Source organism: Crocuta crocuta, unplaced genomic scaffold (assembly GCF_008692635.1).
Source record: "Crocuta crocuta isolate KB4526 unplaced genomic scaffold, BGI_CrCroc_1.0 scaffold110, whole genome shotgun sequence".
Lineage (NCBI taxonomy): Eukaryota > Metazoa > Chordata > Mammalia > Carnivora > Hyaenidae > Crocuta > Crocuta crocuta.
Window position 1 is genome coordinate 1 of NW_027527386.1, and position 54,936 is coordinate 54,936.

Below are 54,936 nucleotides of genomic sequence, written 5' to 3' on the forward strand. Positions count from 1 at the left end.
TGAAAGTCGGACGCTTAACCGACTAAGCCCCCCAGGCGCCCCATAGCCAACTAATCTTTGAAAAAGCAGGAAAGAGTATCCGATGGAAAAAAACCAGCGTCTTTAACAGATGGTGTTGGGAGAACTGGACAGCAACATGCAGAAGAATGAAACTAGATCAATTTCTCACACCATACACAAAAATAAACTCAAAATGGATAAAGAACCTGAAGGTGAGACAGGAAACCATCAAAACCCTAGAGGAGAAAGCAGGAAACAACCTCCTTGACCCCCACCGCAGCGATTTCTTACTTGACACATCCCCAAAAGCAAAAGAATCAAGAGCAAAAGTGAACTCTTGGGACCTCATCAAGATTAAAACCTTCTGCACGGCAAAGGAAACAATCCACAAAACTAATAGGCAACTGATGGAATGGGAAAAGATTGTTGCAAATGACATATTAGATAAAGGGTTAATATCCAAAATCTATAAGGAATCACCAAACTCCACACCCAAAAAACAAACAACCCAGTGAAGAAATGGGCAGAAGATATGAACAGACACTTCTCCAAAGACATCCAGATGGCCAACAGACACATGAAACGATGCTCAGCATCCTTCCTCATCAGAGAAATACAAATCAAAACCACACTGAGATACCACCTCATGCCAGTCAAAGTGGCTAAAATGAGCAAATCAGAAGACTCTAGATGCTGGCGAGGATGTGGAGAAACAGGCACCCTACTACACTGTTGGTGGGAATGTAAACAGATGTAACTGCTTTGGAAAACAATGTGGAGGTTCCTCAAAATGTTAACAATAGAACTCCCCTATGACCGAGCAATAGCACTGCTAGGAATTTAACCAACGGATACAGGAGTGCTGATGCATAGGAGCACAGGTACCCCAATGTTCACAGCAGCACTCTCGACAATAGCAAAAACATTGAAAGAGCCTAAGTGTCCATCAACCGATGAATGGATCAAGATGATGTGCTTTATCTATAAGATGGAATACTACATGGCAATGAGAAAGAATGAAATCTGTCCACGTGTAGTAACACGGATAGACCTTGAGGGTGTTATGCTGAGTGAAATACGTCAGGCAGAGAAGGACAGATACCATATGTTTGCACGTATAGGAGGATTAGGAGGAACTTAACGGACCAAGGGGGAGAATAAGGGGGGAAATAGTGGTGGAGGGGAAGAGAGGCAAACCATGAAAGGCTCTTGAATACTGAGAACAAACTGAGGTCTGATGGATGTGGGGGGGGAGGGGGGAGATGGGCATGGAGGAGGGCACTTGTGGGATTGAGCACTGGGTGTTATATGGAAACCAACTTGACAATAAACTATTTGTAAAAATAAAATAAAATAAAATAAAAATAAAAAGCAAAAGAGCAGAAACGCAAAGAAGTAACCAGAAAGTTTCCTCACGTTGAATTCCCTGGAAATATTCTGAGAATAAAAACAAAAGCTGGACACAAGCATATAGGAAGTAGAAAGCATATATACGCCTGCAGAAGAATCAATAAACTGTCCATATTGGTTCAAAAATAAATAAATAAAATAAATTGAAAAAGAAATTAACAACCCAGGAAACAATAGACATTGGCAAGGATGCCAAAGGTATACTTTAGCACCGTTACTGGAAATGCAAAGTAGCACGGACACTCTCGAAATACTATGCAACTGCCTCAAAGATTTAAAATTTGATTTACCCTAGGACCCAACAATTGCACTACTAGGTATTATCCAAAGAATACTGGAGCGCCTGGGTGGATCGGTCGGTTAAGTGTCCGACTTCTGATCAGGTCATGATCTCATGGTTCGTGGGTTCGAGCCCTGCGTCGGGCTTGTGCTGACAGCCAGCTCATAGCCTGGAGCCTATTTCGAATTCTGTGTCTCCCACTCTCGCTGACCCTCCCCTGCTCACACTGTCTCTCTCTCTCTCTCTCTCAGAAATAAATAAAACATTAAAAATTTTTAAGAAAACAAAGAATACAAAAATGCTGATTCGGGATGAGCACTGAGTTTTATGTGGAAACTAATTTGACAATAAACTATTTAAAAAAATGCTGATTCAAACAGGCACATGCACCCCAATGTTTATAGCAGTGCTATAGCCAAATTATGGAAAGAGCCCAACTGTTCATCAACTGATAAATGGATAAAGAAGATGTGGTATAGGGGCGCCTGGGTGGCTTAGTCGGTTAGGCATCCGACTTTCGCTTAGGGCATGATCTCGCGGTTCGTGGGTTCGAGCCCCGCGTCGGGCTCTGTGCTGACTGCCAGCTCAGAGCCTGGAGCCTGTTTCGGTCTGTGACTCCCTCTCTCTCTGACCCTCCCCTGCTCACGCTGTCTCTCTCCCTCTCTCTGCTAGAAATAAATAAAAATATATAAAAAAAAAAGAAGATGTGGTATATATTTACACAACAGAATACTACTCGGTGATCAAAAAGAATGTCTTGCCATTGGCAACAATGTGAATGGAACTGGAGGGTATTATGCTAAGTGAAATCAGTCAGTCAGAGGAAGACAAATGATTTCACTCATGTGGAATTTAAGAAAACAGATGATCATAGGGAAGGGAAGGGGAAAAAAGATAAAACAGAGAGGGATGCAAACCATAAGAGACTTTTCTACAGCAAACAAAGTGAGGGCTGCTGGAGGGGAGGTGGGTGGGAGATGGGCTATATGGGTGATGGGCATTAAGGAGGGCACTTGTGATGAGTACTAGGTGTTGTATGTAAGCAACAAATCACCAAATTCTACTCCTGAAGCCAAGCCTACATTGTATGTTAACCAACTTAAATTTTAATAAATTTTAAGAATAAAAAAATATTCTTTCTCTTTCCTTGTCCCTTCTCTGCTCATGTGGAAAGAAAGAAAGAAAGAAAGAAAGAAAGAAAGAAAGAAAGAAAGAAAGAAAGAAAAGAAAGTAAAGGGAAGGAAAGGAAAGAGGGTAGGGAGAAAAGAAGAGAAGGGGGGAGGCAGAGAGGAAGGAAGGAAGGAGGGAAGAAGGAAGGAAGGAAGGAGGAAAGGAAGAAGGAAGGAAGGAAGGAAGGAAGGAGGGAAGGAAGGAAGGAAGGAAGGAAGGAAGGAAGGAAGAGGATTCTTTCCCCCACCTAAGCCAGCTCAGCTGAAACTACATGGAACAAAGACAAACTATACTCACCAAACTCAAACAAATGGCAGATACATTCATGAAAAAAATAAAGGATTGCCAGTGTTATGGTGTACTAGGTATGCAGGTNCCTTGCAATCCATATAGAGCAATTTATTCATTGAGCAATTTATTCTTGAGGGCTTCCTGGATATTACAACAATAGAAATGAATAATCTTATTCAGAGCCCAGCAAACTACAGCTCATGGGTCAAATCCAGTCCACCACTTGTTCGTATAAATAAAGTTTTATTGCAACAAACCCACATCCATCCATTTGGGTATCCTCTATGGCTGCTTTTGCACTACGACTGGAGTATTAAGTAGTCATGGCAGAGATCACACAACTTGCAACCTGCAAAATGTTTACTATTTGGCCTTTTGCATAAAAAAGTTCAACGATCCCTGGTCTTATGTAGATCTTGACTGTGATGGAGAGATTTGGGATATAAATATAAGAAATATAGACAAAGAGCATCACTCAATCAGGGGATTGTGTCAGTTTATATAACTTGTGTGAATAGCAGCTCTGGAAGCATACAGGTGCCTAGCACACTACGTGCTTTATTGTACATAATATTCACAACTATCATTTGAAGTAGGAACTCTTATACAGTCATTCTGCAGATGGAAACATTGAGGCTTAGAGAGGGAGAAAATAATGTTTGGAAAAAAGAATAAATACCTATATCCACTACACAGCCAGATCGTACCTAATTATCCTGCAAAATGCTAGAGGGGCTTGAGGGAGTGTGGACTCAACTTTGCATATCTCTCCTGGGTTCCTGAACTGGGTCAGTCCATTGTCTGAACAGAAAACCTCGTTCGCAAGTGCAGTAGTAACTATCCAAAATTTTGGTATGTACAGGCCCATGAGGAAAACTGAAGGGCCCAGCTGAGCTCCCACCCAGAGACCAGCACCAACTACCAGCCATATAAGCGAGGCCATTTTGGAACTCCCACACATCCCATTGCTCCCCAATGAACCCATGCAGTCATCCACAGAATCATGAGCAAGCAGAAAGAGATCTTTGTAAGCCACTCTGTTCAGGGTATGTTGACTTCCATTAAAAGCCCTCAGCATGGCTGGGAGCGTTACCTGTACACCTGAAATCCTCTGGTTTGTCAGGGGTCCAGACAACAGGTGAAAAGAACCCAGGCAGGCAGGAGCAACGGTATCCTCCCAGGGTGTTGGTACAGATGGAGTTGAGGCCACAAAGAGTGGAGTTCCTGGCACATTCGTCCACATCTAAGCAGAAAACGAGGCTAAGTCAACAGGATGAAGGACACTGAGGCCGTGGTGGTGCACAGCCCCATCCTGACCGAAGCCAGCGGTTTCCCGGCTCTGCTCCCACCCCTTAAACACCGCTGATGGGAAGTGCAAAGAGCCATGACTGTGACCCACACAAATCTTGTGATGAGGCTCTCCACACCTCGGGATAAAATCCAAACTCCCCACTAGAACACAGGAGACTCAGTTTGTACCCACCTGAGCTCACCTAGGTAATCCTTCCTTCCTTCCTTCCTCCCTCCCTTCCTTCCTTCCTTCCTTCCTTCCTTCCTTCCTTCCTTCCTTCCTTCCTTGTATTTTCAAATTTTTAATGTTTTATTTATTTCTGAGAGAGAGACAGACAGTGTGAGCAGGGGAGAGTCAGAGAGAGAGGGAGACACAGAATCTGAAACAGTCTCCAGACTCTTAGCTGGCTGTCAGAACAGAGCCCAATGCAGGGCTCTAAGCCATTAACCATGAGACCATGACCTGATCCGGGTTGGATGCTCAACCGACTGAGCCACCCAGGCGCCTCTCATCTTTTCTTTCGAATCCCTTAGTACTTCCAGTAATCCAGATTCACTGATTGCCTGTAGGTCCATGAAGGCTCATTCTCTGCTCCCTCAGCCTTGAACTCACTTGCCCTCTCATTCCTTGATAAATCTCAAGGCCTCCCCCTAGGAAATGTGATGTTATCAATAATAATAACCGAGAGGCATCCAAGTGGAGGGGTGGAGAGCATGGACATCCTGGGCTCAAAGCTTGGCTCTGTCTTTACTGGCTGTGTGTCACTGGGTGCTGTGGGCTGAATTATGTCCTCCTAGATTCATACATTAAAGCCCTAACACTCAATGAGATGGTATCTGGACAAAGGGCATTTTCAAGATGATTAGGTTGATAAGGTTTTAAGATGAGATTAGTGCCCGGGGGCACCTGGGTAGCTCAGACAGTTGAGCTTCCGACTCTTGGTTTAAGCTCAGGTCATGATCTCACAGCTGGTGTGTTCAAGCCCTGCACTGGGCTCCGCACAGACCGTGTGGAGCCCGCTTGGGATTCTCTCTCCCCTTCTCTCTTCTTCTCTCAGTCGCTGTCTCTCTATTCCTTCTGCATGCTGGCTCTCTCTCTCTCTCTCTCTCTCTTTCTCTTTCTCTCCCTCACTCTCAAAAATAAATAAATAAACATTAATAAATAGGAAAGGTACCCTTAAAAGCAGGGGAAGAGACACCAGAGCTCACTGTCCATGAGGACCCAGAATGAAGGCAGTCATGTGGAAGCCAGAAGGACAGCCCTCTCCAGAACCCGGCTGTGCTCTCAGAGTCCAGCCTCCACAAGGAGAGAAAATAGATCTCAATGTAGAAACCACTCTGCCTGCAGTGTTTTGTTCTGGTGGCCCTGAACTGACAATGCACTGGGCAAGATAGGTCACCTCTGTGTGTCTCAGTGCACCCTCGTGTGTCAGATAGGATAATAATCGTACTCGCTCCATAGGGTTGTTTGGGGGCATTAAATAAGGTGTCATCTGTGAATCACTCAGAAAAGAGCCTGGAGAAAAACAATGATGAGGTAAGTATTTATTAATTAAAACAGAATTAACGGCTAACATGCTTTTTTACGTGACAGGCACTGAGGAGGTCCCTCAGGAATGCACACGGCAGCCCTGTGAGGTGCACACTAACATTCCTTCATTTTTCATTTAGGAAATAGGCTTCACAATTGTGCAGTCACACAGCCCGTGAAAAGCACATCAGGATTTAGGCTCCGTCTGGTTCTGGACAATTTGGAAAACAGCTTCCTAGGCTGTTTTGAGTCAGAGTCTCGGAATCTGGGCTTAGTCAATGTCAGCCCTATGCAAGCCCCCACCGTGGGTTGCCAGATGTATCAGCCTCATTTGGAGGCAGGATGGCAAGATGGTTGAAGCACTGGATGTGAAGTCACACCTTGGCACAGTTTGGATCCTGACTCCCCTACTCTGTACCTATTTGACCTTGGAAAGGTTTTTCTACCTCAATGGAGGCCCAGGATCCTCATCTGTAAAATGGGCACAAAATGCCACTAATACCATCAGGTTTTAGGGAAGACACTGAGACATGTAGGGAAGAGCTTAGCACCTTGGTTGGGATCCTGCCTCTTACCCTTTGTATCTGATGTTCCTCCTGGAACACCTTTCCCCCAGATACCCAATATCTCACTCTGTCATGTTCTTCGCCTCTTTTCTCAAATGTCAACATCTCTGTGTAGCCTTTGCTTACCACTGACTCTATTAAAAGTTGACCCCCACTCCTAGTACTGCCTATCGACCTTTCCTGCTTTATTTAACATGATCTCTTTCAACTATTCCTGGCACACAGACGTTCATGGATTTATTTTGCTATCTATCCACCCCCCCACACACACACACACTACATGAGGATGTCCAGGAGAACAAATAGCTTTGTCTGTGTTATTTACTGCTTTATCCACCATCCCTAGAATAGTGCCAGGCGAATAGTTGGTGTTCAGGAAGTATTTGTTGAATGAGTGCATGAATGAATGGATGAGCAGTTATTGGCATCAGCTCAGCAGGAGACGGCTTTGAGCTCAACCGAGATTCAATCTGACCCCTTGCCCACTACTGATGTCCTCCCATGCAGACTTGGACCTGGCTCCCCAGCAGACCCTTCCCTCCTACCTTCACATGTCTCTCCTGAGCCCTGGAAGCTTGTGTTTCCACTACTGGATGCAAATCCTTGGTTGCAGACACAAGAGTAGCTTCCAGGATGGTTGTTGCAAGTCGCATGCTCCGGGCAAATTCTGATATCAGCACATTCATCCACATCTGGCCAGTGGAGATAAAAACCCAAGACAAAGCAGATGAGGAAATGAGAAAAGGAGATTCTAATGCAAACAGAGAGTCACTGTGCATGTCCTCCCCTTACTCCTCATCTCCCTTGCACTTACACTTGACCACAAATATAAATTATGACCCAATGTATATAGTTGGAGGGTGGTAAATGGCTCCCAAACAGATGAACATAGAATGGCTGTGCTCCTTTACTCCTCCCTGCACCCACACCATGGGATGCAGATGGTGCAGTGCAAAGAGACTTTGCCACTCTTCCTTTGTAACGGGAGCTTGTTTCCTCACACCTTGAATCTAGCTTCAATCTAGTTAGCCTATAACTGTCACTGGCCAATAGAACACAGCAGAAATAATGTCGTGCCAGTTCCAAAATGAGACGTCTAGAGATTTGTTTGGTTCTGCTCATTCTTTAAGCTCCTTGTTTCTGCCATATGAACAAGTCCTAGACTACCATAATGGAGAATGAGAGACAAGGTGGAATAGAGATGGACCATCCCAGGGAAGCCCCCGAAATGTGAGGCAGCCCACGCATGATGAGCAAAGCTGACACAGCTGACCACAGACACAGGAACAAGCCCAGTACAGACCCAAGCAGTGGCCAGTGGAGACAACCTAAATTTCCAATGCACAGAATACAAACCAACTGTACAGTGCTTGTTTCTAGCCACTGGCACTCAGGGTGGTCTGTTTTTCAGTAATAGCTAACTGCCACAAATGTATCAGAAAAACCAGACAGGACTTCAAACATTTTTTACTCCAAGCCAAGAGGATGTGATAAGGGCTTGATCACTCCATCCCTTGCTTGATGGAGTCACCTTCCCTACAAATGAGCATGGAGAACAATAGTTCTGAACCAGACCCAGGAAGACAGAGCCCTTGCATCTTGTGAGAAAATTCTGGCTGCAGATTGGAAGGATGGATTCAATGGGACAAGTCTGTAGGAAGGACAAGCCCAGGTGGCTGCTGAAATAATGATGAAGCCTGAACCAAGGATGAGGGAAAATGGAGAGATTCAAGACATACTTAGCCAGTAAATTCCCCAAACTATAATGACTGATTTACTACAAACGGTGTGGAGTGTGGGGGTGGAGAGTAAACCTGAGGTCTTTAATCAAATCCCTTTTAGGAAAAAGTTCTGAAGTTTGAGTCTGAGCTCACCCTAGGACAGAGTTTTTTACCTCAGAACTAATGACATCTGGGACCAGATTTGTTTTGGTTGTAGGGAGGTTCTTCTGGGCATTGCAAGGTTTTTAGCAGATTTGTGGCCTCTCCTTACTAGAGAACAGTAGCAGCCACAACCTCCCTTCACCACCACGAGTTGAACAAATTGCTCTAGGGACAGAGCCCACCATTACCCTCAGGTACTGTCTGACCCACTGCTGGACTCAGCGCAGACCCTCAGCTGGAATTCCCATCCTGACTCTTCCTCTAAACAGCTGAGTATCCTTGGGAAAGTTACCTCAATGGTCTGAGCCTTAATTTCCTCATCCCAAAATGAAGAATGTAACATCTACCTAACAGGACCATCAAGTGAGGTGGTTGTTAATTAATTGAGTAGGTATAGGAAGAAAAGCAGGTCCTCTGTAACTTCACAGATCAAGTTGTGAGAGATGAATCCAGCCTGGCAGCTACAATTGTGGCTTCCCTAGGAAGTGGTACACTCAGCATGCTCTGGGCGACCCCACTGGACAGGCATTCATTGATATCTGAGGAGCAGTGGAGGAGAGTGAACCGACCAAAGTTGTGTGTCAAAGGTGAGAAACACATGTACCACCCAGTGGTCTCTGTCAACCAAAGACCCATGCCTGAGAGAGTTACCTTTACATGAAAAACGGCCCAGCTTTACCGAAGTCCAGTCATTTCCAGTGGGAGAAGAGAAACCAGGCAAACAGCTACACTTGTACCTCCCTGGCAGGTTACTGCAGATTGAGTTGGGACCACATGCTTGGGGGTTTTGAGAACATTCATCTATATCTGGACACAGAAAGAGTTGGAGTTACAGATTTGCTTCATCTTGTGTAGCAGACTGTATTTTCAAAGATGGCGGGAATAGTGTCTTCCAGGCCGTACACCCTGCCTTTATTCTATGAATTCGTACTCCTTCCAGCAGGCAATGGGGTCTATGTTCCTTGCTCTTGAATCTGAGCATGCCGGGGCTCTGAGCTGGTGGCAGTAGGTAATAAAGATGAGGCACCTCCTCCTTAATCTCTTGAGATGCTCCTTCTTGGAACTTAGGTATCGTATGTGAGGAATCCCAACCCGCCATGAAAAAGCAGCTCCCATGGAGAAGAACCATGTGCCCGGCCCACAGCCCTGGTGGAGCAGCCAGCCCAAGGCAGCAGCAGCTTGCCAGCCTTGTGGGTGTGCTCTCTGGGTAACAGATTCTCTACCCCAACATGAGCCAACTCATCTGACACTGCGTGGAACAGAGAACAGCCATAGTCACCGAACTCAACTCAGGTGACAGATATGTTTATGAACAAGATAAATGATTGTCATTCTTTTGATGTATTCAGTTTTGATGTACTCAGTTTGATGTATTACGTATCTACCCAGGAGTAGATAATAAAGAATTACTTGCAAAGCATTGAGAGACCCTTAAAATTGAGCATTCACGGTGCCATGGGGAGGCCCAGCTCGAGTCTCCTTCAGATCTGGTTGGCCACATCACCTAAACACTCGCTGTGTAATTGTCACGCAAATATAACCTCAAGGGAAGTCTCTTAGAGCTCCTCCCAGAAAATTATGCGTCTAGACAGAAATCTAGAGCTGCTCTAGGACGTCAAGATCAGATCACAGGAAAGTTCATCCCACCTTAGTTTGAAGTAGTAAAACATGAGAGACAACTGTTAATGAGAGATTAAATCTGGTGTTGACATAATAAGGTAATGTACTCCTTTATTCAATACATATCTATTGAATACTCGCAATGTATTAGGCACCAAACTGGGATCAAAGGCATAAAGGGGATGAAATCCTTGCTGTAGTATCCATTATTTTCTAGATGGAGATTATTGATTTCAAGCCAAATTGAAAAACCAGGGTCTATCAGGACTATGTAGCTTACCAAATGACCCACGGACTGTAACTCAAAGATAACGAAGGAGTTGAGGCCTCCCTGGGTATTACAACAATAGAAATGAATAATCTTATTCAGAGCCCGGTGAACTATAGCTCGTGGGTCAAATCCAGTCTATCACTTGTTTGTATAAATAAAGTTTTATTAGAACAAACCCACATCCATCCATTTGGGTATCGTCTATGGCTGCTTTTGCACCATGACTGGAGTATTAAGCAGTCATGACAGAAATGACACAGATTGCAACTACCAAAATGTTTACTATTTGGCCCTTTGCATTAAAAAGTTCAATGATCCTTGGTCTTAGGCAGAGACACAATCAGATCTCGACTGGGAAGAAGATAATTGGGACATAAATGTATGAAATAGAGACAAAGAGTGTCACTCATTCAGGGGATTGTGTCTGTGTATGTTACTTGTGTGAACAGCAGCTCTTGGTAGAATACATGTGCCTAGCACACTATGTACTTTATTGCCCTTAATTTTTCCAAGTATCCTTTGAGGTAGGTACTCTTATTTTTATTTTTTTTAATTTTTAAATGTTTTATTCATTTCTGAGAGAGACAGTGTGAGCAGGGGAGGGTCAGAGAGGGAAGGAGATACAGAATCTGAAGCAGGCTCCAGGCTCTGTGCTAGCTGTCAGCACAGAGCCCGACGTGGGGCTCGAACCCATGAACCGTGAGATCATGACCTGAGCTGAAGTCGGACACTCAACCGACTGAGCCACCCAGGCACCCCTGAGGTAGGTACTCTTATACACTCATTCTGCAGATGGAAACATTGAGGCTAGGAGAGGATAAATATATTTCCCACCTCCTCACAAATGGAGTGTGGCAAATAGGTAACATGATTCAGAAACTGCCTTGAGAGTTGTAAAGACCTGGGTTTGGAGTCCAGTTCAACCATACGACTGTGACTAGGTCATTCCAGCACTCCAAGCCTCAGTTTCCCCATCTGCACAGTGGAGATCATCATGATGCCTACACTCAGTTTCATGAAAAATGCACATAAATCCCTTCACTGGGGGCCTGGTATTCAGTGAATTTTAGAAATTCTTGTTTTCTTCATGGAAAGACAACAAAAATGAATCAGTAGTATTTCTGGATATTGACAAATGGCATGATTTTTACTTTTATTTTCATCCTAATGCTAGTTCCAAATAGTTGGAATTCTTTTTTTTTTTTAATAGTTTATTGTCAAATTAGTTTCCACATAACACTCAGTGCTCATCCCCACAAGTGTCCTCCTCCATGCCCATCCCCCCCTCCCCCCACATCCATCAGTCCTCAGTTTTTGTCAGCATTCAAGAGTCAAGAAGATGTGGTTTATCTATACCATGGAATACTACATGGCAATGAGAAACAATGAAATCTGGCCATGTGTAGCAACATGGATGGACCTTGAGGGTGTTATGCTGAGCGAAATAAGTCAGGCAGAGAAGGACAAATATCATATGTTTGCACGTATAGGAGGATTTTAGGAGGAACTTGACGGAGGAACAAGGGGGAGAAGAAGGGCAGAAATAGTGGGGGAAAGGGAGAGAAGCAAACCAATAGTTGGAATTCTTAGTGCACAAGGATCACTGTCATTATAAAAAGAAAGATGAAAAGGGGCAGGGCAGGAGAGAGGGAGAAAATAGTGTTTGGGACAAAGAAAAAGTACCTACATCCACCGCCCAGCTAGCTTCCACCTGATCATCCTACAAAATGGCAGAGGGTTTGAGGGTTTGACTCACCTTCGCAGGTCACTCCCGGGCCCCTGAACTGAGTTAGTCCATTGCTGGGCAGAAAGCCTTGTTTGCAAGTACAGTAGTAACTATGCATGGTGTTGGTGCAGATCGCAAAAGACGGGCATATGGTGGTGTCCTCACACTCATTCACATCTGGGCAGGACAGAAGGAAGAGCTTGTGTGAGGGTTCCAGGGTGGGCATCAAGGGGAAGCAGCATGAGAGGGTGAAGGGGACTGTTGGGGGCTGAAATATACCCTCCCTCTCCCACCAAATAAGCTGAAGCCCAAAGTCCTGGTCCCTGAGATGTGACCTTATTTGGAACAGGGTCTCAGAAGATGTAATTAAGACCCAAGCTAGGGTGAGATCCTACCTGAGTTGGGTGGTCCCTTAATCTGATATGATTGGCGTATCTATAGGAAGAGGAGGAGAGATACAGGCCCAGGGAGAACACCACGTGATCACAGAGGCAGAGGCTGGAGTGATCCACCTTCAAACCAAGCAACACCAAGGAACACCAGCCACCCCAGCTGGGTGACAGGCACAGAACAAATTCTCCCTTAGAGCCTTCAGAGAAAGCTTGGCCCCGTGCACACCTTAATTCAGACTTCTGGCCCCCAGAACGGCGAGAGAATAGAGTTCTGTTGTTTTAAACACCCTGGTTTGTGGTAACAGCGGTCCTGAGAAACCGCTCAGTGCTGACAAGGACCTTGGACACCCTAGAATTCTCCTGTTCTAAATGCAGTTCATGGCCAGGAGCATCAACACTGCCTGGGAGGTTGATGGAAATGCAACATCTCGGGACCCTGTCCCAGAACTGATGAATGAGAACCCGCATTTTAGCAAGACCCCAGGGTGATCTGTGTGCACATGAGAGTGTGAGAAGCACTGATGTTGGCATTGCTACTCTGGGTGTGGTCCTCGGACCAACAGCATCTGCCTCACCTGCGTCCCGGATCTGGAAAAAGAAGATGCTGATTCTGCAGGTCTGGGAAAGGGCCTGAGATTCTGCATTTGTCACAAGCCCCTGAATGACGCTGATGCTGCTGGTCCATGGACCACAGCACGAGCATCAGAGCTCTAGACTTAAGAGTTTAGTCAAAATTTCAGCGTTTGGAACACGTAAGACCTTCTCTAAAGCTCCAGAAGTAAACCTCCAAAGAGAGAATTGCAGCTGTCCTCACAGACCTATCTCCTCCTCTTCCTTTTAGTAACAGGACCATCCTGTTAAAGACTGCATCCCCAGGGTCTCCTGCAGCTCATGTGAGTACGTTCTGGCCAATGGGCATGCGTGGAAGTGACATGTGCACCATTTAGCCATGGTCTTGAAAAGAATAAACATGTTGGGGCATCTGGGTGGCTCAGTGGGTTAAGCGTCTGACTTCGGCTCAGGTCATGATCTCACAGTGAGTGAGTTTGAGCCCTGTGTCCACCTCTGTCAGCTCAGAGCCTGGAACCTGTTTCCGATTCTGTGTCTCCCTCTCTTTTCCCCTCCCCTGCTTGCACTCTGTCTCTGTCTCTCTCAAAAATAAATAAACATTTAAAAATTTTAAAGAAAGAATAGACATGCTTTCCACTTCATTCTTCCCCTTCCCCCTGGGCGGGAGCATGGAGAGAGTGGGCTGGTCTACCCTTAACCCTGCGGAGGATGGCTTGGGAAACCACCATGCTGAGGGATGGAGAGGCAGCAAGGTGGAATGATCCCATGGACTGGCCAGCCTGGTCACTCTGTTCCACCTGTAAGTTAGAGATTTATAAGAATGAACTTCTAAGAAATAAATGCCTAAGTTGTTTGGTTACTATAGAAACAGTCAAAACTACATCCTAGCCAGTCCAGCTCTGGGAGACAAGTGATTTCACCTCTCTGTACCTCAGTTTATCTGTTTAGCCCTCACCCTCACATCCAGTGGGACCCCAAGCCCTGTTGTTCTCTACCCAAATAGTATTGGACACCTACACACTTTTCTCCATCACCACAGCTATGCTCGTGGTGGGTTCTACATCCCTGTGTCTTCCGATGTACCCTGCAATCTCTCTTCCACATAGTAGTCAGCTCTGAATGCACATCTGATTATCTACCCCCACCTCTGCTCTCAGTGCTCCCTGTTGCACTCAGAATTAAAGTCCAAATCACTTAAACAGGACCCACAAGCCCCAGTGACCCGAACAAACCACATCTTTAAGCCACATTTCATGTAAGTCTCCATTTCTAGACTTCCTGCTACAGAACCTTTGCACATTCTATATCCTTTGCTTCTACCTTGCCTGCGCAGCTCCTACTCATTCTTCATGTCTTTCTTAAGTGTCATTTCCCCTAAAAGCTTCCCCTGTGTTCTCCATCATAGCCTCCTGTGCTCCTTCTTTATGACACTTATCATAATTATAGTTGCTTGAATATTTGTATGGTCAGCTTTCTAGTAATCATATCCCCCACCAACTGTGAGCTCCAAAACAAAGCCAGAGTTGGAGGCAGGTTTCTTGGTGACTGGGAAGAAACTTATTTGATACTATTATTCCTGTGGTCAACAGAATTATGGCCCCTCCTTAGATGAGCATATCCCCTTTCCCTTTTTTGTCATTTTTAAAATGTACATCCAAGGTAGTTAGCATATAGTGCAACAGTGATTTCAGGAGTAGATTCCTTGATGCCCCTTACCCATTTAGCCCCTCCCCCCAACAACAACCCCATCCAGTAACCCTCTGTTTGTTCTCTGTATTTAAGAGTCTCTTATGTTTTGTCCCCCTCTGTTTTATATTATTTTTGCTTCCCTTCCCTTATGTTCATCTGTTTTGTGTCTTAAAGTCCTCATATGACTGAAGTCATATGATATTTGTCTCTCTCTGACTAATTTAACTTAGTATAATACCCACCTGTTCCATACATGTAGTTGTAAATGGCAAGATTTCATTCTTTTTGATTGCTGAGTAATATTCCATTGTATATATACACCACCTCTTCTTTATCAATTCATCCATCAATGGACATTTGGGCTCTTTCCATACTTTGGCTGTTGGTGATGGTGCTGCTATAAACATCAGGGTGCATGTGCCCTGATCACATCCTTTATGTAAATGTTTATTTACTATTTTTTAGACAGAGAAAGAAAGAGAGAGAGAGCAGAGGAAGGGTATAGAGAGAGGGAGACAGAGGATCTGAAGTGGGCTCAACGCTAGCAGCAGAGAGCCTGATGTGGGGCTCGAACTAATGAACCATGAGATTGTGACCTAAGCTGAAGTCGGATGTCCAGCTTCACACAGTTGGTCACATAGGCGCCCTCAGAGATGACCGCATCCTAATCCCCGGAACCTGTGCTGTGTGGCAAGAAAGAACTATGGATTTCGATGGAATTTGCTGATCCTGACATGAAGGGGTCATTCTGGATTACCCAGATGGGGTCAGGGTAATCACAAAGGTCTTTAAAACGGAAAGATGAAGCCAAGAGAGGAAGTGACGCAATGTGAGAAAGACTTGGCCAGTCACTGCCAGCTTTGAAGATGGAGGAAGAGGGACATAAGCCAAGGAATCCAGGTAACCTCTAGGAGATGGAAAAGGCAAAAAGACACATTATCTTCTTGAATCTCCAGAATGGAACTCATCCCTGTTCACACCTTGATCTTAGCCAACCAGGACCCACTTTGGACTTCTGACCTCCAGATCTGTAAGGTAAGCTTTGTGGTGATTTGTTATAGCCACCGTAGGAAACTCATACAATTCCCAATATACAGATGTGGACGACTGAGTCTCAGTGAGGTAAGTAACTTCTCCAAGGACTGTCAGCTGGGGACTGGCAGCCCCAGGCCTGTCCAAACCTGGGGTGCGTGATTTTCACTACTGGTACCCAGGGAGAGGCAGATCTGGCTGGAAATGGAATCAATTTTCAGGCAATTTCTAAGACCATTGTTTGTAAAACACTTTTGTAATTGGTTGTTTTTTTAAATGTTTTAAATGTTCTATTTATTTCTGTGTGTGTGTGAGAGAGAGACAGCGTGAGCAGGGGAGGGTCAGAGAGAGAGGGAGACACAGAATCTGAAACAGGTTCCAGCCTTTGAGCTGGCTGTCATGACGCGCAGAGCTCGACACGGGGCTCGAACCCTCGAACCTTGAGATCATGACCTGAGCTGAAGTCGGATGCTTAACCGACTGAGCCCCCCAAGTGCCCCTGTAATCGATTGTTTTAAATCTGTTTCCCTGATGGGATTTGAGCTCCGGAAGGCAGGGATTTATGCCTGTCTCATTCATGCTGTGTGCTGAGTGCTTAGAACAGTGCCCGGTACACAGCTGCTGCTCAATAATGAAGACCTCACTGAGAAAGTAGCACTGGAACAAAGACCAGAGGGAGGTGAGTGAGCTACGAAGGTACTTAGGACAGAGGAAACAGCAAATGCATGAAGGACCCAGGGGCTGGACCACATCTGGTGGTTTTGTGGAATTACGAGGCGGCCGGTGTGTTTGGAGCAGAGTGCACAAGGGTAAAGGGGAGGTGGGGATGCGGCTCAATGGTGTAGGACTGGCTAGACTACTGTCACACCTCAGCTTTCTCTCAGAGAGTGACGGGAACCGTGGGGGAGGCTCAGCACAGGTGGCACACAGCAGACTGAGGTTTAACAGGATCCTCTGGTCGGAAGATGAACGGTCTCAGAGGGACAGAGGCAGGATGACCAGGAAGGGGGCACTGCACCTGTCCAGGTGAGCAAGGATGGCAGGTGCAGCCCGGCTGAGAGCAGCAGAAGGCACAAGAGTCGATCGGGGTTCGTTCTGAAGGTGACGCCAGCAGGATTTGCCAGTGGGTTGGAGCAGGATGTGAAAGAAAGAGAGGGTTGGTCAACTATCTTTATCCATTCCGTCAGTCGTCTATTAGTTTTATGGATTGTTTCCTTTGTCGTGCAGAAGCCTTTTATCTTGATGAGGTCCTAACAGTTCATTTTTGCTCTTGATTCCCTTGCCTTTGGGGATGTGTCAAGTAAGAAATTGCTGCGGTTGAGGTCAAGGAGGTTGTTTCCTGCTTTCTCCTCTAGGGTTTTGATGGTTCCTGTCTCACATTCAGGTCCTTTTTCCATTTTGAGTTTATTTTGGTGTATGGTGTGAGAAAATGATCTAGTTTCATTCTTCTGCATGTTGCTGTCCAGTTCTCTCAGCACCATCTGTTGAAGAGGCTGTCTTTTTTCCATTGGATGGTCTACCCCGCTTTGTCAAAGATTAGTTGGCTGAACATTTTTGGGTCCAGTTCTGAGTTCTCTATTCTTTTCCATTGGTCTATGTGTCTGTTTTTGTGCCAATACCATACTGTCTTGATGACAGCTTTGTAGTAGAGGTTAAAGTTTGGGATGGTGATGCTTCCCATTTTGATTTTCTTCTTCAATATTACTTTGGCTATTTAGGGTCTTTTGTAGTTCCATACAAATTTTAGGATAGTTTGTTCCAGTTTTGAGAAGAATGCTGGTGCAATTTTGATTGGGATTGCATTGAATGTGTAGATCTATATTTATTCTTCCAATCCATTAGCATGGAATGTTTTTCCATTTTTTTGTGTCTTCTTCAATTTCCTTCATAAGTTTTTTATAGATTTCATCATACAAATCTCTTATATCTTTGGTTAAGTTTATTCCTAGGCTATATGAGCAAATCAGAGGACTCTAGATCCTGGCGAGGATGTGGAGAAATGGGCACTCTCCTACACTGTTGGTGGGAATGTAAACTGGTGCAGCTCCTCTGGAAAACAGGGTGGAACTAAAAAAATTAACAATAGAATTCCTCTATGACCCAGTAATAGCACTAGTAGGAATTGACACAAGGGATCCATGAGTGCTGATACACAGGGGCACATGGACCCCAATGTTCATAGCAGTACTCTCAACAATAGCCAAAACATGGAGATACCTTACGTGTCCATCATCTGATGAATGGATCAAGAAGATGTGGTTTATCTATACAATGGAATACTGCATGGTAATGAGAAAGAATGAAATCTGGCCATGTGTAGCAACATGGATGGACCTTGAGGGTGTTATGCTGAGCGAAATAAGTCAGGAAGAGAAGGACAGATACCTTATGTTTGTACTTATAGGAGGATTAGGAGGAACTTAACAGAGGACCATGGCTGAGAAGAAGGGGAAAAATAGTGGAAGAGAGGGAGGGAGACAAACCATGAGAGACTCTTGAATGCCAAGAACAAACTGTGGGCAGATAGAGTGGGGGAGAGGGGAAGGAGAGTGATGGGCATGGAGGAGGGCACTTGTGGGGATGAGCACTGGGTGTTATATGGAAACCACTTGACAATAAACTATTACAAAAAAAAAGAAGATGTAATTTATCTATACAATGAAATACTACATGGCAATGAGAAACAATGAAATCTGGCCATGTGTAGCAACATGGATGGAACTTGAGAGTGTTAGGCTGAGTGAAATAAGTCAGGCAGAGAAGGACAGATATCATATGTTTGCACGTATAGGAGGATTAGGAGGAACTTAATGGAGGACCATGGAGGAGAAGAAGGGGAAAATTGGTTAGGAAGAAGGAGGGAGTCAAACCATGAGAGACTCTTGAATGCTGACAACAAACTGAAGGCTGATAGGAGTGGGGGATAAGGAAAGAGGGTGATGGGCATGGAGGAGGTCCTTTGTGGGGATGAGCACTAGGTGTTATACGTAAACCAACTTGACAATAAATTATTTAAAAAAGAAAAAGAAAGAGAGGGTTGGAAGGTAATGCCAATGTCGATCGGTAGGGTGGGGAAGCACTTTATAAATAATCCAACTCCAAGAGATGCATTATTCTCAAAGCCTTGAGAGTCAGGCTCTGCACTTCCTACCACATGCCTTGTTTATTTCCCTTGTCTCAAGTGTATCTCCTTTCTTATGAACAGCTTCTTCTTTCATCTGCAGGGGCTGCCTAATGCTTTGCAGACTTCCGGCACATTATCACTTGTGGCATCTCATCTGAGCTTTCCATTACCCTCTTCCTCTGTGGCTCAATTGCTCACAACTCAAACCTGCCCCAAACCGGAACCACAACCCAAGTGACTGGGCACCTGGCAACCTCTCCATCTCCTCTTCCTGCCTCCTCCCATCAGCCATGCTCACCTTTGCTCAGTTTCCCAAATGCTTTCCGGTCTCAGGACTTGTGCGTGCACCGACTTGCTAGCCCTCCCTAATCACACAAACGATTCTTTATAATAAATCTTTACCTGTATGTATCCATCCTATTGGCTCTGGTTCTCTGGATAACTCTTGACAAATACAAACTGCCTGCTGTGTGTTGGGCACTATTCTGGGCACTGTGGATTCAGCAGTGGAACAAGACACACAAAATTCCCCAACTTCAACAGAGTGGATAATCTGGAGAGGTGAGGGCAAGGGATACAATGTCAAACTACGGCAGTCACGGAGAAGATGACACATGAGCTGAAAATAAAGAAGGTGGGGGAGGGAACCATGTGTATATATATAGGGCAAGAGCATCCTAAACAGGGGGCACAGCTCATGCAAAGGTCCTGCCTGGGGCATGAATGGGCCTGGGGTATTGGAGAAACAGCGAGGAGGTGTGTAGGACTGGAGCAGAGCGAGCGAGGGGGAGTGAGGATGACGGCAGGGCAGGGTGGGAACGAGGCAGGTCCTCTAGGGCCTTGGGGGCCCCAGGGAGGACTTCGGTTTTACCCCAGGGAGGTCGGAGCCCTGAGGGGCTGTGGGCAGAGGAGGGCAGGACCTGACTCGGGTCGTCTGGTGGCCTCTGCAAAGTCAAGAAGCCAGGAGACCAGAGAAGAGACCCCTTTAAAAATCCACCTGAGACAGACACATGATCCTCAGTCATGAACGAAACAACTTAATGGGCGATCACTTAACTGACCCAAGCATGGAAGGAAAACTCCAAGTGCCAAAAAGACTTTTAAAAATATAAGTAGAGCTTCCGTTTCATTGGTGCCTCCAGAGCACCAGTCCCCTTCTGTACATTTTCTGCAGGCCCCACAATAATGCTTCCAGGTGGGTTGACCTATCGACCCGGGATTCCCCAGGGGTTTCCTGATGTTAGCAAAGTCCAGAGTACTGGGAACCCCCTTCCTGGTTGGAGGCAGGCCAGGACAGTGGTCACATCTTCTTCAAGGCAAACAGTAGGCTTCCATTTTACAGATGTGCAATCTGATGCCCAGGTGACCTTGTGGAGCCTCTCCCGGGTCACACAATGGATCAGAATGCAAAACAAGAGTAAGTAGAACGAGTAGAAAGAGTGAAGGTTGGCAGTGCGTCCAGGGACCCTGGTCACAGGCTTTGCCCCCCAACCCCCAGAAAGAACCGGGTAATTTACATTTCTCTGAGAAGCAGGAGGGTCAACATCATTGAGCACCAGTGATGTTCCAGGTGCCAGTTAATGCTCATCGAAACCCAGCCTTATTAACCCCTCTTACCCCCGTTTTCATGGAAGCTGAAATCTTGGAGGATCTACTGCAATACCTGAGTGCTGGAATCAAGACCTGAGCCCAGGAAATGTGACTCCAGAGCCCAGCTCTTGACAATGCACATGCAATGGAATCCTCACAACTATCCCATTACATTGGGGGAGGGTTGTCGCTGTACCCATTAATCAGATGACAAAACTGAGAGACGGAGCTGCTTGCCCAAGGGCTAAGTGCCTTCCGTCTGGGGGAGTCTCTTTATCAACATGCGTGCCCTGCCACCCAGGTTGCAGGCAGAGGAATGAGAAGCCATCGGCTCCCCTTGAAAGTGGCTGGGAGCCAGCCAGCCTCTGTATTTCTCTGAATGAGGGTGATTCAGCAGAGAGAGATACAAAAGCAGCAACAGGTACCGTCTCTTCCTGGGCCTTCACCTACATCAGCTCATGAGCTCTTCCCATCTTGCCAGGTCAGGAGAGGGTAGATTGTGGTCACTCTTGGCACCTGCCATCTGCGTTACCGGCTTGGTATACCTATCCCCGAGCTGTTTCACTGGCTTGGAGGCAATGACTGGCAGACAGATGCTGGAACGTCACAGCAAGCCTCCCCCTTGATCTGAGCAGGTGAGCCCCTGGGGTGCACTTCACGCCCCAGGGCTGCCTGTGAGACCAGGCTGTGGCCGAGGCTCTCCCCAAACACCTTCCATGTGGTTCTGTCTGTCCCTGCTCTGTCCTGCTTCCCTCGCTCCCCTGCGAGTGCCTCCTGACAGCCCTCCCTCAGTAAATTACTCACACAAGAATCCTCTCATCAGGCTCTGCTTCTGCAGACACTGACCAAAAGCGGATGGTAACCCGTATTTTGGTACCTTTTTGTTTTGTTTGCATCTTTTTCTAAGAAGGTAATGAGTGCTTGCAAAAGAAGACCTCAGGAGCGTCTGGATGGCTCAGTTGGTTAAGCGACCATGGCTTGGCTCAGCTCATGATGTCATGGTTCGTGGGTTTGAGCCCCGCATCAGGCTCTGTGATGACAGCTCAGAGCCTGGATCCTGCTTCGGATTCTGTGTCTCCCTCTCTCTCTGCCTCATCCCCCACTCATGTTCTGTCTCTGTCTCTCAAAAATAATAAAAAAATGTTAAAAAGCTGTAAAGACAAGAAAACCTCAAGCAGTACAGAAGTATTTAAAGTAAAAGTGAAGATCTCAGTCCCCCATCCTTATACACAGAGGTAACCACTGTCAACAGCTTAGAGTGAATCCCCTCAAAGACAGATCCTATTCAAAGCCTCAGTCATGCAAATGTATTATTAAATACAGATACATTTATAAATTCACACAATTTTATGGACACAGATGGGATCGTGGAATATAGAATCTACTGTGCTTCTCCACAACAGTAGCTACTAATCATAGATGGCTGCGTTTAAATCTGAAAAAATATTTTTAATGGAAACATTCCATTCTTCAGTCCTATTATCCCTATTTCAGTTGTTCACTAGCGACTTTTGACTAGGGGTCACCATACATCCAGAATATGTCCGTCATCACAGAAAGTTCTGTTGGACGATACGGTTGTATTATTACTGTTTTTGCACTAGGGTAGGTCTTGCAAACCAAGAGAAGCAACATTAGTCAAATACAGAAGCTGGGTGATGGGTACATAGGAGTTTGTTACACTATTTCCCCTACCGTTGAAGGTTTAAATAATAAAAGGTTTCTATAATAAAAATTAAGAGAAGAATATGTTTGGGGCACCTTTCCATGTCGGTCCCTACAGACTTAACTCATGCTTTCGAACATCTGTGTACCTTCCATTGTGTCCATGGGACGTGATTGTGACAGAGATGGCTTGTAGCCAAAAATCAAGCAGTTACTCCACACTCCCTGTCCATACTACGAAGCTGTCACTGGCAAGCAGCTGTCCAACCTCAACTACATTTCCAGCTCACCTTGTGTCCAGGTATGGCCATATGACCTTGAACAAATTCAGCGTGCATCACTGCCAGCATGAGGTTTTAATAAAGTGGGTGTGCGTTCTCCACTGTTCCTTTTTCCTTCTTCTAAGGTCTGCAGAAGACTCTAAGACCCTAGCACGGCTGAGCCACAAGACAGAAGGAGTCCGGGTCTCTGAATTACGGCTTGGGGAAAGCCACCCACTGACCAGAAATATCTGGATTAGATTCTTAAACAAAAATTAAATTTCTTTTTATTAAGCCACGGACAGTTTGGGTTTGTTACAGTAGCTAGGGTTATTCTATGAAACACAACATTTTATTCAACCAGTCCCCTCATGTAGACATTGTTTATTCCAAGTTGTTACCAAAGTAGTATAAGTACACTTTCTCGTGTCTATGGTGATGTTTCTCTGTGGATTATATGAATATCTTTTTGTAATAAATTTCTGGATTAGGAATTGTTGTGTCGATGTGTATATACATTTAAAATTTTTTTTTTGTTTTTTGTTTTTTTTTCTTTTTTCTTTTTTTTTTAATAGTTTATTGTCAAATTTGTTTCCACATAACACTCAGTGCTCATCCCCACAAGTGTCCTCCTCCATGCCCATCCCCCCCTCCCCCCACATCCATCAGTCCTCAGTTTTTGTCAGCGTTCAAGAGTCTCTCATGGTTTGCTTCTCTCCCTTTCCCCCACCATTTCCGCCCTTCTTCTCCCCCTTGTTCCTCCGTCAAGTTCCTCCTAATCCTCCTATACGTGCAAACATATGATATTTGTCCTTCTCTGCCTGACTTATTTCGCTCAGCATAACACCCTCAAGGTCCATCCATGTTGCTACACATGGCCAGATTTCATTGTTTCTCATTGCCATGGAGTATTCCATGGTATAGATAAACCACATCTTCTTGATCCATTCATCTGTGGATGGACACTTAGGCTCTTTCCATGTTTTAGCTATTGTGGAGAGTGCTGCTATGAACATTGGGGTACATGTGCTCCTATGCATCAGCATTTCTGTATCCCTTGGGTAAATTCCTAGCAGTGCTATTGCTGGGTCATAGGGGAGTTCTATTGTTAGTTTCCTGAGGAACCTCCACACTGTTTTCCAGAGGGGCTGTACCAGTTTACATTCCCACCAACAGTGTAGGAGGGTGCCCGTTTCTCCACATCCTCGCCAGCATCTAGAGTTCTCTGATTTGCTCATTTTAGCCACTCTGACTGGCGTGAGGTGGTATCTCAGTGTGGTTTTGATTTGTATTTCCCTGATGAGGAGGGATGCTGAACATCGTTTCATGTGTCTGTTGGCCATCTGGATGTCCTCTTTGGAGAAGTGTCTGTTCATATCTTCTGCCCATTTCTTCACTGGGTTGTTTGTGTTTCGGGCGTGTAGTTTGATGAGTTCCTTATATATTCTGGATATTAACCCTTTATCTGATATGTCATTTGCAACTATCTTTTCCCATTCCGTTGGTTGCCTATTAATTTTCTGGGTTGTTTCCTTGGCTGTGCAGAAGCTTTAAAAAAATTTTTTTAATGTTTATTTATTTTTGAGAGTGAGAGATAGTGTGAGCATGGGAGGGGCAGAGAGAGAAGGAGACCTGGAATCTAAAGCAGGTTCCTGGCTTAGAGCTGTCGGCACATAGCCCAACGAGGGGCTCGAACTCTGGAATTGCAAGATCATGACCTGAGTTGATGTGGGACGCTTTACCAACTGAACCCAGGAGCCCCAAAATGTATATGCATTTTTATAATATATTATTAAGTACAGTAGAGACAGAAAAGCACAAATATCTTAACTGGGCACTCTGATGAACTATCGCAAAGGTAACATCCCATTTTTTTCTTAAATAGTTTATTCTCAAGTTGGTTTGCATATAACACCCAGTGCTCATTCCAACAAGTGCCCGTATGAAAAATGTTTATGCATTTTTAATGCCAATTGTGCCCAGTTTTCTCAAATGTTAAACCTTTTGAAGTCTTACTTACAAATTCTTTGTACATGCCTCAACTATAACATCTCTCACACTCTCGACATGGGGCACACATTCTTTCTTTTATTTTCTTCCCACCTTGCCCATGCTGTATCTGACCTAGGCTAGGTCCCAGAGTGCTGGAGATTAATATAATTACTTCCTTACCAGCCAAAGGCTTTTTGGAATCAATGATAATGATCATTTTTAAAAATTAAGGTGACCCTTATATGATTTGAAAATATATAATTTTCTCTTTTCCACTTATATGGATGTGAGCCCACTCCCCCAACACACTCTGCCAAAGAATTTCATCTTCTTCAGGAAAAAGTAAGATGTCTTAGCAGTAGACACATGATGAAAGTAAATTAGCAACGTTCAGGTTTTAAATACCAAACTAGATGTTTGGGTTTCCAGCAAGATAAGAGTCTTGAAAGAAAGCCTTATAAGAGGAATGAGTCTGGGGGATCTAGTATATAGCATGGTGACGCTAGTTAACAATACTGTCCTACAGGGGCACCTGGGTGACAAAATTGGTTAAGCATCCAACCGTGGGTCAGATCTCAGTTCGTGGGTATGAGTTTGAGCCCTAGATCAGTCTCTCTGCTGACAGCCCAGGGCCCACCTCAGATCCTCTCTCCTTCTCTCCCTTGCTCACGAGCGCGTGCACACACACGCTCTCTCTCTCTCTCTCTCAAAAAAAAAATAAACATTTAAAAACAACAATAGTGTAGTATATGCTTGGTAGTTGCTATGAGTAGATCTTAAATAGCTTCAAAAGCAAAAGAAAGGTGATGAAGATGTTAGTGGACACTGTGCTGGTAATCATTTCTCAACATATGTGTGTATCAAGTCAACAAGTATACACCTTAAACTAACACAGATTGTTATATGTCAGACATAACTCAATCAAAACAATTTTCAGGAATCAGGTTCGGAGGACTAGAAGGTAGAGTTTTCATTAAGCTGTGGCGTAATGCAAATACCTATCACAAGGGCTAAGAAAAAACAACTATGGGAAGCTAATAGAGAGAGGAGGTGAGAAGGACCTACCAGAAGACCTGTTCCCCTGCCACCTCACCTCAGAAAATCCCACACCGAATGGGTGAATTTAGTGTATCAAGGGTAGGGGCTGACTTCTGCCAACAGAAAGCATGTAGGGTTTCCTAGTTAGAAGAGAAGCTTGCTTTCTGCGGCTATCACATCCAACAAGGTGTGAGAGCCAACAATTAGAACCCGCAGAGGGAAGTAGCTAGTAGGTAGTTCTAAGAAAGCTCTTTTTATTTCCTACAGCGTGAACAAAGAAAGCAGAAGCTCTTGCATGGACCCCTGGGGTGGGGGGGAAGCTGCTGAGAGGAGAATGACACAAGCAAGGTGGGGCCATGCTCTACATGTAGACAAAACACCCCAGACAAAACACCCCAACCAGAGTCTACCTTCCACAGCCACAAGATCCTAGAAGTTGCCCCTATACCAATATCCAGCTGCCATCTTGGGAGGGTAGGAAATTGGAAAGATTAACTGTTTGTACAACATAGACTGAGTTTCCCAGAGAAGGCTGAGCCAGGAAACTGAGACATTGAGAACACTAAGAACTGGCAATATTGCAATATTTTCCCTCTCCATCCAGCAGGAGCTTAGATGGAAGAAGGAAGCAATACATTTTAAAAATGTATTCCCACCACACTACCATTTATGAAGCTCTTATCACATGTGCCAGGTGGTTAACCAAGTTACCTCTTTTGATTTAAGCTTCCAACATCCCCGTAGATGGGAACCTTTGGTATCTGTATTTCACAGCTGAGGAAAGTGACAATCAGAGTGGTTTTGTGTGTATTATCTGAGGTCACACAGCGAATGCAAGACCACATAGGTAAGAGCCTAGAGAAGAAACTAGGAGACCCAGATATTATTTATCCCTTTCCCTGGCACTAAGTAGCTCCCAGCAAGTGTTTAGCTGCAGCTCAGTCTCCTGGGACATAAGGATCTCCTCCCCAGAAAACACCCTCCCGCACATTGAGCATATGGATTCTCTTTGACCAACTTACCAGTTGTCGTTGATTCTGTTGAGAAAAAATGCGAGCTGCATAAACCACAACACCCTATAAACAAAGAAAAGAAAAATACCATGAACCATCAAGAAGCAATGTGGGATAAATCTGACAAAGTATTCCAAAGTATTCCATTCTGATTAGTCCAAATGAGAGATCCAACTGAGTGACACACAATATTTCACATAATGTTCACAGAAGCCATTCTTGCTTTTTTGCACTTTATGGTTTTCACTTTGTTTGTATCATCTTAATTTTCAATGACAGAACAAAAACGTACCAGCTGATTTTCAAGAACATACACTAAGACATGTACTCTCAAAAAAAAAAAAAAAAAAAAAAAAAANAAAAAAAAAAAAGACATCTCCCCCAACTGGACAAAACATGGCTCTTGGGGAGAGATGGAAAAAAACCTTACTTTTTTTAAAGAAGACATATGGAAATGTTACATATAATACATAAATAGATGTACAGTATATCTGTCCCATTAAAATGGCATTAGAGGTCAGGTGGTTAGACTTTTAAATTTTCCTAGGAGCTCCTAGGTGGCTCAGTCAGTTGAAGGTCTGACTCTTGATTTCAGCTGAGTTCATGATCTCAAGGTTTGTGAGTTTGAGCCCTGCTTGGGATTCTCTCTATCCCTCTCTCTCTGCCCCTCCCCCATGCTCTCTCTCTCGCAAATATGAATAAATTTTTTAAAAATTGGCTAAAAGGCAGTGCAGCCCCCAGCACCAAGCTCGTTTCCAACATTACAACCTCCACTTCCACAACCCCCACGACATTCACCCACTGAACCCACCACCTCTACCCGCAGCACCATGACGTCGTCACCACCTTTTGCTGATTAACTTCAGGACAGAATAAGAGGCACTAGAGCTAATACCAGGGCAGACAGGCCAAAGCAACAACTTGGCATTCCTGCATGTGGAGTCCACGAGTTACCTGCTCCTTCTAATGAAGCCTCCCAGTCAGCAGGTCCCACAGCCCCAAAATCCCAACATTCCCGTTCATTATCACCAGCTGAAATTCTCTTGCTTGTTAATTATTTTAGAGGCAACAGAACATCATTTTTCAGCATGCCAACTCTGGAGTCAAAATGCTTGAGCTTAAAAATCTGGCTTCATGAATTACTGACTGCATGGCCTTAGGAAAGTTACTCACTCTCTTTGGGCTTAAGTTTTCTCTTCCACAAATAGACGGACTGGACCCCAGGTGGGGAAGCCTGCACCTGTTGCTCGAAACACTGTCCTGCATTCATAGATTTGAACAAGTGACCAACTCTTGAAAGACAGGAAGAAAACCAGAACAGAGACAATAAACAAGACCAATACAAACTGAAGCCTGAAGAAAGGAAAATAAGAGACAGGAAGGTTCCATCTCATGGCTCCGGCTCAGCACACATATCACCCCAGCCCCCGAGAGGCCTTCTTTGACTTCCCCCTTCAACATAACCCCCAGACACTGTCTACTTTCACAGCACTATGGCTGCCTGAAATGCTTTTGTGTAGTTATTATTTGGGACAGGATAGCATAGTGATAAAGTGTAGTACTTCTTAGCTTAGTAGTCTTTGGAAAATTATTTCATCTCTTTTACCTCAGTTTACCTCAGTTTCCTCCTTGGTAAAATGAGACTATTAGGGATCCAATATTAGAGGAGGTTGGTGAAGACATTTGAGGAACTTACAATGGTGCAAATGGGTGTTTGTTATTCTTGTAAGTGGCTTCTCTTCTGCCTGACCTTCCTACTATGAAATCAGACTCATGGCTGCAAGAAATACGTGTCAAACAGATGACTACAAAGAAAGTCTAGCATGACAGATGGAATTCCCTATGCAGAGTGATTTTTCTCAAAGGTCCTATAAAGAAGGTGTTCGTAGTGTCCAGCCTAGGATTGGGATCCCTGGCTGGATGCCCCATGTCCTTCCCTTTTCCCTGGATTCTATTTCCAGTTCAGGCTTCCCCCAACCCTCCCACAACCATTCAGCGCACACTCACCCCATAAGAGGAGCAAGCTGAGGTTCCTCATGGTCCCGTGTGTCTGTCATTCAAAGAAGGGAACCTCTTCTTCGTTCTCTGGGTTTTCAATAGCAGAGGATATGGGGAGAGGGTAGGGGTGGAGCCAGAATTGCTCAACGCCACCAGGGCAAGACAGCCCTTCTTGCTGAAGTTTTCTAGATGAGGACATTGTGGCAAACCCCTAATTTTATTTTTCTGCCACCGTGAAGAGAAGTTGATCCAGCTGCTGTGTTGCTGTGTTCAGGCTCTCCAGCCTCTCTCCTTCCCCCAACTCTTGCATCTTTTCTTTCCCCACCAGCACTGACTCTCAGCCTTCTTTCCCTGCACCTCCAAGTAACCTACCGCCATCTGTCCCCAGCAAAGTGAAGACCGGACTCAAAGGACTCTTCCCAGCCCACCCTAAGAGACAGCCATCTCAGCCTTCACGGACCAGGTGCCATTCTAGACACATGGCCAACGAAATTCAATTTCAGCATCACATCCACATCATCGAGTAGAGATTCTGACCCCTAGACATCTTACAACAACAACAACAAACATTAAAATTAATAAAGAAAGCTAGCCATGGAGAGAGGGGGTGTGACTTGTCCAAGGTCACTTGGAGTCGAGATTTGAATCCATATCCTCTGGCTCCAAGGCCTTGCCCTTGAACCATTCCATCTACCTCCAGCTCTCCTACTTGTGACCCCAGCACAGCAGCACCTCCAACCCTGCGTGTACGATCTCACACACACAGAGGTCTGGCAATGCCTAGCCAGGGTCCCCAGAAGCTGATGCTGAGACTGGGATTCTAGTGAAAGTTGTTTATCGGGGAGGTGACCCCAGAAAACCCCAGCTGGGGAGGGGAGCAGGGAAATGGGGGGGGGAAAGGGTCCCCAGTGGCTACGTCTTCCAGCAAGTTGCATAGTGAGAAACTGGAACTTGATGTCACCAGGACCTCGAAAGGCAGCCCAGAACATTCTCAGTTACCCCAACTGAGAAGCAAGGGAGCTGGGGTATGTATCCACTGGGTACTGCCAGTCACGGATTGAGGATTGCATCAACCCACAACCCCTTGGGCCTGGCCACCAAACAGACAGAATGGGGTAACCTGAGTGTAAGCCTGTCAAATGACAAATGTCAATTAGGGTGCCATGAGGGGTTCAGGGTCTTGGGTGTGGGTAGGCACCAAAACATCTATACAGGCTAAAATGAGGCACAAAAGCCAACCCCACGTTCTTGAGAAGAACAGCCCCACGTGTTTCTGCATTCTCCCATTTGCTCCATGCAAAGCAAAGTACCCCCCTTGGAGGTATGATCACTGAGAAGACTCATCAATGGCCCCCTGTGTGTGCATCAAGGGACCCTGCCCAGTGAGGCTGCAGTTGAGAGCAGCACAGAAACACAGCAATTTCCAAGTAAGAGGATAAACAAGAGGTGTGTTGTGTTACGGAGAAACCCTGGGGGATAAACAGACTCTAGAGCCAAATCACCAGGAGTTCAAATCCCATCTCNAGAGATGGTCTGGTCTAGGGCAGGGGCTGTGGGACCGAAAGGAAGTTATAAAGCCAGAACAGCAGAACTGGGAAACACCTGGGCGGGGGGAGGAAGAGTCTGAAACAAAAGTAGTTGACATTCAGAATGGAGATGAGCAGGGGACAGGATGCAAACCCCTCCCCCAGGTGTGATATTGTGTGAGATTCCTAGGGAACTCCAGGGGTCCAAGAAGAAAGGGAAGGGGGAAAACAAAGGGTTAACTGATAGAGGTCATGGTCCTGCAGGAGCTAAGTCTCCATCACCTTCCATCCTGATGTGGGGAACAAAGGCAGAAGGAAATGGTAGATAGAACTAAATTTTCTTATAACCTGCAGCCCATTGACAACTACTTGAGGCAGGCAGAGTAAAATATTGCTCCAGGAATTCCTTACTGTCTTAATGTCACTGCTTTGCTACAGGGAAACACAACCTTAGCCTGACACTAGCTAGGCTTCCAGTATCCTGTGAGTCTTCTTTGGCATATGAAAACCTCACTGGAAACTTCCCCTGGACTTTACCTTCCTGAACTCCATAGTATATAACCGGTGTCTCCTCATGGTCCAGGGCAGCTCTTCCAGCCCACAGGTCCTGTCCCCGTGCTTCAATAAATCATCTTTTTGCACCAAAGACGTCTTCAAGAATTCTTTCTTGGTCGTCAGCTCCATACCCCACGAACCCCACTATCACCCCAAAGCCTCAACAACCTCCCAGATAAATGACTTGCTCTCAGCTCCTTTTCTCAGGGTCTGCTTCTGGAGGGACGCAACCCAGGACGCGGCATAACAACACAAGTGTCTCCTGCCCTCGTTGGACACAGGCTCTGAGAAAGAAAGGGCAGAGTTCACCATCCACCAGCTGTGTGGCCTTGATCCTGCTACTTCTCCAGAGGGCCCTTGGGGTCAAGTGAGGACAGTGTCAGCACCTCCTCTGCCGGAAGGTCAGGACTGAATGGGATGCGTGTGCAATTTGCTCACCATGGAACCTGGTGCAGTGATGATGCAAAGGGGGAAATGGTGCTTGGGAGCTGCTAGCAATAGGCAGAAGGCGGCAGGAGTTATGTCGTCTCCCCTGAAAAGGGCTCCATCCCTCTCCGTGAGGCAGGTTGCAGACCCCAATTTCCTTCCCCTGGAATTGGGCAATGACTAAGCTCACCTCCAGAATTCCTGACATGTGATCCTGACAGAGTCAGCAGGACAGTGAGGCCTGGAACAGAGACAGGGGGACAGTTCAGTCTGACTGAAGCCCGGGGGGAATAGAAGCTTCGTCTCCCACCGCCCAGGGAATACCTGTGCTAACTTCACCACAGTCTTCCAGGTAGATTACAAAGGCGAGGGTCAGGGAGGGCATCATATATTAATGAAGCGGGCACGGGGCCATCTGGTTGCAGCTGTAAGAAGGTCTACACCCAGTTTCAATGTGGGAAGTTTTGTGTGGCGGGCGGGGGTGGGTGGGAGTTCCCACACCTACAGTCAGTGCTCTGACACCAACTAGGTGTCCTACAATTCAGCTCAACTTCCACACCATCTTCCCAGAGACAGCAGCAGACACCATAGGTTAAAGGCTTGCTCCCACAAGCCCCCCCACTTTCAGAACCCTTAGAAAGCCTAGGTTGTTATCTGCTCCTCGAGTTGCATTAATGTGCTACAGCAGCTCACAGAACCATTTCAGTTACTAGATTGCTGACCTGTTAGGAAGAGGTATCACTCAGGAACACGGGAGGGAGAGGACGTATGGGGCAAAGTACAGGGGAAGGGCGCAGAGCCTCCTTGCCCTCTCTGGGCCGCCACTTGCCCCAGACCTGCTTCACCAGCCCCAGCAGCCTCTAGGGTCTTCAGGAGGCTTCCTCACACTGGCCCAGTGGGTTAGATCCTTGGCCCTTGGCTGCTCTTCACCATCCAGCTCCTTGCCCTGCCTGAAAATCAGGGGGTGGGGCTGAAATGGCTAGCCTTCTATTTCAACGTGATTGGCTCCCCTGTACCAGTCCCGTACCCAGAGGCAACCCGCCCCCTTCCATCAACCCTCAGTTTGTTCCCTATTGCTAAGAGCCTCTTGTGGTTTGTTTCCCTCTCTCCTCTTCCCCCCCTCCCCATATGTTCATCTGTTTTGTTTCTTAAATTCCACATATAACTGAAATCCCATGGTACTTGGCTTTCTCTCGTTGACATTTCATTCAGGGTAATTCATTCTAGCTCCATCTGTGTCTTTGCAAATGGCAAGATTTCATTCTTTTTGATGGCTGAGTAATATTCCATATCTCTCTCTCTCTCTCTCTCACACACACACACACACACACGCACACACACTATATTTTCTTTATCCCTTCCTCAGTCGATGGACATTTGGGCTCTTTCCATAATCCATGAACTGTGAGACCTTGACCTGAGCCGAAGTCACATGCTCAACCAACTGAGCAACATACACACCACCTTAATGTACTTTTAATAGCTAATTTTTCCCCTAGAACTTGAATTTGAAAATATTGAGTTTACTTCCCTTAAAACTGAAAGTAAAATTTTATAAATTCCAGTTTGCACAAAATTAAAATATTTAAACTGTTTTCAGTTCTAATATCCTTAACTTTTCAGTTTTTCAATCTTTTTTCAACTACTTTGATGTTCTGGGGGAGAGCACATGGTCGATGGTCAACAAATATTTTGAACGATTGAGATTTTATATTTATGGGATTTGAGAACCATATTTTTTTGTTTTGGGTCCCTTTTCTCCCTCTGGTGGAGACACGAAGGTGAGAGGGGAAAGGACTACCAAATATAGCTTCACGCTTATGGTAAGAAAATTCTTCCAGTGAGAGCTGTAGCTTTTACTTACTTTAGAAATATAAGGTTCCTGAAGATGGAGGGGGCAAGATGGCAGAGAAGTAGGGAGCTCCATACATTGCACTCGCCCCCATATCTCACACGGAAAAGATCTGAAGCCATGGAAAACCTTACAGAACCCAAGAGACTGGGAGAAAAAGGATGCAGAATCAACTGAGAACGCCTTCTAAAGGGAGTGCGACCTGGGGAAAATAAAATTGGGCCGGGATCGGCGACTCCAGGGACGGGGGCGATCCCCCTCTGCGGGGAGTGAGAGGGGAAAAAGAGAGAGTCTGAAACCGCTCAAGACACGGTCCCTGTCGCTGGGAAACAGAAAAACCTCTGCTCGGGGCACAGAAGGACCTTGCGCGCCAAATCCCTGCACACCAGGTCCCCAGGCGCCAACTCTTCCTGGAGGGGCTGCGCGTGCGGGCACCGCTCCTTTGTACTCCTGGCTCAGCTGGATCCCTGGGGGAGCCGCGCGTGTACCTCCGCGCTCCTGGCTGGCTGGAACTCTAGAGGGAAGGCAAAGGGCTTAAAACAGGGAGATTTGCCTGCGAGTTCATGTTTCAGGTGATGAGACACAGAGGGACCTGGTTTCTCTCCCTCCAGCGGGCCAGCGGGCCCCGCAGGCAAACCCCCACCCATGCTCACCAACCTGACCCTGAGGAGAAGGTAGCAGCGATTCTGGCTCCACTCCCAGGGCTAGGCAAGAACCTTGGAATTGCCCTGAGGGGATCGCTTGCAAGGTTCTGTCTATAGCAATTTCAGTGGGGCGCGCGAACTGGGATTTGGAAACTAGGCCTGGCCTGGGTTAAAGAGCGCAACCCACTTTGACTGTGCACCCAGTCTGGGGAGTTTACGCACCCAAAAAAAGCGAGGTGCAGTGCTTGGTTCAAGAAGGAACTGGAGCGCAGCCACTCTTCTCCCCACAACCACCAAGGCAGAACTCCCTCCTGACTCATTGGATCACACCACGCCCATCCCTGCTTGAGAGCTGCCCTCCTCCTCCCCCCCCCGCCCCCGAACACTGACCTGATTAACTCTGGTCACCGGCTTGTTTAAACAGTCACATTTAGTCCATTCTGTAGATGTAAATTCTACACCTACCGACCTTGTCATCTCTGTCTCTAAGGAGTAATTAGACTATATAGTTTCTCTGGATAAGAGCAGCATCCTTCTCTCACCTATCCAACCATTTTCCACCCTATAGCTCATTGAAAAAACCTGCTTATCCCTTCTGCCTGTTCGTTCTATTTCCAATTTTGCCTCATCCCCGCCCTGTCTTCTCTCTCTTTATCTATGCTCTTCAACCAGCACTGCATACACCTGGCTATTTAATTGTAGCTGGGAAATCTGGTTATATGCTTTAAACCATTTTTTGTCCATTGGTTTTCTTCTTTTTTCCTTTTCTTTCTTCTTTTTGACCTTTTAATGTATTTTTTTATTTTCTATTATTCGCCTTCCCTCCTCCATGTTTTCTCTTAACTTTTGCGTTTTCCCTCTTGGTTTGCAGGTTAGTTGGGTTTGTCTGTGCGTTTGTGTGCCTCTGCTCCCTGTGTGTTTGTCTGTCTGTTTTCTTCTCCAGGGCTACCTCAAGAAACAAGTCAGAGTACACATGGTGGAGAGGCCCAAATATCACTACGAGTAGGAAAATAAAATAACCAAGGTCTAATTAAGAGAGACCAAGAGATACCATTAAACAAACAAACAAACAAACAAACACTCCCTGAAATATAGGCCCTGGAGAGTCAAAGAGCCTTCTTGGATACAGCAGCGCTCACAGGTGCAGAGAGCATAACAAGTCATTAAAACTGAAAAAAACCAGAAAGCTAATTAAAATGATGAAACGAAAGATCTCTCCTCCAAAGAAATTCCAAGAAGAACTGACAACTAACGAACTGCTCAAAACAGATATAAGCAGCATAACTGAACAAGATTTTAGAATAATAATCATAAAATTAANTGGAGGGGGAGGGGGGAGATAGGCATGGAGGGGGGCACTTGTGGGGATGAGCACTGGATGTTATATGGAAACCAACTTGACAATAAACTATTTGAAAAAAAAAAGTAAGTTCTAAACTATGAAAGAAAAAAGAAACAAAAAAGAAAGAAAAAGAAATATAGGGTTTCTTAAGGTGGCTGTAATTTAGACCAACATGTAACCCTGTCGGTAAAGAAAGTGCTTGGGGCACCTGGGTGGCTCAGTCGGTTGAGCATCCAAATTTGGCTCAGGTGATGATCTCACCGTTCGTGTGTTCACGCCCTGCGATGGGCTCTGTGCTGACAGCTCAGAGCCTGGAGCCTGTTTCGGATTCTGTGTCTTCCTCTCTCTCTGTCCCTCCCCCGCTCACACTCTGTCATACTCTGTTCCTCAAAAATAAATAAATGTAAAAATAGTAAAAAAAAAAAAAAAAGACAATGCTTGTGCACATCTTCTATCAGAAAGTACCTTAAGAGGCAGCTGGGTAGCTCAGTCGGAAAACTGTCCCACTTCGGCGGAGTTCATGATCTCATGTCAGGCTCAGTGCTGACAGCTGGAGACTGGAGCCTGCTTCGGATTATGTGTCTCCCTCTCTCTGCCCCTCCCCTTCTCACAGTCTATTGTTCAAAAGTGAATAAACATTAAAAACATTTTTTTAATGTTTTATTTATTTCTAGGAGAGAGAGAGAGACAGCGTGAGCAGGGGAGGGTCAGAGAGAGAGGGAGTCACAGACTGAAACAGGATCCAGGCTCCGAGCTGGCAGTCAGCACAGAGCCTGACGCGGGGCCCGAACCCATGAACCGCGAGATCATGACCTAAGCGAAAGTCGGATGCTTAACCGACTAAGCCACCCAGGCGCCCCATTAAAAACATTTTTATAAAAAGAACTTTAAGCATTACAAATTTATAGATCCTGATAGCTAGGAGGAAATGAAGTCCCAAATCCTTCTTTTTGTATATTCCAAATTGTTGCAATTAAATGCAAAATGTTGATAATCCATTGGTTACTGTATCCATTAGTAATTACTGCAAATAACACTTGATAGCAAACCACTCATGAAACTCAATGCCTTGAAACAATGATATTCGCTTGCTTCTCCTGAGTGTATGGGTTGACTGAGCAGCTCTGTCGATCTTAGCTGGGCTCACTCACGTGACTACAAGTTGGCCAGGTGGCTGACTGAGGACGACGACGTAACTCTCCTCCATGTCTCTCACCCCTCCAGCAGGTTAGCTGGGTATGTTCTCAGGGCAGAGACAGGGATGCAAGAACACAACTCATTGTGTCAAGAGCAAGAAGGAATGCACACCCAATTTTGAAATCCTCTGCCTTCGAGTTATTCTCTTGACCAAAGCCAGTGTCAAGGCCAAGGCAGGATGAGAGCAGAAAGAGGTTACAAAGTTACAGGGAAGGGGTGTGGAGAGACAGAGGCCACCTCTTGAGGCCATGGATGCAATGAACCTATCACAAGGGGTGAGGTGATGGGTAGGAGTCTTGCCGTCTCCTACTTCACTACCTCCTAGAACTGTCGCCTCTGTATTGAACACTCTGGACAATATCAACTAACCAATGGATCGAGGAGATGTGATTTGTACATACAATGGAATACTACTTGGCAACAGGAAAGAAGGAAATCAAGCCATTTGCAGCAACATGGATGGAACTGGAAAGTATTAGGCTGATTGAAATAAGTCAGTCAGAGAAAGATACCATATGTCTAAACTCATATGTGGATCTTGAGAAGCTTAACAGAAAACCAGGGGGGAATGTTAGGGGAAAAATAGTTACAGAGAGGGAGGGAGGCAAACCATAAGAGACTTGAATAAACTGAGGGTGGATGCAGGTATGGGTGAGAGGGGGAAATGGGTGACGGGCACTGAGGAGGGCACTTGTTGGGATGAACACTGGGTGTTGTATGTAAGTGATGAACCACAGGAATCTACCCCAAGAACCAAGAGCACACTTTATACACCATAGGTTAGCCAATTTGGCAATAAATTATATTTAAAAACAAACCAAAACAAAAGAACACTCTGGACAAGCCAAGCCCTGAAGACCAACCTACCATAGATGAACTCATGCATCAGCTTCTTTCTCAAACTGTGACTGCCACAAATAAGAAAGAGTGAGCCTCTGGGCACATAGGTGGCTCAGTCTGTTGAACATCTGACTTCGCTTTAGGTCACGAGTTCACAGTTCGTGAGTTTGAGCCCCACATTGGGCTTGCTGCTGTCAGCACTGAGCCCTCTTCAGATCCTCTGTCCCTTTCTCCTCCTCCCCCCAAAATAAACAAACATTAAAAGAAACTGATCCTCCATTAACCAAGTTTAATGTTATCAAATTGTCCAACACATGATCATTACTAAGTTACCTGAATCTTAGGTGGTAACTTGACTCAACGTAAATATTTGGTCTTTCCTCTGTAGCCTCAAACTAAGAATTCCTGGGGTCAAAGGAAGAGAAGGAGAAGGACAAGGGATCTGGAAGGAGCTCTGTGGTCAGGATCTCACAGCACAGCTCAGCCACCTACAGCTGTGTGATGTTGAGGAAGTTATTTGGCCTCTCTGAGCCTCAGTTTCCTTACCCTCAAAATGGAGAGTAATCATTCATCTTACTCATTCATTCAACATACTTATGGAGAATCTACTAGATAGAATTCCCTGTAATTATAGAGCTCACTTCAAGCTGGAGCTGCCTAAAAGACAGCAAAATTATAATACAGGGCTAGAAAGCATGAAGCCCTAGGGACACTCAGAGGTATATCCAATCCTACTTCAGAAGATTCATGGAATTATCCGTGGTGGGAGTGATGACAGAGACTCAAGAAAAGGTAGAAATTAGCCGGGTTTTGAGGAAAGGTGTCCTAGGAAGAGAGAATGGCAGATGCAAAGTCCAAAAGTCAAGAAGATATTTTCCTTTCTGGTTTTAAAGGCAAGCTCTGCTATCATCATGGCAAACAGAAGAATATTCCAGAATATTCTAGAACAAACATTTGTAGGTACAACACAAATCCCTTGGGGCTCTCATGAAAATGCAAGTTCTGGTTCAGCCAATATGAGGTGGGTCCTGAGATCTTGCTTTTCTAGCAAGGTGATGCTGATCTGTCTGATGCACAGACCACACTTTGAGTAGGGAGGTATGAGAGTGGCCATGGAAAGGAGGATTCTTCATTTCATTGGTCCAATTTTAATATATGTACTCCCAAAGCAAGCACAGAAGATATACCTACATTTAAAACTTTCATCTCCCTCTTCTCCCTCTGGCAACCAAGATTCCATGGAGCATGAAGGACAATGAGGGATGGCGATAACGTTGTGAGCAGTGTGATTCCCACACAAGTTCTAGGAAAGTCCCTGGAGGAAGAGAGACGTTGGATCCCTGAAAGCTTCCAGGAAACCAGAATACTTTTCAAAGGGTGTTGCAATCAAGCAACCCTCCATGAAATACTGGGATCCTGCCCCACCCAGAGCTCCTACTCACCAATCGAACTCTTGTAAGTGTCCGTGCAAAACTAGCCTACAGGTCTATGTGTTTTATTCATACTCTGGGGCCGCCATTACTGTTTCACTGACTGTTTCCTTAAAAGCAGCGGGAATCTGTGTCAAAGGCTAGGTCGATCAGTCATATGACAAATCATTTATTGAGGGCCACTCTGAGTCAGACACATGACGGGTGTTGGAGAGGTACACCTGAAGCCATACGCCAACGGACTTAGGAGAAACCAAAATGGTAGCCAAATAATCTTGGCCGTGCCATTGCGCTGGGGTCTGTTATTCCCACAAAACTCTGGAAACTCAAAGAGCAGAACTGATCATCTGAAACAGAAATTCTTGGTTCCCAGAGGGCTCTGGGACAGGCAGGACTCTGCCTCTGCCCATTAAGCTGTGAAGAGATTTCAGAGACGGCTCCTGGAGGCATTGGCTTTCCTCAAACGTTGCTGCATAGGATACTGGCAGTAAGAAAGATCGTCATCCCTGTGAGAGAGAAATCAGAATTAAAATCACAGCAGGATTAGTACAATATGATTCCGGGGGGTTGTAAATACTTGGGTCTTATAAATACAGAGAGATGGAAACAAACACTAGAAGGATGAACATTACAACATTAACAAGGATCGCCTCTATGGTGACAGGCACTAATGGCAAACTCTAAAGCTATTCTCAACCTCTTCACCATTCATAGCTTCCACTCTAGAAGCAGGAAAGCCAAATACTTGCTTTGTCAAATTCCTTTGTACCTATGTAAGGTCATGTGATACAGTTCTGACCAATTACTGGAAGGGAAACCCAATGAGGGGTTTCTGGGAAAGATTTTGTTTCCTCTGAAAGAGGGAAGCCTGAAAGGAGAATTTGAGGCTTCTCCCTATCCCTCTTCTTGCTTTCAATGTGGTCATGATGTCTGGAGCTTTGGCAACCATCTTGCAACCATGGAAATCATTTGATGAACGGTCAACAAGCTCATAGTGGAATGGAAAAGTTGAGAAAACCTAAATCCTTTCCAACACCCCTGAGCAACATAACCAATATCAGCAACACCTAACTTTGGGTTTCAATTTTTGCAAAAACAAATTAGTATTTTTTTTCTATTTAATTAAGCCACTGAATCTTAGTTACTTGTTCTTGGATAAATCAGTGAAAAAAATTGTAATGAGGGATAAAAGAGCTATTGTGTAAAGTGCAGTTTTACATCTCTGTAAGTTTTTTAAAAATGTTTTATTTTTTTCTGAGACACATAGAGAGAGAGACAGCATGAACAGGGGAGAGGCAGAGAGAGAGGGAGATACAGAGTCCAAAGCAGGCTCCAGGCTCCAAGCTAGCTCTCAGAGCAGAGCCCAACAAGGGACTCGAACCCACGAACTTTGATATCATGACCTGAGCTGAAGTCGGACACTTAACCGACTGAGCCACCCAGCCGCCCCAGCAACTCTGTAAAGTTAAAACATTTTTTTAAACATTTATTTATTATTGAGAGACAGAGAGAGACAGAGCATGAGTGGCACAAGGGCAGAGAGAGAGAGGGAGACACAGGATCTGAAGCAGGGTCCAGGTTCTGAGCTGTCAGCACAGAGCTGAACATGGGGCTCAAACTCACCATCTGTGATATCATGCCTTAGCGAAAGTGGGACACCTAACCAATTGAACCACCGAGGTGCCCCTACAACTCTGTAAGTTTTAAATAGCAATAGTAGCAATGGAAAATTATGAGTAAAAATCAGTCTTGCCTGCTTTTGAACGTTCATATCTTTAAAAAAATATTTTTTTAATGTTTTATTTATTTCTGAGAGAGTGTGTGTGTGAGTAGGGGAGGGACAGAGAGAGAAGGAGATACAGAATCCGAAGCAGGCTCCAGGATCTGAGCTAGCTGTCAGCACAGAGCCCAATGCGTGGCTCGAACCCACAAACCATGTGATCATGACTTGAGCCAAAGTCGGATGCTTAACCTACTGAGCCACCCAGATACCCCTTGCATGTTCCTTTCAATGTTTCTGAAATTATATATGTGTAGCATAAGTCATGTAATTTATACATTTATAGAATTCATTTTATGGTACTATGAAATTTTATATAAAACTGTATAATATATAATATGTAACTTTCTAATTATATGTCGAATTCTATATATGTATGTGATTATATATAAAATTATCAACAAGGGAACTTGGCAGATGTTATCACTGGCTCAAAAAAGAATGCAAGGAACAGACATAATACATATATATATAATAAATACTATAAATGAGAGCTATATGATACCTATTATATAATATGTTATATAAAATGTACGTATGTTCTTTGAAGTCTCTTTTGAGCCAGTTTAACATTTTCTTCACCCCCTCATGATGATAGAGTAGAATAAAATCCTTAATGTACGGTCACGTTATATCTGTATGAGTCATTTTATCTTTTTTAGTTCACACAGCTACCATGGGGCAAAGCCGGGATTTAAGCCCAGGCTGCCTGGTGCCTGAACCCCAACTCTTGAACCCCAACACCACACTTTGTCAAATGTGCAAAAATATACATGGACACACAGCTCACAGCTGGTTCTCCATGCACAGTGCTGGTATTGCTAAGCGGCAGTTCCGTTTGAATGGAAGTCTGCGCAAAACACACCGTCTCTCACCGTTTTAGAAGTGGAGGGGACAGAGGACAGTAACATCCCTGAGGTCTGGGACTCGGAGCTGCGTTTGGTCTTCCTGGTAATGCATTTCCTGTATTCTTCCCGCACCTGGAGGAAGACACGCACGAGAAGATGAGTTGTTCCCAGATCAGGGACATGGGCGGACACTCGCGTGTCCCCTGAAGGATGGGCTCAGGAAGAGCAGTGTTGTACCTGGCGGTTGAGCAGATAATGAATGATGAAGATGAAGGTCCCCTGCAGGCTGTTGACGATGGTGAACAGATAGGCCATGATCTTGGCCATGGGTCCGATCTGGAAAATACCGAACACCCAGGAGCACCCCAGGATGAAGAACTGGGCAAAGGCCTTGAACGTCAGTAACCTGGGGGAGAAGGTTTGCAGAGATTAAGGTTCCTGGAAGGGGCTGCTGTCCTCAGGGACCCACCGCTCCCACCATGTCACCTGCCACCTGAGAGGTGGGAATAAATGTGGGGTAGAGTCTCCAAGCCCAGAGGCAGAGAAATCGAATCCTACTGGCTTTGAGAAGGCAGTTGGCCTACAGATGCACGTAGCACAAAGACGTGTGGACACACATATATAATGCGAGAGTGTTTAGAGTGATCGCGTGCTTGGAGGGCCTGCAGGTCCAAGAACTAGGGAACGGTGACACCGTGAGTAAGAGATACCATGACATGTTTCTTGAAGAAAAACTCACATGACATAAAATTCACGATTTTCAACCTTTAAAGCATGTGATTCAGGGGCATTTGGCACATTCACAATGCTGTGCAAACACCGTCACCACCCGGTTCTAAGACATTTTTATCACCCTGGAAAGAAACCCCATACCTATCAGGATTCATTCCCCACCCACTCCTCCCCCAACTGAAGCAACCCAAACGTTCGTCTGTTGATGAATGGATAAATGAAACACGGTCTGTCCACACAGTGACTATTATTCTCCCATAAGAAGGAATGAAATGCCGACAGCTGCTACAAAATGTGGATGAACCTTGAAGACCTGCTCAGTGAAAGAAGCTAGACAGAGGGGCGGCTGGGTGGCTCAGGTGGTTAAGCTTCGTTTCAGGACATGATCTCAGGGTTTGAGTTGGAGCCCCATGTCAGGCTCTGTTGTGACAGTTCCGACCTGGAGTCTGTGTCAGATTCTGTGTCTCCTTTCTCTCTGCACCTTCTCTGTTCATGCTCTGTCTCTCTCTCAAAAAAACAAAAACAAAAACAAAAACATTAAAAAAAAAAAGAAGCCAGACATAGAAGGACTCAGAGCATATGATTACTTTCCTAGGAAATATCCAGACTAGGCATTCTATGGAGACTTAAAAAAAATGATAAAATCATGTTTCTTATTTTTCTTAATAGTTTATTGTCAAGTTGGTTTCCATATAACCCCAGTGCTCATCCCCACAGGTACCCTCCTCCATGCCCATCATCCCCTTTCCCCTATCCACCAGCCCCATCAGCTATATGTTTGTACTCAGCATTCAAGAGTCTCTCACGGTTTGCCTCCCTCCCTCTCCTCCCCTATTACCCCCTTCTTCTCCCCCATGGTCCTCCGTTAAGTTCCTCCGAATCCTCCTATACGTGCAAACATATGATATTTGTCCTTCTCTGCCTGACATTTCGTTCAGCATAACACCCTCAAGTTCCATCTATGTTGCTACACATGGCCAGATTTCATTCTTTCTCATTGCATGTAGTAGTCCATCGTATAGATACACCACATCTTCTTGATCCATTCATCAGTTGATGGACACTTAGGTTCTTTCCATGTTTTGGCTATTCTTCAGAGTGCTGCTATGAACAGTGAGGTACATGTGCCCCTATGCATCAGCGCTCCTGTATCCCTTGGGTCAATCCCTAGCTGTGCTACTGCTGGGTCATAGGGGAGTTCTATTAATTTTTTGAGAATCTCCACACTGTTTTCCAGAGGGGCTGCACCAGTTTACATTCCCAACAGTGTAGGAGGGTACCCGTTTCTCCACATCCTTGCCAGCATCTAGAGTCTCCTGATTTGTTCATTTTAGCCACTCTGATCGGCATGAGGTGGTATCTCAGTGTGGTTTTGATTTGTTTTTCCTTGATGACGAGGGACGCTGAGCATCATTTCATGTGTCTGTTAGCCATCTGGATGTCCTCTTTGGAGAAATATCTGTTCATGTCTTCTGCCCATTTCTTCACACAATCATTTGTTTTTCGGATGTGGAGTTTGGTGAGTTCCTTATAGATTTTGGATACTAGCCCTTTATCTGATATGTCATTTGCAACTATCTTTTCCCATTCCATCGGTTGTCTATTAGTTTTATTGATTGCTTCCCTTGCTGTGCAGAAGCTTTTTATCTTGATGAGGTCCCAATAGTTCATTTTTGCTCTTGATTCCCTTGCCTTTGGGGATGTGTCAAGTAAGAAACTGCTGCAGTTGAGGACAAGGAGGTTGTTTCCTGCTTTCTCCTCTAGGGTTTTGATGGTTTCCTGTCTCATGTTCAGGCCCTTTATCCATTTTGAGTTTATTTTTGTGTAGGTGTGAGAAAATGATCTAGTTTCATTCTTCTGAATGTTGCTGTCCAGTTCACCCAGCACCATCTGTTAAAGAGGCTATCTTTTTTCCACTGGATACTCTTTCCCACTTCGTCAACGATTAGTTGGTCATACATTTGTGGGTCCAATTATGAGTTCTCTATTCTTTTCCTTTGGTCTATGTGTCTGTTTTTGTGCCAATACCATAGTGTCTTGATGACTACAGCTTTGTGGTAGAGGCTAAAGTCTGGGATGGTGATGCTTCCCGTTTTGGTTTTCTTCTTCAATATTACTTTGGGTATTCAGAGTCTTTTGTGGTTCCATACAAATTATAGGATAGTTTGTTCTAGTTTTGAGAAGAATGCTGGTGCAATTTTGATTGGGATTGCATTGAATGTGTAGATTGCTTTGGGTAGTAATGACAATTTAACAATATTTATTCTTCCAGTCCATTAGCATGGAATGTTTTTCCATTTCTTTGTGTCTTCTTCAGTTTCCTTTATAGGTTTTCTATAGTTTTCATTATACAGATCTCTTGCATCTTTGGTTAGGTTTATTCCTAGGTATTTTATGCTTTGTTTCTGCAATTGTGAATGGGATCAGTTTTTTTATTTCTCTTTCTGTTGCTTCATTACCAGTGTATAAAAATGCAACCAATTTCTGTATGTTGATTTTGTACCCTGCAACTTTGCTGAATTCATGGATCAGTTCTAGTAGGCTTCTACCTGAGGTAGTTTGTCAGGTTTTCTATGTAGAGTATCATTCGTCTGCGAAAAGTGAACGTTTGGCTTCTTCTCTGCCAATTCTGATGCATTTTATTTCCTTTTGTTGTCTGATGGCTGACGCTAGGACTTCCAGCACTATGTTAAACAACAGTGGTGAGAGTGGACATCCCTGTCGTGTTCCTGACCTCAGGGAGAAAGCTCTCAGTTTTTCCCCATTGAGGATGATGTTAGCTGAGGGCTTCTCATAGATGGCTTTTATGATCTATAAGTAAGTTCCTTGTATCCCGATTTTCTCGAGGGTCTTTATTAAGAAGGGATGCTGTATTTTGTCAAAAGATTTTTCTTCATCTATNTGATCTATAAAAGTTCCTTGTATCCCGATTTTCTCGAGGGTCTTTATTAAGAAGGGATGCTGTATTTTGTCAAAAGATTTTTCTTCATCTATCGACAGGATATGTTTTTTTCCTATTCTTTGGTTAATGTGATGTATCACATTGATTGATTTGCGAATATTGAACTAGCCCTGTAACCCGGGAATGAATCTCACTTGATGATGGTGGATAATTCTTTTTATGTGCTTTTGAATTCAATTTGCAAGTATCTTGTTGAGGATTTTTGCATCTGTATTCATCAAGGATATTAGCCTGTAGTTCTCTTTTTTTGCTGGGTCTCTGTGACTTGGGAATCAAAGTGATGCTGTCTCATACAATGAGTCTAGAAGTTTTCCCTCATTTTCTATTTTTTGGAATAGACTGAGAAGAATGGGTATTAATTCTGTTTTATTTTATTATTATTTTTTTACAAATAGCTTATTGTCAAGTTGGTTTCCATATAACACCCAGTTGCCATCCCCACAAGTGTCCTTTTCCATAACCATGTCCCCCCCCCTTCCCCCCACACCCATCAGTCCTCAGTTTGTTCTCTGTTTTAAATGTCTAGTAGAATTCCCAAGGACACCATCTGGCCCAGGGCTCTTATTTGTTGGGAGATTTTTGATAATTGATTCAATTTCTTCACTAGTTATGGGTCGGTTCAGATATTTTATCTCTTACTGTGTGAATTTTGGTAGTGAGTGTGTATTTAGGAATTTTTCCATTTCTTCTAGGTTGTCTAGTTTATTGGCATATATTTTTTCATAGTATTCCCTGATAATTGCTTGTATTTCTGAGGGGTTGGTTGTAATGAGTCCAATAATATTCAAGATTTTGTCTATTTGAGTGCTCTCTCTTTTCTTTTTGAGAAGCCTGGCTACAGGTTTGTCAATTTTTTTTTTTTTCCAAAAACCAACTCTTGGGTTCATTGATCTGTTCAACTGTTTTGGATTCTATGTTGTTTATTTCTGTGCTGATTTTCATTATTTCTCTTTTCCTACTGGGTTTGGGGTGCTCTTGTTGTTATCCTTCTAGTTCCTTTAGGTGCACTGTTAGATTTTGTACCTGCACTTTTCCCAATTTCTTTAAATAGGCCTGGAGTGCAATGTACTTTTCTCTTAGGACTGACTTTGCCACATCTCATAGAGTTTGAATTGTTGTATTTTAATCTTCGTCTGTTTCCATCTATTTTTTAATTTTTTCTCTAATTGTCTGGTTGGCCCAGTCGTTCTTTAGTAGGGTGTTCTTTAACCTCCATGTTTCTGGAGGTTTTCTAGACTTCCTGTGATTGATTTCAAGTCTCATAGCATTCTGATCTGAAAGTGTGCATGGTATGATAATTTCTTTAATATTTATTGAGGGCTGCTTTATGTCCCAGTATGTGATCTATCTGGGAGAATGTGCCATGTGCACTTGAGAAAAAAGTGAATTCCATGGCCTCAGGATATACAGGTCTAAATATATCTGCAGTCTTCATTAGGTCCAATGTGTCATTCAAGTCCATTGTTTCTTTGGTGATTTCCTTTCTAGTTGATCTATCCATTGCTGTAAGTGGAATATTAAAGTCCCCTGCTATTAGCACATTTTTATCCATAAGATTGTTTCTATTTGTGATTGTTTTATGTATTTGGGTGCTTCTGTATTCAGTGCATAGACATTTATAATTGTTATCTCTTCCTGATGGATAGACCCTGTAATTATTATATAATGCCCTTCTTCATCCCTTGTTACTGCCTTTACTTTAATGTTCAGTTTGTCTGATATAAGTATGGCTACTCCAGCTTTCTTTTGACTTCCAGTAGCATGATAGATATTTTTCCATCCCCTTTCTTTCAGTCTGAAGGTATCCTCAGATATAAAATGAGTTTCTTGTAGACAGCAAATAGCTGGATTTTGTTTTTATGCCCATTCTGCTACCCTATGTCTTTTGATTGGAGCATTTAGTCCGTTTACATTCAGTGTTATTATTGGAAAATATGGGTTTAGAGCCATTGTGTTCTTTGTAGGATTCAAGCTTGTGGTGGTGTCTCTGGTACCTTGCATTCCTTGCAACATTTCCCTCATAGAGTCCTCCTCAGGACTCTTGTAGGGCTGGTTTAGTGGCAACGAATTCTTTCGATTTTTGTTTATTTGGGAAGACTTACCTCTCCTTCTATTCTGAATGACAGGCTTACTGGATAGAGGATTCATGGCTGCATATTTTTTCTGTTCATCACATTGAAGATTTCCTGCCATTCCTTTCTGGCCTGCCAAGTTTCAGTAGCTAAGTCTGTAACCACTCTGATAGGTTTCCCTTTGTATATGAAGCTCCTTTTACCCTACCTGCTTTCAAAATTCTCTTTGTCCTTATATTTTGTCAGTTTCACTATGATATGTAGTGCAGAAGATCGATTCAAGTTATGTCTGAAGGGAGCTCTCTATGCCTGTTAGATTTCAATGTCTGTTTCCTTCCCCAGACTGATGAAGTTCTCTGCTATAATTTGTTCAAGGACTCCTTCAGCACCTTTCCCTCTCTCTTCCTCTTCTGGAATTCCTATGATATGGATATTGTTTTGTTTGATTGCATCACTCAGCTCTCGAACTCTCTTTTCGTGTTCCTGGATCAGTTTAGCTCTCTTTTTCTTGGCTTCCTCTTTTTCTATAATTGTGTCTTCCAATTCACATATTCTTCTCTCTGCCTCTTCATCTGTGCATTGGATGCTTCCATTTTATTATGCATCTTATTTATAGCATTTTTTAAATTCATAACAACTATTTTTAAGCTCCATAGTCTTTGTAGCAATAGTTTCTCTGATGTCCTCCATGCATTTTTCAAGCCCAGCAATTAATTTTATGACTATTGTTCTAAATTCTTGTTCAGTTATGTTGCTTATATCTGTTTTGAGTAGTTCTTCAGCTGTCATTTCTTCCTGGAATTTCTTTAGAGGAGAGTTCTTCCGTTTCATCATTTTGATTAGCTTTCTGTCTCTTATTAGTTTTAAAAGCTTGTTATGCACTCTGCACCTGTGAGTACTGCTGTTTTTTTTTTAATTTTTTTTAATGTTTTATTTATTTCTAGGAGGGAGAGAGAGAGAGACAGCGTGAGCAGGGGAGGGTCAGAGTGAGAGGGAGTCACAGACTGAAATAGGCTCCAGGCTCTGAGCTGGCAGGCAGCACAGAGCCCGACGCGGGGCTCGAACCCACGAACCACGAGATCATGACCTAAGCGAAAGTCAGACGCTTAACCGACTAAGCCACCCAGGCGCCCCAGTACTGCTGTATTAAAGAAGGCTCTTTGAGTGTCCAGGGCCTGTCCTTTCAGGAAGTCTTCTTTGAATGGTGTCTCTTGGTCTGTCTTGTTGAGACTTTGGTTATTTTATTTCCCTACTCATAATGGTATTTGAGACTCTCCACCATGTGTACTTTGGCTTGTTTCTTGAGGTAGCCCTATAGGGTTTTCTTAGTGGACTCTGTCTCCTTTTCCTCCCAAACTCCTGGATTCTGTAAGGGTTCCAAAGGCTTCAGGCCTTCTCCGTTTGAGAGATGGAGGCAAGTGAAATGTACGGGACTCCCTATTTCTCCACCATCTTGCCTCCTTCCCCAAAATAATTTTTTTTTTAATGAGATGAGAGTGACAACGTATTATAGGGGGTAAGGGTACAGGCTCTGAAGACCTGTGGAAACTGTGCCTCAGTTTGTCAAGTTGCTCTAGAAATAATACTACAATACCTATGGTGTGGTAATAATTGTTCTACAGATTAAATGAGATGACAAGTGTCTAAGGGTGCTTACAGCAGCATATGGCACAAAAACATTTTTGTTAGTTGTTTTTAACACGAGTATTGATATGAAGTTAGCTACATATTATATAGAGAAAACCCCACAAAGTTCAGAATGGTATGTATAGTACCCTATCATTTATGTAATCCAAAGGTGAATGTGTAAGTGTAGAATATTCTAGAAGGAATCTCAATTCAAATGATAATGGCTACTTAGGATGGGAAAAATTTGAGAAGAAAGGGGGAATTATTTCCCATGTGTTCGCTTTTGTACTGATTAATTTTTCTTCCCATTGAGTGTATTAACTTTGTCTTAAACTTTCTGTATAAATTTTTAAAGATTTTAAAATATAAAATTTAAAAATATTTAGAATTTAAGATGATGAGGGACTGGACACTGAGAAGAAAACAAGCAGAGGACATCATATGGTTCCTGAGAATAAAACCTAGATAAGGTCTGCCCNGAGTGCATGCAAGGTGTAGAAGGACAGACAGAGGGGGGACAGAGGATCCGAAGGAGGCTCTGCACTGAGAGTTAAGAGCCAAATGTGGGGCTTAAACGCACAAACCATGAAATCATGACCCAGGCTGAACTTGGACATGTAACTGCCTGAGCCACCCAGGCACCCCTGACTTTGGTAGGTTCTTAAAATGAAGATCAGTTGAGTGAGGAAGTTAAAGACACAAACCGCCTATAAGAATATGAAAAAGTACCACATCTGTTTGATAAAATAATATATACAAAACTAAGATAATAAGATTGCATATTTCACCTATTCAATCAGCAGAACATCACAAAGAAAATGATAAACCCCAGTGTTGGCAAAGCTGCATGTAAACACGCACTTCTGCAAATGGAAACAAATTTTCTGGAAAACAGTTTGCAATTATACTAAAAGCATGACAATATAACCTGCCCTTTAGTTCAGGCCATTTCATGCCTACTATTATGCTCAAATAATTGCAGATGTGGAGAAAGATGTATCTATAAGGGTATTCAAGACCACATTGCTTATAATAGTCCTCCCACTACCACACCAAAACAGAAACAACTTGGATGTCCACGAATAAGTCATGATTTAAATAAGTTGTGTTGTGTTATTACATTGAAATGTTTTACAAAGCATACAAAATATATTGTCAAAGAATTTCTAGTTAAATTGAAAAAATATTCATGACATAAGTAAGTGAAAAATGGCTCTAAAAATTAGGTAGATGGTAGGCTTCTGTTTTTGTAAATATGCACATATAACTGTGCACAGTAGATATTAGATGGTGTATTAACGGTTTCAATATATGAAATATTCATCCTTCCTAGTAACTGTAGTAATGCTTCATAAGCCACATCAAGTGGTCAATGTTAATACCCCCAGTATACAGATGAGGAAACAGATTCATACAGGTTGTGTAACTTGACTAAGGTCACACGGCTTATAAGTGAAAGAGCTGGTGCTTGAGCCCACAGATCTAGACAGTGCGCTGTTCTGTCCTGGGCACCGGACCAAGCACACAAAGAGGTGCTCAGGGAATGTGTGTGGGAAGGATGAAGGAGACTGGTAGAGAGAAAGGGAAGGAGAGACTGCACCTGGTGCCTTTGAGTGTTGAGATTTCCGCATTGACGCTGGAAAGCTTCTGCCTCAGGATACACAACGTGCAAGTCAGAAGGATGAAATTGATCTACAAAATCAAGCAGAGAGGACTGAGATATCGGGCAGACAAATGGGCAATGGCCACACCACCTGTCAAAAACCCATAGTGTGCGGTACCCATTCCAGGAAGCCCGATAATAAGCCTTACAGCAATCAACACTTAACACCAAGCTGTTGACTGTTGGCTGACAGCCTCCCTGATTTCTTCCCTCATTTCCAAGTTAGAACCCAACAGAAAAAGCTGACACGCTCCCCTAAGCATTCACATTGGGTGCCCTGTTTTGAGTTAGCCTGCATCTAGAGTCCCAGTGCCTACAGCCTCCAAGCAGGCACACCGGAAGCCTTCCCTTTTCCCCTAAAAACCTTCTGACGCCTCTCCCTGCTTCTGAGTCTCTACTAAGTGCAAGTCATGGTGCCCGACTCCCTTCCTATAGCAATAAATAGTTTTACTTGTTCTCATTTGGGGGATCGCCATTGATTTCCACCCCACATGGATGCATGTGGGAAGTTAGACTCAAGATTGATCCCTTGTTGGGGTTGAACTGTTGAATCCCCAGGGCCTCAGAATGTGATCTTATTTGTAGCCAGGGTCTTTACCAGAGGTGATCAAATTGAAATGAGCTCATTAGGGCAGATCCTAATTCCACATGACCTTACAAAATGGAAATTTGGACACAGAAGCAGACATGCACAGAGAAAGCAAACATGTATAAGCCAAGGGACTCCGGAAGTTAGAAGACTGGAATGGAGGGGCACATGGAGGCTTGGTTGGTTGAGCGACTGACTATTAATTTATGCTCAGGTCATGATCCCAGGGTCACAGGATCAAGCCCCACATCAGGCTCTGCCGAGTGTGGAGCCTGTGTAGGATTCTGTCCCTTCCTATCTCCATCTCTCTCTCTTTCTCCCCCTCCCCTCTCTCTCCCTCTCCACCACTTTCTGCCACTATCCCCCTGCCTGCTAAAAACAAAATAAATAAAACTGGAACAGATCCTTCATTTGGGCTTCAGAGGGGACATGGCCCTGTCCACCCCTCAATTTTACACTTGCAGCCTCTAAAACTGGGAATGGTAAAGTTCATGGAAGGCTTCCTGGAGGATGCTAAATTCTGTTGTTCTAAGCCACCCAATTAGCGATACAGTGGACACTATGTCTGTGATACACAATTCTTATTTGTCAGTTATACCTCAATAAAGCTGAAAAAAATCTCTAGGCTTCCCTTTCTTCCATCCCACTGTTTTCTTCTACCCCAACACCACTAATTCCTCTTCATTTCTTTCTTCGTTCTCTCTCATTCAACATCTACCCTCAGAAGACATCAACAGACCTATTCCTACTGAAACATAAAAGACAGATCAGATTGAGCTCCCCTCCAGGCGATTTGCATGTTGACAGAGGGCAAAAAAAAAAAAATCCACAAGTGAAAGAAATCGCACTCTAAATTTGAAATCTCAAGAACCAGGGATCAGAGGGGAGGACGTTTGACCTCAGCCGGGCACACTGCACCAAGCAACTTGCTTTACCGTGATGATGACGCAGACCGGCCCCAGGAAACTCCAGATGAATCCTGTGCTTGGGTTCAGCCAGCAGCTACGAAGACAAACAGGAGTCAGCGCCTGTTTAACTCCTGACCCTACAGTCACTCCCTCTCTCCCCCAAAATGCACTAATGGAGGATATTACAGGAAGCCGATCCTGAGATGAAAAGTCTCATGACGGGTCGGGTGACACTTCAGTTTTCTTTGGACCACAGCGAGTCTGCTTTCAGACCTTCTTCCTGGGTGAATGTTCCTGAAGTGATCACTTGATGCCCTGCGCAGAGCTTGCCCTCAATATGTAACCTTTGCCATCTCTTCCTCTCTGCTCAGACATCTCTACTGGCACACCTGGTCATTCAAATCTCAGCTCGAATGCCACCTCATCTGAAAAGCCACTTGGGACCCTCCCTACCCCTGGTTTTTCTCTAGCAGACCATGCTGCTTTCATTATTTTTTTTTAAATAGCATCTACTGGTGTCATAAATTATTGTGGTGTTTCCTTGAAAACTGTCCATATTCCCCTTCCAGACTCTGAGCTGTATGAGAATCTTAAATGATACTTACCAGCATACTACCCTAAATCATCTCGCACAGACCCGTGTGATAAACAGACCTTGCTCTAAAACAGACAATGGTGATGATGATGATGATAATGATGATGATGATGATGGCACGTCTAGCGCTTTACCCTGTGACAGACACCATTCTGAATGTTTTGCAGATAATAACTCATTTAACCCTCACAACACTAGGATGTCGGCATTGCTGTTTGCCTCTATTGTATGGGTGAGGAAGTGGAAGCCTACAGAGGTTAAGTAACTTGCCCAAGGCCCAGCCAGAAGGTCATGGAGCAAGGATTCAAACCCAGGCAGGTTGGTTTCAGAATCCAGATTTCAAAGCTGCACAACCAAGTTTCTTTCATTGGTTACACCGCCACCATTCACCTATTCTATAGGTCAAACAGTGGCTCCTGGATAAGTGCAGTGTACAAGAGGTGCAACAGACCATGGCAGCCCTGAGACCCACAAGCCATAAAGGGCTCAAGAAATGATTGACACAATTACCACTACTGTTATTGCTCTTCTTCTTGTTCACATAATTATCATCATGGACCTTGACAGCAGGGTGTTCAGGGAGACAGAGGGGTCGCGCTTACCGATTATGCATCCCATAGCCCTGTGGTTGCACGACGGCAGAGATGGCCACCACCAGCCCTGGGAGCCCGTAGCCAAAGGCACAGATGTACCACATCTTGATGTTGTGAGAGCTGAAGTAATTCATCATCTTCAGGTTCCTGACCATTAGGAAGAGCATCACAGCCTCCACCAGCATCCAGAAGAAGCAAGCCAGGAAAAGGTAGTGCAGGAAGCCTGCAATGACGGCACAGCCCATCTGGAGAAGAGAAGTGTGCACACTCGAGACCCCTGGCGCCTCCAAGGGGCAGGTTCTCAGACACAGTGGGGCTGCTCCTTTGATTGGAATTTCCCCTTATCCATCCCTTTGGTAGGGGATCCAGTGGAATGTATGGTGTTTGGAAGCATCCCTAGTCTCCACTGGAGGTCAGTAGCGCCCTCTCCCAGGGATTACCATCGATCAAGTCTCTAGATATTACTGAGTGTCCCCTAGAGAAAGAATCATCCAAGGCAAGAACCAGTGGTTTTAACAGTAAAAGGAGAGACCACCACAGTATATAACACGACCAGGGAAACAATTTCAAAATGACACCTATCACAAGAGTGCGTAAACCAGGTAAAGAATTGGGGAACAAGTATCATCAAAAGGGGGTATAGCACGTGCAAAGGTACTGATGTGAGAACTAGCGTAGAGATTATTGGGTAGGATGAGCAGGGGCAGATGTGGAGATGATGGGGCTGGGCGAGGACACAGCCTGAGGGATGTGAGACCTGGTTGTCAGTCTTGTCTATACCGACGAGGAAGAGCGCCTTGGCCAAGAAGAGGCACACACAGAGGTGCAGGTGGAGGTAGGTGTTCTGGTTGCGAATGGCACGACACAGGAGGAAGGTGGCGATGGCCAAGACGAGACACACCAGGGAGATGATCAAGCCCACGTGGCTAATGATGTACAGGGAGAACTCCGTCTGTCAGGAAACAGATACATCATTCAGAGAGGGGTCAACATCCCTCCAGGCAGAAAAAAGAAAAAGAATTATCCAGACTCCTGAAAGGGTTCGAGGACCTTTTCTCCTTTGACACTCAGAGTGAAGGAGGTGCTGTCCATCGCCATCCTTTGCCCTCCATCAACACCCATTCCCATCTGGTCCTGTGCCTCACCCATGCCATATTAGGGCAGGGTGTCTACAAACTACATTTCCCAGAATCGCCTGGGGGTACGGTGTCCTTCAGGTTTCCCAGGGAGATGTATGCATGAGGTTTTTAGAAGGCAGAAAAGAGGGAGCCACCAGCCTTCTGTGGACGAGCAAGCGATGGCTGGGCTCCGTGCTCTAGCTGTCCCCTCTTCTGTTGACAGCAGCATTTTGTGACCTCTGGTTTACAGCTGCAAGGGGTGATCTCGAAGCCAGACCCCAGGTGGCAACCTCTGATTCCAACCTCCTCCATCCCTCCCCATAATTTTGTGACCATCCTGTCCCTTGCCTGAAATTCGTAGAGCGATCATTGTTTCCTGCACTGAACTGGCACTGCCACAGTGACGTTCAGGGATGCCCCGATTTCTGGGAGCAGATATGGCACACTGAGCCCTTCACCTATGCTGTCAATCATAACTGATATAAAAGTTTCCAGGTCCTTCTGGGAAGATGTGCCAAGGCACCATCTCACAAGCTACTCCCTATGATTCTGTTACGTGGTGGCGAAGAGAACGGACTATCGTTCTGCCAGTTCCTAGTTGTATGAGCCTGGGAAAGAGACTTAACTGCTCTGTGCCTCGGTTTTCTCATCTGTTAAAAAAGGATCCTAATGAATATACTAAATGATACTAAATGGAAAGACTTCAAGTGCTCACAGCTGTGCAGGGAACACACTACCTGCCCTCCACTGAGTCTACTCCACTCACCAAGGCTCGCTTCACCCACCCTGCCCCGCCCCATCACTAGCTCTCACTGACACACTTCTGGATCCCTATTGCACCACTTCTCACCCCATTTGCTTAGTTTTGTGGAAAGAGACCTCTGGAGACAGTCTGTCCTGGGTTCAGGTCTCATCTGCACCCATTTAGTTTTCTGAGTAAGCGGGCTATGGAGCCTCAGCCCCCATCCTGTAAAATGGCCTGAAAACATTTACCTTAAAATAAAGGGTCCAACACAGGCTATCATGCTCTACGAATGGGATCTGTCATTATTAACTCATTCAGGGGTCATTTCTCCTTGTATATGGGAGTTTCATGACTTTGCAGCCAAACTATGAATTCTCCAAGGGCAGAGGCACACCCTGTCTGTCCCCCATGACTGTGCCCCACAACACCCAAGGCCATGGGAGACACACAATGGATGTTCATTCACAATATTTTCCCCTCGGATTTGGA

At 44.7% G+C, this 54,936-nt stretch overlaps 2 protein-coding genes across 5 annotated transcripts in view; both read right to left on the reverse strand.

The window, feature by feature from the left end:
- Positions 1–4,244: 4,244 nt before the first annotated feature.
- Positions 4,245–28,450, reverse strand: LOC144241107 (adhesion G protein-coupled receptor E1-like; the record flags this gene model as incomplete). The annotated part of the gene is made up of 6 exons (XM_077775582.1): positions 28,411–28,450; positions 26,413–26,466; positions 12,069–12,215; positions 9,073–9,228; positions 7,084–7,230; positions 4,245–4,394 (listed from the first exon to the last, which is right to left on the reverse strand). Coding segments are annotated over exons 1-6 (685 nt in total), but the record flags the coding sequence as incomplete, so codon positions are not given.
- Positions 28,451–38,366: 9,916 nt separating this feature from the next.
- The window catches only part of LOC144241178 (adhesion G protein-coupled receptor E1-like), a 48,267-nt gene continuing 31,697 nt past the window's right edge, over positions 38,367–54,936 (reverse strand). For all 4 annotated transcript variants that reach the window (XM_077775859.1, XM_077775785.1, XM_077775698.1 and 1 more), the window contains 7 exons: positions 53,342–53,536; positions 52,594–52,829; positions 51,424–51,490; positions 49,837–49,928; positions 41,079–41,247; positions 40,869–40,973; positions 38,367–38,719 (listed from right to left, as the gene is read on the reverse strand). In XM_077775859.1, the coding sequence (XP_077631985.1) occupies positions 38,714–38,719; positions 40,869–40,973; positions 41,079–41,247; positions 49,837–49,928; positions 51,424–51,490; positions 52,594–52,829; positions 53,342–53,536 (870 nt within the window). In that variant the 3' untranslated portion in view covers positions 38,367–38,713. The remainder of the gene's footprint in view (positions 38,720–40,868; positions 40,974–41,078; positions 41,248–49,836; positions 49,929–51,423; positions 51,491–52,593; positions 52,830–53,341; positions 53,537–54,936) is intronic.